Source organism: Arachis stenosperma, chromosome 2, assembly GCF_014773155.1.
Source record: "Arachis stenosperma cultivar V10309 chromosome 2, arast.V10309.gnm1.PFL2, whole genome shotgun sequence".
Lineage (NCBI taxonomy): Eukaryota > Viridiplantae > Streptophyta > Magnoliopsida > Fabales > Fabaceae > Arachis > Arachis stenosperma.
The window spans coordinates 97,386,173-97,458,261 of NC_080378.1; the positions used below are offsets into that span (position 1 = coordinate 97,386,173).

The following is a 72,089-nucleotide window of genomic DNA, read 5'->3' on the forward strand; positions in this document are numbered from 1 at the left end:
TCCTTTAATTTTCTTTTTTTTTTAAATTTAATTTTAATTCATTAATTAAGGGTGCTCACAGGTATAGGTAATCTGATTACCCGTCTAAAACCAATCCAATATGATTATATTGGTTTTGGATCCAAAGGATAATCGGGTCAGATCACCCTAAACTTTTGTCAAATTTTTTGTCAATTCAATTATATTCATATCAAATACTTAAATAATTTTGTAATTATTTTTAAATGCCAAAATATCTTTTGTCAAAGTTAGTGACTGATTTATATAGATAAATAACTAGTCAAATAACAAATGATATTATAATTAGTAATAAAATTTAATGTTTATAGTAATTTTACTGGATTAAAGTCTAAACTTAATAGCTTATTTGATTAATGTTAAACTAACAAATTTCATTTCAAATTATTTGTTAATTGAAAAAAAATCAAAATTATTAACTTCTTCTAACTATTTGATATCCCATAATATGTTAAATTAATAAAAAACACCTCAAATTAAAATTAATATGATGAATAAACGAAATAAAAAAAGTTAGCAACAATATATTGACAAAAAATATAATTATTTATGCGACCAAATTTATTTATTATAATTTATTAAGTTAATCAAAATATAATTTTAGTTATGATTGCTAAAGTTATTATAGGCATGTTGTTGGATAACTTTTTATTTTATATTTTAGATATTCATATATTAAAATTAAATTATAAAGTAAAGTTAGAAAAATTAAAATAAAGCTTAATGTATAAATTATGTGTATAATTATACAAATATAAATTTTATGTTAATGCATAAATTATTGAAAGTAAATTCACCATATATAAATTATAGAGAGCTAAATTTGTGTTACACAGAAGATAAAATACGGAAATAAATTAATTTTCTTAGCATGTATTAATGGCTTAATTTATATAATAATAGAATATGTTAAATTTTAATAGTAATCATAATTGTCATTTATTGAAAATATAAACTAAAGATTATAATTAATGTGTTTGTAGTTTCACGAAAAAAATTAATTTTTTAGTAAATATTAATTGCTTAATGACCCTACCAATACATATATGTTTAATCTAATTAATATAGGATTAAAATAAATTTTTGGGTTAACTACCAAAAATGCCCTCAAACTATTCAAACACTGATAAAAATGCATCTGAATTTTACTATTGACAAAAATATTTTTAAATAATTTAAAAATGCAACAACAATACCTAACAGTAAGTATGTATTTTCAAAAATTACCTTAGAGATTGAATTTTGATGCAAGTTTTTGTAAGCATGATTAGAAAAATGAGATATTATTATTCTTAAAATTTGGTAATTTTTTGGTGAGTATGTATTTTTTTTATTTTTTAAAAGTATTATAGGTTGTTAATAAAAAAATTACAAAAAAATTATATACTTAATAAAAAATCACCAAATTTTAAGAATAATAATATCTCATTTTTCTAATCATGCTTGCTAAATATCGCATCAAAATTCAATCTCTAATGTATTTTTTGAGAAATACGTATTTAATGTTAGATAATCTTACAAAAAAATTAACATTAAATATGTATTTCTCAAAATATACATTAGAGATTGAATTTTGATGTAATTTTTTGCACACATGATTAAACAAATGAGATATTATCTTTTTTAAAATTTGGTGTTTTTTTTAAGTATATATTTTTTGTAATTTTTTAAAAGTATTATTGGTTGTTAACAAAAAAAATTAAAAGAAAAATATATACTTAACAAAAAATTACCAAATTTTAAGGATAATAGTATCTCAATTTTATAATCATACTTGTAAAAAATTATATTAAAATTCAATTTTTAAGACATATTTTAAAAATATATATTTACTATTGAATATTTTTATTGTGTTTTAAAATTATTTGAAGGTATTTTTGTTGATAATAAAATTCGTGTACATTTTTATCAGCGTATGAATAATTTAGGTGCGTTTTTGAGAGTATTGTAAGAGCCACCCTCAAACACACGAGCTTTTGATTTCCAAAAACACGAGGTGCGCCTCTTTCAAAACTCTACCACCAAATCAAGCCTAAAACAAAACAAAGTCAAAGTCACTTGTAGGATTACAAAACAACTTTCCAAGTGCATAGTGTGAAGTGAAGTTTATCAAGGCAGGAAGAAGAAGGAGGTCTGAAAGTGGGGGATCTGCGGCTATGACAGCACTGTCCAACTCCAACGATACGGCCATAACCTTGGAAGAATGGAATGGCTCTTCCACTTCCAAGCTCTCTAAGACTTTCACCATCCAAGCTTCCTCTTCCTCTGTCTCCTTTAAAAGGTACTCTCTTTCTCGACCATCATAATTCACCTCTTTCCTCTTTTATTCTTATTCTTCGTGCTTCTCTCTCATTCACGCAGATCCGGTGCCCGTTTCACCCATCTTTGGAGACGATTATTGCAGGCATTAGTTCCTGAGGCAGGCCTTTTCTATTCCTAATATCTCAATAAAATAAAATAAAAAAAGAGGAAACCTGAAATTTTGTAATTAATTGTTTGTTCTTCATGGCATACAGGGTTTTCCTAGCAGTGTGACTGCAGATTATGTTCCCTTTCAAATATGGGATACATTGCAGGTAAACTATGCAATGCAGAAAATAATGTTATTGAGGAATGTTCTTGTTTTGGATTTAACAATTGATTGATTGTGGCAGGGTCTTTCAACTTATACAAGGACCATGCTGTCTACCCAGGTAATTCATTTTTCATTCTGTTTATGTAGTAATCATTGTTTTGTGAATATCTAGGGTTTACCCGTGTTCAATATTATCCCTTTCAGGCTCTCCTTAGTGCTATTGGGGTTGGCGAGAAATCAGCTACTGTGATTGGTGCCACTTTTCAGGTATCAACTATTTGTGTTGTGTTTGATTGGTTAATGAGTGAACCCTAATTGTAAAATGGCGTATGGGAGATAAGAAGATTTTGATTGTTGAAACTATTTACAGTGGTTTTTGAGGGATCTAACCGGCATGCTTGGAGGTATCTTATTCACATTCTACCAGGTATGCATCTCATGTAATTTATTCAAGCGTATGAATTTGAAAATGAAATTTCTGGAAATAACTCCATGTGAAGTATCTTGCACTTTGGCTAACAATATTTCTGTTTAACTCACATGATGCAGGGATCAAATCTTGATAGTAATGCCAAAATGTGGCGTTTGGCTGCAGATCTTATGAACGATCTTGGTAGATTCTTTCACCATTTATTTTTATTTTTATTTAAATTTTCATGCAACCATTTTCTCTACACATTTCTGAGATGTGCAGAAATAAGCCAATACTAATTATTTAAATTTGAGCACTGATGTGATAGTGATTCCTGGACTGAGATTGCAAATTGGTAGAGAGATGGGGAAAAGAGTAGAATTTTTCGATTATTCAGAAATACTTCGGTGCCATTTTAGATTGACATGACATAAGAATTTGCATAACTGAATTATTCTTTTCTCGTTGGAGACTCGAGCAAGAGAGGTGCTCCCGTATGTTCTGCTTATTGTTAGAATTCAATTTTACAAATTGAACACAAGTGAAAAAAGGGAGAATAGAAAGCATATACCTTTCAATAACACAATTTAAGAATATCAGAGGAGGACATATTCTACACAGAATCCTTTACTTGGCAACTACTGGCTAAGCCTTTTATTTATTTATTGGAAGTAAAAATTATAGCAGCAAAAAAGTGTAAACCTTTGCTGGTGCCAATCAGTGTTAAATAACATATTTCTTATTGCACTCTTCATATGTCAAATTAAATTTTATGCTCCTCTTTGATTGCAGGAATGCTAATGGACCTTATTTCGCCACTGTTTCCGTCAGCTTTTGTGATTATTGTTTGCCTAGGAAGCATATCAAGATCATTCAGTAAGTTCCATCACTTCTTGAAGTTGAAATATAGATTAGTAATGTGATTACGTGTTAGTTGTTAGCTGTAGGTCTCTTACCTCCTTATTCCAAATTTCCAATAAGTAAATTTCTTAATTTAGTCTCTAAATATACTTGAAATTTGAATAAGCTGGTGTTGCAAGTGGAGCCACTAGAGCCGCTTTGACGCAGCATTTTGCTCTTCAGGATAATGCCGCAGATATATCTGCTAAGGTACAAGTTACATTTAATGTTACATAAAAATTAAATTTTCAAAACGCAAAAACAAGGGAGGATGAGACCTAAGTCTTCCACTTTCTTAGAAAAAAACTATTTACTGCTATTATCTCTCTCTTGTTTACTCTTATTTACAAGCAATGGCAGCAGTATATAAGACAATCGCTAGGTGTAGTCACAATAGTAGCAGTTTTTATGTCTGTTACCTTTATCTTTTCTTTTAAAAGTATGTATGTGCATAGTTTTTTCTTTCTGTTTTAGGGTAAATCACCAAAAATGCACCCGAATTATTTTGGTGCTAACAAAAATGCTCCCGAATTTTTATTATCGACAAAAATGTCCTCAAATTATTTAAAAATGTGACAAAAATGCTCAAAATGAATATTATTTTTTATGTAAGTGGGAAATGACTTTTGTATTGGACAAACTACATATGCATTTGATCCAAAATTTTATAGTAATATTTAGATAACTATTTAGAAAATACACACAGAAAAATGGATAAAAATTTTGACTTTTAAATTTTTTTCATTTTTTAAAAGTATTATTGGTTATTGACAAAAAAGTCACCAAAAATATATATATACTTAGCGAAAAATCACAAAATTTTAAGGATAAACATTTTTCATTTTTCTAATCATGCTTGCAAAAAACCGCATCAAAATTCAATCTCTAAAGCATTTTTTGAGAATATATATTTAATATTGGACATTTTTGTCACGTTTTTAAATAATTTGAGGGCATTTTTGTCGATAACACAATTCGGGAGCATTTTTGTCAACGCGAAAATAATTCGGGTGCATTTTTGGTAGTTTACCCTCTTTTTTAATCATGTTTTGATGTATTAACATCCCATCTCTATAGGAAGGGAGTCAAGAAACAGTGGCCACAATGATTGGCATGGCATTGGGCATGCTTGTTGCTCGCATCACCATAGGACACCCACTAGCCATTTGGGTTTGTTTTTTGTCCCTAACCCTGTTCCATATGTATGGTATGTCCTACACATTTTTATCTTTAATGTATATTTGATACACTTGTCTCTTGCATAGTTCTTGTGTTGCACAATCAACGAGAGGGAAAAAAAAAATGAAAGGAACACATTGGGCTTATGGACCTTATCAAGTAGTAACTGCTGTTAGAGATTGATAGTATTAACTCGATGACAGTGCTGTAGTTGGTCAGAGTTCAAGTTTCTAATATCAACGTGTTTGGGGAAAATTAGCACTCCAATCTTTTCAGAAAAGAAAAAAAAAATTGGACAATATTTTCTTTTTTACACCAAAAATAATTTTAGTCTTACAAATATTAGTGGCGGTTTGAGATAGAATGTAAAAGGAATAGGATTTTGATCGTGTTAAAATCTTAAATTAATCCATGACATTGAGATCTTAGAATATCACTTTCTCAAACAGTTGAAAATATTCAACTTAATGGTTCCAAATAGTCTGAAGGTAGATAAATACCGTTTCCATGCATAGCTTCTTTGTAAAGAGGTATTTCCTCCCTAAATATATGTCCTAAATCATTGATGGAAACCTGATGCCCCAAATCTTGTCTCTTTTCATAGCGAACTACCAAGCTGTGCGGTGCCTAGCATTGACCTCATTAAATCCTGAAAGAACCACTATTCATTTGCAGCATTTCATGAAGACAGGCAAAGGTATTATCTTCTTTTATTTTATCTTACTTCATGGTAACTACAACTTATCTTTGATGTCAAGCTATTTATACAGAAAATTTGTTTATTTATTTATTGAATCTTAGCATTAAATTTACTACTCATACTTATTAATTATTAATCTGTATTTCATTTTTCTTATGTATATTAATCCATGTTTCTAATCCTTTTGCAGTTCTGTCACCTGAACAAGTCTCTGCAAAGGAACATGTTTTACCTCTTAAGCTCACTGTATGGAGCTCAAAGAATGCTGATTTGCTGTATACAAAAGTACATTTAGGTACAAGGGTTTCATCATTAGATAACATGGAAATGTGAGTGGCTTCCTTATCCTTTGAGAAAATTTGTTTCTTAATCCATGAATAATACTTTAACAACCTTCTGGGTTCTGCCTTAACATATGATCACTGCTTTATTATTTATTTCAAGATAATGGTTCACTTTTCTGTTCTAACCTCTAATGGCCCAAAATCATGGCATTGTAAACTCACGCCATGTTAAGCTCTAACTTTTTGAAAATGTTAAGCAGTTTCTTTTGGACTTGAAACCTTGACAATATACAAGTTCATCGAACTTTGTGAAGAAATGTAGTTTTTATTTTCAAGATATGGTGCAGCAAGAATTGAATTTAAACCTTTTCGTTATAAAAGCTCTACTATATGATCCTTCTCTCCTGTAAGTTTATGCTGTTGGGTGGCGATAATGAGTGGTACATTTAACTAAGTTGAAAGCAATTGTCAATTCTTGCTCAGCATGTGTTATCATTTATCAGTACTACGTCTAAACTTAAGTTGCATGTTTATTCTCGATTATTGTTAGAAATAGCAGTAAAACTTCATTAATAAACCTTACTTGGAATTTTCTTTTTGTTAAATGATGACAGTAAGGAGCATTTGCTTTCTGCAGCATCTTACTATGCAAAAGGTTGAGCTCTCTTCATAATGTTTATCTACTAACTTTCACCTTTCCATTTGATGTCTTAAACCTTAGTTCATTTTTTGTTATTTTCACCTATAGCCAAGTACTTACTAGTTGAAAGGAACGGAACTGTTAATGTTATTGTGCATAAAGATTCAAATGCTGCTGACGTTCTGAAATCATTTGTTCATGCTCTCATTCTTGCAACGAATGTCTCTGAGAGCAAATCTTTGCATTCAGACAGCCAAATGTGGATCGATAAGCACTACGACGTGTTTATTCACAAGGTATTCAAGCTTCTGGTCAAATTCTATTTAGCTTCTTAGTTTTGAAAGTGCGACTGGATATATTAACATTGGTGCATGCTATGGTGGCTTTGGTGGCTTCGGTGTCTTAAAAGGTGTTGCTAAAATTAAAGTAATGCTGTTTTACTATTTAACAACGCTTTTAATTAAAAAAAAGTATTATCAAAATTAAAAAAAAAAGGTGACTTCAATTTTAACATTTGTATAGTCATTGTAGCCACTATAGTCACCGTAACCATAGGTACCAAAGACTTCACCATTAACATTTACCACTAATGACACGGGAATTAAACTAAATTGATTTCGGGCAGCTCAAGTCATTAGGCTGGAAAACAGAACGGCTTCTATCACCTATAATATGGAGGGCAAACTGGATCTATAAAGCATCTGAAAAGAAAGCCGATTAGGTTTCAGTACATGAATATTGTTCTAGAGAAGGCGACTAGCAGGACTGGAGAGCTGCTTGAAGGGGAGTTGAATTATGGTTGACAACGTTAGCATGATCTTTTATAAGTTATTTATGATTTCGCTGTGATGCTATGAAGATAAAGAAAGCTTGACTAGTTGGTTGCATTGTCCTTCCACCCAACCTAATGATTCGTGTATTCATTTTGGCTCCGAGCTAATACACTCTTCCATCATTAAATATGGTGTTTGACGCATCTAACGCGGATGATACATTCCAGATGTATATGTCAGCACAGTGTATGAGCAAGAAGTTAGAACAAATAAAGCATCCTTTTAACAGATGAATATTTATGTATAGAGCTTTTGTTTTACGGAAAATACATGTTTCCTGAGGTTGCATTTGTTTGTTTTTTTTTGACAACACAGAATGATACTGAGACAATAGAATAAAAATATTAAAAGTTATTCTGTGTATTATGTTTGAATATAATGTCATCCCAAGCTCTCATACCCTCCTCTCCTTCTGTCTCTCACTCAGTTCCTGAAGTTGTAAAATATAACTCAAGTCATGTGTTGAAAAATAGAATTAATATTTATTATTAATTTGATTATATGCATTGTGTATATTAGGAATTAGACATTTATAGGAACTAATCATGACTCAACTAAACCTGTGTCTCAAGTATGACTCAACTGCTGTATGATACTTTATTGTGTCGCTCGATTATTCACAACTGTAGATTTTAGTCATTCATAGATGCTTAGCAATTAGCATTGAGTAATAAGCAAGTACACTTCTTGTTATTGTCTGTGTCACTTGTAGTTTGTCACTAATATTTTATATCAATTTCTTTGCATCAAGTAAAAATTAATTTAGTTCAAAAGTATGCACTAACATAAACAAAATTCTGCACTAACATAAATCAAATTCTGCATCAAACTTTTCTACACTAATTCGCATAAAAATTTCTGCACTAATTAAACACAAAAATAGAATTTACAATTTTTTCAACATATTAAAATCTAATACAATTTTTTCATTCATTCATTTACAGTATCATTGTAAAAATTTAAGATTCTGTCAAAAAAAAAAATGGTAGGTCTTATTCTTATATAATTTTTAGATGTCTTATTCTTATATAATTTAGAATGACAAATCATATAAAACAATAAAAACAAAAAAAAAAAGACAAAGAGAAACAAAATTCTGTTTAATAAAAAAATAAAAATAAAAGTAAAACAACAAGAGGAGAGGCAGAATAATACCTAATTATATGACCAAGAAAAAAAATAAAGAGAGACAGAGCAAGAAAAAGACATTACTTGAAAAAGAAGTGAAAAGAGAAGAGACCGAGAAAGAGAAATCAAGAAGAGAATACTTGGGGAAAAGAGAAAAAAGAAAGTAGAGATAGAAAAGAACATGGAGAAGAGAGTACTTCTCAATGAGCTCAAATTAGAGTTTTTTTGTAAGAAAATAAAAAGAAGAAATAGTGGAATAATAAAAAATATCTATAAACAAAAAAAAATTTATAAAAAAATCCGTATCTATCTTCTCAAATTCTATGTTTATCATTGTCTTTTGTTTAAAAGTGGACACAAAAAAACAATCCTAAAGATTATGTGTCCAATGTCTAATGTCCATATCTCTCATTCAAACATCTTTTAAATATTTACTGTCTACAAGAAGCTTGACATGTGTTCACTTGTGTCCCTAAATTGGCCCCAGAGTCAAAGCTTGCTTTTGCTTATTGGTTGGAAAATGATTCTGTACTTTTGCTTATTGATTGGGAAATGATTATGTACTGCCTTATTAATTTGCACCAACTTTGGTACACAAATACATTGATAGATTAATTAAAGGATATTTAATTATATTTAGTTTTAAAATTGGCCTAATTTTATTATTTATTTATTTTTTAAAAAATAATGAATCAAATTATGATGTTAAAAATATTTTTAGATTTTTTTATTTTCTTCATTTTTTGTTGTTTTAATAAATTAGGGTTAATGGTCGTTGTTATATAAATAAAAGTTCAATTATATAAAATCGACGATTCCCAAGTAATCAAATGGAAACATAAATCTTATATAACTAAAGTTTATTTACGACCCTAATCTGTTAAAGATAGAAGAAAAAAAATGAAGATTTAAGATTAATTTTGTATAATAATTTGGATCAATGTTTATAAAAAAAGGTAAATATAACTAAATAAGAATATTTGGATCTATTTTTCTTTGAGTTAATAGTCAAAATCGTCCCAAAAAGATATCTCGATCTCCATATTAGTCCCCGAAAGATAAAGCTAATCAAAATTGTCCCCGAAAGGTGACAGGCATGACCACATTCGTCATTCTGTCATCTCCATCGCTGAGCTGGCTAACGTATTCCGTTAACTACCCGCATGGCACAGTAACAAAATGACGCCGTTTTGATTCAATGGCCTCCAGGTCTTGATGCGACATCGTTTAGTGTCCAGGAGAGATTCAAAACGTTGCAAAGCATCACCCCCTCTGTTAACAAGAATCTCACTCTGTTTCGCTCCAAAATGTTTCGTCTCCCTTAAGCTATGCCCTCAGCCTTTGACCCAACATTTGAACCATGCCGTCAACCTTCGTCAGTGTTGGAAGATGAGTTAAACAGAAGAGGTATCGGTACTGGATACAGAGGTGATCATCTCCTAGAGCAACATTGATAGTGGAGGAAGCCATCAGGAGGGTTATATAGGTAAGGATGGAACCTTTTTCTTGTTTTTTGAGTTATTGTGTGGCGTGATGTCTTCCTAGTGGCGTGACTCATAGGTTCCTCTAATTCTGGGTAGGGTTTGGGGTGACTAAGGGTTTGTATGACTGTTCTTATATAATATGAGTGGGTTAGAACACTTTGCTGTTACTGGCTTTGTGATGATTTGTTAGGTAGGGGTGTTTCATTTTAGTGATGGTTCTATTTGTTTGTTGCATGTTCGTTTTGGGTTTAGGGTATGTTTTGGTATGTTTTCCTATGTTTGTTAATGGGATTTTCGTCTCTGTTGTTATAGATGGAGGGTCCTCCCATGATTTTTGTGTTTCACCATGGTGGAATATTTAAAAACTCTGTTGATGGAGACATGATATATGAACCTATAATACGGAAGTCTTGATGGGTATTGATGGAGACACACTTGATATGTTCTTTGTAAGGGGCTACTATAAGGAGTTGGGATACATTGAAGCCGGAAACTGTTGGTGGAAAGCTCCTGGAGTACCCCTCTCATCTGGGTTGAGAAGCTTAGTCACAGATGCAAATTTGGTTGCGATGTGTAAGAATTGTAGGAGAAACCAACATATGATCAATATTTACCATGGCGTCTAAACGCCAGTAAGGTGTATCTAGCTGGCGTTCAACGCCAGAACAGAGCATGGATCTGGCGCTGAACGCCAGAAACAAGCAACATCCTGGCGTTTGGACGCCAGGAATGTGGCCTGAGGAAAGCTGGCGCTGAACGCCAGAAACATGCTGCACATGGGCGTTGAACGCCCAGAACGTGCATCACTTCGGCGTTCAAATGCCAGAATGGTATGCTAAGGCATTTTACATGCCTAATTGGTGCATGGATGTAAATCCTTGACACATCAGGATCTGTAGACCCCACAGGATCATCTCAGGATCTGTGGACCCCACAGGATCCCCACCTAACATATTCTTCCCTATTCTCAACATTCATTCTCTCTTTCCAATAAACACTCTTCCCCAAAACCTTCACCAATCACCTCAATCTCTCTTCCCAATTACCCCCATCACCACTCACATCCCTCCACTCTTCCCCATAAACCCCACCTACCTTCAAAATTCAAAAATCTTTCCCACCCAAACCCACCCTAAATGGCCGAACCTACCCTCTCCCCCTTCCCTATATATACCCCTCCATTCTACTTCATTTTCACACAACACAACCCCCTCTTCTATACCTTGGCCGAAACCTACACCTCCCCTTCTCCTCCATATTTTCTTCTTCTTCTTCTTCTCTTCTTTCTTCTCTTGCTCGAGGGCGAGCAATATTTTAAGTTTGGTGTGGTAAAAGCACAAGCTTTTTGCTTTTCCATAACCATTGATGGCACCCAAGGCCGGAGAATCCTCTAGAAAAGGGAAAGGGAAGACAAAAGCTTCCACCTCCGAGTCATGAGAGATGGAAAGATTCATCTCCAAATCCCATCAAAACCACTTCTATGATGTTGTGGCCAAGAAGAAGGTGATCCCTGAGGTCCCTTTCAAGCTCAAGAAAAATGAGTATCCAGAGATCCGACATGAGATCTAAAGAAGAGGTTGAAAAGTTCTAACCAACCCCATTCAACAAGTCGGGATTTTAATGGTTCAAGAGTTCTATGCCAATGCATGGATCACTAGGAACCATGATCAAAGTATGAACCCGAATCCAAAGAACTATCTTACAATGGTTCGGGGGAAATACTTAGATTTTAGTCCGGAAAATGTGAGGTTGGCGTTCAACTTGCCCATGATGCAAGGAGATGCACGCCCTTACACTAGAAGGGTCAACTTTAATCAAAGGTTGGACCAAGTCCTTATGGACATATGTGTGGAAGGAGCTCAATGGAAAAGAGACTCCAAAGGCAAGCCGGTTCAACTAAGAAGACTGGACCTCAAGCCTGTGGCTAGAGGATGGTTGGAGTTCATTCAACGCTCCATCATCCCCACTAGCAACCGATCTGAAGTTACTGTGGATCGGGCCATCATGATTCATAGCATCATGATTGGAGAGGAAGTAGAAGTTCATGAAGTCATCTCCCATGAATTCTACAAAATAGCCGATAAGTCCTCTACTTTGGCAAGGCTAGCTTTTCCTCATCTTATTTGTCATCTATGTTACTCAGCTGGAGTTATCATAGAAAGAGACATCCTCATTGAGGAGGACAAGCCCATCACTAAGAAAAGGATGGAGCAAACAAGAGAGCCCACTCATGGAGTCCAAGGGATGCATGAGGAAGCTCATCACCAAGAAATCCCGGAGATGCCTCAAGGGATGCACTTTCCTCCCAACAACTATTGGGAACAACTTAACACTTCCTTAGAAGATTTGAGTTACAATGTGGAACAATTAAGGGTGGAACATCAAGAGCACTCCATCATTCTCCATGAAATAAGAGAAGATCAAAGAGCAATGAGGGAGGAGCAACAAAGGCAAGGAAGGGACATAGAAGAGCTTAAGGACATCATTGGTCCTTCAAGAAGAAGACGCCACTAAGGTGGACTCATTCCTTGTTCTTATTTCTCTATTTTTTTTATTTTTATGCTTCATGTCTATTTATGTTTTGTGTCTCTACTTCATGATCATTAGTATGTAGTAACTATGTCTTAAGGCTATAAATAATTCCATGAATCCTTCACCTCTCTTAAATAAAAAAATGTTTCTAATTCAAAAGAACAAGAAGTACATGAATTTTGAAATTATCCTTGAATTTAGTTTAATTATATTGATGTGGTGACAATACTTTTTGTTTTCTGAATGAATGATTGAACAGTGCATATTTTTTATCTCGTTGTTTATGAATGTCAAAATTGTTGGCTCTTGAAAGAATGATGAATAAAGAGAAATGTTATTGATAATCTGAAAAATCATGAAATTGATTCTTGAAGCAAGAAAAAGCAGTGAATAGCAAAAGCTTGTGGAAAAAAAAAATTGGCGAAAAAAAAATATAGAAAGAAAAAGAAAAAGCAAGCAGAAAAAGCCATTAACCCTTAAAACCAAAAGGCAAGGGTAAAAAGGATCCAAGGCTTTGAGCATCAATAGATAGGAGGGCCCAAAGAAATAAAATCCAGGCCTAAGCGACTAAATCAAGCTGTCCCTAACCATGTGCTTGTGGCATGCAGGTCCAAGTGAAAAGCTTGAGACTGAGTGGTTAAGGTCGTGATTCAAAGCAAAAAGAGTGTGCTTAAGAGCTCTGGACACCTCTAACTGGGGACTCTAGCAAAGCTGAGTCACAATCTGAAAAGGTTCACCTAGTCATGTGTTTGTGGCATTTACGTATCCGGTGGTAATACTGGAAAACAAAATGCTTAGGGCCACGGCCAAGACTCATAAAAGTAGCTGTGTTCAAGAATCAACAAACTTAACTAGGAGAATCAATAACACTATCTGAAATTCTAAGTTCCTATAGAAGCCAATCATTCTAAACTTCAAAGGAAAAAGTGAGATGCCAAAACTGTTCAGAAGCAAAAAGCTACAAGTCCCGCTCATCTAATTAGAATTAATATTCATTGACATTTTGGGATTTATACTATATTCTCTTCTTTTTATCCTAATTGATTTTCAGTTGCTTGGGGACAAGCAACAATTTAAGTTTGGTGTTGTGATGAGCGGATAATTTATACGCTTTTTGGCATTGTTTTTAGGTAGTTTTTAGTATGATCTAGTTACTTTTAGGGATGTTTTCATTAGTTTTTATGCTAAATTCACATTTCTGGACTTTACTATGAGTTTGTGTGTTTTTCTGTGATTTCAACTATTTTCTGGCTGAAATTGAGGGACCTGAGCAAAACTCTGAAAGAAGGCTGACAAAGGACTGCTGATGCTGTTGGAATCTGACCTCCCTGCACTCGAAATGGATTTTCTGGAGCTACAAAACTTCAAATGGTGCGCTCTCAACGACGTTGGAAAGTAGACATCCAGAGCTTTCCAGCAATATATAATAGTCTATACTTTATTCGTGATTAGACGATGTAAACTGGCGCTCAACGCCCGTTCTATGTTGCTGTCTGGAGTCGAACGCCAGAAACACGTCACGAACCGGAGTTGAACGCCCAAAACACGTTACAACTTGGCGTTCAACTCCAAGATAAGCCTCAGCTCGTGTAACATTCAAGCTCAGTCCAAACATACACCAAGTGGGCCCCGGAAGTGGATTTATGCATCAATTACTTACTTCTGTAAACCCTAGCAGCTAGTTTAGTATAAATAGAACTTTTTACTAGTGTATTAGATATCTTTGGTCTCAGTTTTATTTTATTATTCATCTTAGGAGACTATTGATCATGTTTTGGGGACTGGCCATTCGGCCATGCCTGGACCTTTCCCTTATGTATTTTCAACGGTGGAGTTTCTACACACCATAGATTAAGGGTGTGGAGCTCTGCTGTACCTCAAGTTTCAATGCAATTACTATTATTTTCTATCCAATTCGATTTATTCCGGTTCTAAGATATTCATTGCACTTCAACTTGATGAATGTGATGATCCATGACACTCATCATCATTCTCACCTATGAACGCGCGTGACTGACAACCACTTCCGTTCTACCTTAGACCGGGCGCATATCTCTTGGATTCTTTAATCAGAATCTTCGTGGTATAAGCTAGAATTGATGGCGGCATTCATGGGAATCCGGAAAGTCTAACCTTGTCTGTGGTATTCCGAGTAGGATTCCGGGATTGAATGACTGTGACGAGCTTTAAACTCCTGAAGGCTGGGCGTTAGTGACAGACGCAAAAGAATCAAGGGATTCTACTCCAACCTGATTGAGAACCGACAGATGATTAGCCGTGCTGTGACAGAGCATTTGGACCATTTTCACTAAGAGGATGGGATGTAGCCATTGACAACGGTGATGCCCTACATACAGCTTGCCATGGAAAGGAGTAAGAAGGATTGGATGAAAGTAGTAGGAAAGCAGAGATTCAACAGGGACAAGCATCTCCATACACTTATCTGAAATTCCCACCATTAATTTACATAAGTATTTCTATCCTTTATTAATAAATTAATTATCTCTTTATATTTTTGAAAACCCAATAATCAATTATTATCCGCCTGACTGAGATTTACAAGATGACCATAGCTTGCTTCATACCAACAATCTCCGTGGGATCGACCCTTACTCACGTAAGGTATTACTTGGACGACCCAGTGCTCTTGCTGGTTAGTTGTGCGGAGTTGTGACTAAGTGTAATTCACGTGTGAGAGCTACCAAACTATTGGAGCCATTGATGAGGATCACAATTTTGTCCACCATGTATCCAGTGGTAATACTGGAAAACAAAGTGCTTAGAGCCACGGCCAAGACTCAAAAAGTAGATGTGTTCAAGAATCAACGCGCTGAACTAGGAGAATTAATAACACTATCTAAAATTCTGAGTTCCTATAGATGCCAATCATTTTGAATTTCAAAGGAGAAAGTGGAGATGCCAAAACTGTTCAAGAGCAAAAAGCTACAAGCCCCGCTCATCTAATTAGGACTAAGTTTCATTGATACTGTGGGATTCATTGTATATTCTCTTCTTTTTATCCTATTTTGTTTTCAGTTGCTTGGGGACAAGCAACAATTTAAGTTTGGTGTTGTGATGAGCGAACAATTTATACGCCTTTTGGCATTATTTTTAGGTAGTTTTTAGTAGGATCTAGCTACTTTTTGGGATGTTTTTATTAGTTTTTATGCAATATTCATATTTCTGAACTTTACTATGAGTTTGTGTATTTTTTTTGTAATTTCAGATATTTTCTGGCTGAAATTGAGGGACCTGAGCAAAAATCTGATTCAGAGGCTGACAAAGGACTGCAGATGCTGTTGGATTCTGACCTTCCTGCACTCGAAGTGAATTTTCTGGAGCTACAGAAATCAAAATGGCGCGCTCTAAATTGCGTTGGAAAGTATACATCCAGGGCTTTCCAGCAATATATAATAATCCATATTTTGCTCGAGTTTTGATGACGCAAATTGGCGTTCAAACACCCCTTCTCTGCCCTATTCTGAAGTCAAAACGCCAGAACTGGCATAAAAGTTGGAGTTAAACGCCCAAACTGGCATAAAAGCTGGCGTTTAACTCCAAGAGAAGCCTCTACACGTGTAAAGCTCAATGCTCAGCCCAAGCACACACCAAGTGGGCCTGGAAGTATATTTCTGCATCATTTACTTATTTTTGTAAACCCTAGTAGCTAGTTTCATCATAAATAAAACTTTTTACTATTGTATTTTCAACTTTTGATCTCTTGATCACGTTTTGGAGGCTGGCCTCTCGGCCATGCCTGGACCATTATCACTTATGTATTTTCAACGGTGGAGTTTCTACACACCATAGATTAAAGTGTGGAGCTCTGCTGTTCCTCGAGTATTAATGCAAAGTACTATTGTTCTTCTATTCAATTCATGCTTATTCTTGTTCTAAGATATTCACTCGCACTTCAACCTGATGAATGTGATGATCCGTGACACTCATCATCATTCTCACCTATGAACGCGTGCCTGATAACCACTTCCGTTCTACATAAGATTGAGCGTGTATCTCTTGGATTTCTGGCTCCTGCGTGTTGATTGCCTTTCCTAACAATAGAGCCTTCAACTTCTTGAGATCAGAGTCTTCATGGTATAAGCTAGAATTATTGGCGGCCATTCCTGAGATCCGGAAAGTCTAAACCTTGTCTGTGGTATTCCGAGTAGGATCTGGGAAGGGATGACTGTGACGAGCTTTAAACTCGCGACTGTAGGGCATGATGACAGACGCAAAAGGATAGTAAATCCTATTCCTACATGATCGAGAACCAACAGCTGATTAGCCATGCGGAAAACCATAGAGGACCTTTTTCACTGAGAGGATGGGAGGTAGCCATTGACGCCGGTGAAACCCTACATACATCTTGCCATAGAAAGGAGTATGAAAGATTGGATAAAGGCAGTAGAAAAGCAGAGATTCAAGAGGGATGAAGCATCTCCATACGCTTATTTGAAATTTCCACCAATGAATTACATAAGTATCTCTATCTTTATTTTATGTTTATTTATCTTTTAATTATGAAAACTCTATCACCCATTTGAATCCGCCTGACTGAGATTTACAAGGTGACCATAGCTTGCTTCAAGATGACAATCTCCGTGGGATCGACCCTTACTCACGTAAGGTTTAGTACTTGGACGACCCAGTGCACTTGCTGGTTAGTTATGCGAAGTTGTGAAAAAGAGTGAGATTACAATTGTGCGTACCAAGTTGTTGGTGCCATTGTGCATCACAATTTCGTACACCAATGCCCATCTTACTATTAATTATACCAACCAAGGCACTCCTATCCTTCCTATTCTTCTTTGCAGCTTTTACATCAAGAATCGACTGAAGCTTCTGGTATGAAGCCAAATCTGGTACCTTCCTAGTCTTGACCATCTACTTGTGGTAAAAGAATGCACGCTTAAAATCTCAGACGCGAACATAGGCATATATCATAGTCGAATAGGTGACAGAATTTGGTTTTAAGTTGAGATTTTCCATCTCTTTCAACAACTAAGGCAGCTTTGAATGTCGCTGGTGGGCGAAATTGTGATCATCAACAATGGCTCCAATAGTTTGGTAGCTCTCACACGTTAATTACACTTAGTCACAACTCCGCACAACTGACTAGCAAGTGCACTGGGTCGTCCAAGTAATACCTTACGTGAGTAAGGGTCGATCCCACGGAGATTGTTGGTATGAAGCAAGCTACGGTCATCTTGTAAATCTCATTCAGGCATAAAATAATTGGTTATGGGAAATATAAAGAGATACTTGCTTAAATAATAAAGGATAGAAATACTTATGTAAATTAATGGTGGGAATTTCAGATAAGCGTATGGAGATGCTTGTCCCTGTTGAATCTCTGCTTCCCTACTGCTTTCATCCAATCCTTCTTACTCCTTTCCATGGCAAGCTGTATGTAGGGCATCACCGTTGTCAATGGCTACATCCCATCCTCTTAGTGAAAATGGTCCAAATGCTCTGTCACAGCACGGCAAATCATCTGTCGGTTCTTGATGAGCGGATAATTTGTACGCTTTTTGGCATTGTTTTTAGTATGATTTTAGTATATTTAGTTGAGTTTTTAGTATATTTTTATTAGTTTTTAGTTAAAATTCACTTTTCTGGACTTTACTATGAGTTTGTGTGTTTTTCTGTGATTTCAGGTATTTTCTGGCTGAAATTGAGGGACCAGAGCAAAAATCTGATTCAGAGACTGAAAAGGACTGCAGATGCTGTTGGATTCTGACCTCCCTGCACTCGAAGTGGATTTTCTGGAGCTACAGAAGCCCAATTGGCGCTCTCTCAACGGCGTTGGAAAGTAGACATCCTGGGCTTTCCAGAAATATATGATAGTCCATACTTTGCCCAAGATTTGATGGCCCAAACCGGCGTTCAAAGTCACCCTCAAAATTCCCAGCGTTAAACGCCGGAACTAGCACCAAAGTGGGAGTTAAACGCCCAAACTGGCACAAAAGCTGGCGTTTAACTCCAAGAAGAGTCTCTACACGAAAATGCTTCAATGCTCAGCCCAAGCACACACCAAGTGGGCCCGGAAGTGGATTTTTATGTCATTTACTCATCTTTGTAATTCTTAAGCTACTAGTTCCCTATAAATAGGACCTTTTGCTATTGTATTTGATGTCTTGGAATCTTGGTAGCTATCTTTAGTCTTATGCTATCTTAGATCATGAGGCTGGCCTCACGGCCATGCCTAGACCTTGTTCTTATGTATTTTCAACGGTGGAGTTTCTACACATCATAGATTAAGGTGTGGAGCTCTGCTGTACCTCGAGTATTAATGCAATTACTATTGTTCTTCTATTCAATTCAGCTTGTTCTTATTCCAAGATATTCATTCGCACTCAAGAACTTGATGAATGTGATGATTATGTGACGCTCATCATCATTCTCACTTATGAACGCATGATTGACAACCACTGTCGTTCTACAAGCAACAAGGCTCTAATGTTTATCTCTTGGATTCCTGATACACGATGCATGGTTGATCGCCTGACAACCGAGCGCTCGCCTGACAACCGAGCCAGCCATTCCGTGAGATCAGAGTCTTCGTGGTATAGGCTAGAACTGATGGCGGCATTCAAGAGAATCCGGAAGGTCTAAACCTTGTCTGTGGTATTCTGAGTAGGATTCAATGATTGAATGACTGTGACGTGCTTCAAACTCACGATTGTGGGGCGTTAGTGACAGACGCAAAAGAATCACTGGATTCTATTCCGACATGATCGAGAACCGACAGCTGGATAGCCGTGCCGTGACAGGGTGCGTTGAACATTTCCACTGAGAGGATGGGAGGTAGCCACTGACAACGGTGAAACCCTTGCATAATGCTTGCCATGGAAAGGAGTAAGAAGGATTGGATGAAGACAGTAGGAAAGCAGAGAGACGGAAGGGACAAAGCATCTCCATTCGCTTATCTGAAATTCTCACCAATGGAATACATAAGTATCTCTATCTTTATCTTTATGTTTTATTCATATATCATCCATAACCATTTGAGTCTGCCTGACTGAGATTTACAAGGTGACCATAGCTTGCTTCATACCAACAATCTCCGTGGGATCGACCCTTACTCGCGTAAGGTTTATTACTTGGACGATCCAGTGCACTTGCTGGTTAGTTGTGCGAAGTTGTGTTTATGCCATGGTATTGAGCACCAAGTCCTTGGGGCCATTACTAGGGATTATATGAGTTGTGAAAAGTAGTGATCACAATTTCGCATACCAAGTTTTTGGCGCCGTTGCCGGGGATTGTTTCGAGTATGGACAACTGACGGTTCATCTTGTTGCTTAGATTAGGTATTTTTCAGAGTTCTTAAGAATGAATTCTAGTGTTTCAAGGTGATTTTCTTATCATCACCAAAGCTGATTGATTCTCATCAATTTAGCTCTTGAATGCAATGTACTGCTGAAGCTTGGCTATTCATGTCTAATTCCTTTAGACTGAAGCTTTAGACTAACATTGCATGATTCCTGGAATTCTCATTAAGAATTTTGATACCTTTATTTTCTTCTTCCACTTAATTTTCGAAAAATCCAAAAAAAAATTTTACAAAATCATAAAAAAACCAAAAATATTTTATGTTTCTTGTTTGAGTCTAGTGTCTTATTTTAAGTTTGGTGTCTTGCATGCATTGTTTATTTGATCTTGGTTCTATTTTCAAGTCAATAGTACAGGGAACTGAAGATTCAGAACATGCAGCAGAGGAATTACACAGAAAAAGCTGGGCGTTCAAAACGCCCAGTGAAGAAGGACAGACTGGCGTTTAAACGCCAGCCAGGGTGCCTGGTTGGGCGTTTAACGCCCAAAAAGGTAGAGCATTGGGCGTTAAACGCCAGAATGTGCACCATTCTGGGCGTTTAACGCCAGGATGGCACAAGAGGGAAGATTCTGTTTTTAATTCAATTTTTTTTCAAGTTTTCAAAGTTTTTCAAAATCAAATCTTTTTCAAATCATATCTTTTCAATCAAATGTTTTCAAAATCAATTTCTTTCCTTTTTCAAAGATACTTGCTAACAATTAATGATTTGATTGAACATTTCAAGTATGTTGCCTTTTCTGTTGAGAAAGGTTTAATGTTTGAATCATATCTTTTCTTGTTAGGCAAGTCATTAATTTTTTTAAAAAATCAAATCTTTTTAAATTATTTTTCAAATCATATCTTCTCAATCACATCTTTTTAAAACCATAACTTTTAAATCACATCTTTTTCAAAAAAAAAAGTTTTCAATCATATCTTCTTCAAAATCTTTTTCAAAATGTTTTCAAAATCTTTTACTTAATTTTCGAAAATTTCTTCCTCTCTTCTCACATCCTTCTATTTATGGAGTACCACTCCTCCTCAATGCACAATTCGAACTCTATCTCACTAAGTTCGAATTCTTCTACCTCTTCCTTCTATTTTTTCTGTTCCTCTGACACCTCAAGGAATCTCTATACTGTGACATAGAGGATTCCACATTTTCTTGTTCTCTTCTCTTTTATATGAGCAGGAACAAAGACAAAGGCATTCTTGTTGAGGCTGACCCTGAACCTGAAAGGACCTTGAAGTGAAAGCTAAGAGAAGCTAAGGCACAACTCTCTGTAGAGGACCTAACAGAAATCTTCAAAGAAGAAGAACCCATGGCAGCCGAAAACAACAACAATGCTAACAACGCAAGGAAGGTGCTGGGTGACTTTACTACACCTACTCCCGACTTCTATGGGAGAAGCATCTCTATCCCTGCCATTGGAGCAAACAACTTTGAGCTTAAGCCTCAATTAGTTTCTCTAATGCAACAGAATTGCAAGTTCCATGGACTTCCATTGGAAGATCCTCATCAGTTTTTAGCTGAATTCTTGCAAATCTGTGACACTGTCAAGACAAATGGGGTTGACCCTGAGGTCTACAGACTTATGCTATTCCCTTTTGCTGTAAGAGACAGAGCTAGAATATGGTTGGACTTACAACCTAAAGAAAGCCTGAACTCTTGGGAAAAGCTAGTCAATGCCTTCTTGGCAAGTTCTTTCCACCTCAAAAATTGAGTAAGCTTAGAGTGGAAGTCCAAACCTTCAGACAGAAGGAAGGAGAATCCCTCTATGAAGCTTGGGAAAGATACAAACAATTGATCAGAAAATGTCCCTCTGACATGCTTTCTGAATGGAGCATCATAGGTATTTTCTATGATGGACTCTCTGAACTATCCAAGATGTCTTTAGACAGCTCTGCTGGAGGATCTCTTCATCTGAAGAAGACGCCTACAGAAGCTCAAGAACTAATTGAAATGGTTGCAAATAACCAATTCATGTACACTTCTGAAAGGAATCCTGTGAACAATGGGACAAATCAGAAGAAAGGAGTTCTTGAGATTGATACTCTGAATGCCATACTGGCTCAGAACAAGATATTGACTCAGCAAGTCAATTTGATTTCTCAAAGTCTGTCTGGAATGCAAAAAGCACCAGACAGTACTAAGGACGCTTCATCTGAAGAAGAAGCTTATGATCCTGAGAACCCTTTAATGGAAGAGGTGAATTACATGGGAGAACCCTATGGAAACACCTATAATTCTTCATGGAGAAATCATCCAAATTTCTCATGGAAGGATCAAGAGAGACCTCAACAAGGTTTCAATAACAATAATGGTGGAAGAAACAGGTTTAGCAATGGCAAGCCTTTTCCATCATCTTCTCAGCAACAGACAGAGAATTCTAAACAGAGCCACTCTGACTTAGCAACCATGGTCTCTGATCTAAGCAAAACCACTCAGAGTTTCATGACTGAAACAAGGTCCTCCATTAGGAATTTGGAGGCACAAGTGGGACAGCTGAGTAAGAAAGTTACTGAACTCCCTCCTAGTACTCTTCTAAGCAATACAGAAGAAAATCCAAAAGGAGAGTGCAAGGCCATCAACATGGCCGAATTTGGAGAGGGGGAAGAGGCAATAAACGCCACTGAAGAAGACCTCAATGGACGTCCACTGGCCTCCAATGAGTTCCCTAATGAGGAACCATGGGAACCTGAGGCTCACATTGAGGCCATAGAGATTCCATTGGACTTACTTCTGCCATTCATGAGCTCTGATGAGTATTCTTCCTCTGAAGAGGACGAGTATGTCACTGAAAAGCAAGTTGCTAAATACCTTGGAGCAATCATGAAGCTAAATGACAAGTTATTTGGTAATGAGACTTGGGAGAACGAACCTCCTTTGCTCACCAAAGAACTGGATGACTTGTCTAGGCAGAGATTACCTCCAAAGAGACAAGATCCTGGGAAGTTTTCAATACCTTGTACCATAGGCAACATGACCTTCAAGAAGGCTCTGTGTGACCTAGGGTCAAGTGTAAACCTCATGCCTCTCTCTGTAATGGAGAAGCTAGGGATCTTTGAGGTACAGCTGCAAGAATCTCACTAGAGATGGCAGACAATTCAAGAAAACAAGCTTATGGACTTGTAGAGGATGTTTTGGTGAAGATTGAAGACCATTACATCCCTGCTGATTTCATAGTCCTAGAGACTGGGAAGTGCATGGATGAATCCATCATCCTTGGCAGACCCTTCCTAGCCACAGCAAAGGCTGTGATTGATGTTGATAGAGGTGAACTGATCATTCAAGTGAATGAGGAATCCTTTGTGTTTAAGGCTCAAGGATATCCCTCTGTCACCATGGAGAGGAAGCATGAAGAGATTCTCTCAAAACAGAGTCAAACAGAGCCCCCTCAGTCAAACTCTAAGTTTGGTGTTGGGAGGCCACAACCAAACTCTAAGTTTGGTGTTGAACCCCCACATTCAAACTCTAAGTTTGGTGTTGGGAGGTTCCAACATTGCTCTGAGAATCTGTGAGGCTCCATGAGAGCCCTCTGTCAAGCTACTGACATTAAAGAAGCGCTTGTTGGGAGGCAACCCAATGTTATATTTTATCCATTTTCCTTTGTTATTTTATGTTTTCTGTAGGGTGGTGATCATGAGAAGTCACAACATCAATTGAAAAAGCAAAAACAGAAAGAAAAACAGAAAGAAAAACAGCACACCCTGGAGGAGAACTTGCTGGCGTTTAAACGCCAGTGAGGCTAGCAGATGGGCGTTTAACGCCCAGTCTGGCACCATTCTGGGCGTTTAACGCCAGAAAGGGGCACCAGACTGCCGTTAAACGCCAGAAAAGGGCAAGAACTTGGCGTTAAACGCCAGAAATGGGCACCAGCCCAGCGTTTAACGCCAGAATTGGCACATAGTGCATTTTCGCACAATACTTGGTGCAGGGTTGAATTTTCCTTGACACCTCAGGATCTGTGGACCCCACAGGATCCCCACCTACCCCACTACCCTCTCTCTTCTTCTTCACCCATTCACCAATCACCTCTACCACTCTTCCCCAAAAAAAAACCCTCACCTATCAAATCCCACTATCCTCTTCACCACTCACATCCATCCTTCATAAAACCTCACCTACCTCACCATTCAAATTCAAACCACTTTCCCTCCCAAACCCACCCATAATGGCCGAACCCTACCCTTCTCTTCACCCCTATATAAACCCATCTTCACTCCTTCATTTTCACACACCCTAAACACTACTTCTTCCCCTTTTGGCCGAACCACAAAGCCATCTCCCTCTCCTCCATTTCTTCTTCTTCTACTCTCTTCTTTCTTCTTTTGCTCGAGGACGAGCAAACCTTTTAAGTTTGGTGTGGTAAAAGCATTGCTTTTTGTTTTTCCATAACCATTTATGGCATCCAAGGCCGGAGAAACCTCTAGAAAGAGGAAAGGGAAGGCAAAAGCTTCCACCTCCGAGTCATGAGAGATGGAGAGATTCATCTCAAGGGTGCATCAAGACCACTTCTATGAAGTTGTGGCCTTGAAGAAGGTGATCCCCGAGGTCCCTTTCAAACTCAAAAAGAGTGAATATCTGAAGATCCGACATGAGATTCGAAGAAGAGGTTGGGAAGTTCTTACCAACCCCATTCAACAAGTCAGAATCTTAATGGTTCAAGAGTTCTATGCCAATGCATGGATCACCAAGAACCATGATCAAAGTGTGAACCCGGACCCAAAGAATTGGCTTACAATGGTTCGGGGGAAATACTTAGATTTTAGTCCGGAAAATGTAAGGTTGGCATTCAACTTGCCCATGATGCAAGGAGATGAACATCCTTACACTAGAAGGGTCAACTTTGATCAAAGGTTGGACCAAGTCCTCATAGACATTTGTGAAGAGGGCGCCCAATGGAAGAGAGATTCAAGAGGGAAGCCGGTTCAATTGAGAAGGCATGACCTCAAGCCCGTAGCTAGAGGATGGTTGGAGTTTATCCAACGCTCAATCATTCCCACTAGCAACCGGTCCGAAGTTACTCTAGACCAGGCCATCATGATTCATAGCATCATGATTGGAGAGGAAGTGGAAGTTCATGAGGTTATAGGCCAGGAACTCTATAAGGTGGCGGACAAGTCCTCTACCTTGGCAAGGTTAGCCTTTCCTCATCTCATTTGTCACCTCTGTTATTCAGTTGGAGTTGACATAGAAGGAGACATCCTCATTGATGAGGACAAGCCCATCACTAAGAAAAGGATGGAGCAAACAAGAGATCCCACTCATCATGAAATTCCTGAGATACCTCAAGGGATGCACTTTCCTCCACAAGACTATTGGGAGCAAATCAACACCTCCCTAGGAGAATTGAGTTCTAACATGGGACAACTAAGGGTGGAGCACCAAGAACATTCCATCCTCCTCCATGAAATTAGAGAAGATCAAAGAATCATGAGAGAGGAGCAACAAAGACAAGGAAGAGACATTGAGGAGCTCAAGCACTCCATAAGACCTTCAAGAGGAAGAACAAGCCGCCATCACTGAGGTGGACCCGTTCTTTAATTTCCTTGTTCTTTATTTTCTTGTTTTTTGAATTTTCATGCTTATGTTTATCCATGTTTGTGTCTTATGATCATCAGTGTCTTAGTGTCTATGCCTTAAAGTTATGAATGTCCTATGAATCCATCACCTTTCTTAAATTAAAAATGTTCTTAATTGAAAAAGAGAAGAATTGCATGAATTTTGAACTTTATAACAGATTAATTATTTTGATGTGGTGGCAACACTTTTGTTTTCTGAATGTATGCTTGAACAGTGCATATGTCTTTTGAATTTGTGGTTCATGAATGTTAAAATTGTTGGCTCTTGAAAGAATGATGAAAAAGGAGACATGTTACTGAGGATCTGAAAAATCATAAAAATGATTCTTGAAGAAAGAAAAAGCAGTGAATACAAAAAAAAAAAGAGGAAGAAGCGAAAAAAAAAAGAAAAAAAAACGAAAAAAGGAGAAAGAGAAAAAGAAAGAAAAAGAAAGAAACAAAGTTGTGATCCAAGGCAAAAAAAAAAGAGTGTGCTTAAGAACCCTGGACACCTCTAATTGGGGACTCTAGCAAAGCTAAGTCACAATCTGAAAAGGTTCACCCAATTATGTGTCTGTGGCATGTATGTATCCGGTGGTAATACTGGAAGACAGAGTGCTTTGGGCCACGGCCAAGACTCATAAAGTAGCTGTGTTCAAGAATCATCATACTTAACTAGGAGAATCAATAACACTATCTGGATTCTGAGTTCCTAAAGAAGCCAATCATTCTGAATTTCAAAGGATAAAGTGAGATGCCAAAACTGTTCAGAGGCAAAAAGCTAAAAGCCCCGCTCATCTAATTAATATTGATCTTCATAGATGTTTTTGGAGTTCATTGCATATTCTCTTCTTTTTATCTTATTTGATTTTCAGTTGCTTGGGGACAAGCAACAATTTAAGTTTGGTGTTGTGATGAGCGGATAATTTGTACGCTTTTTGGCATTGTTTTTAGTATGATTTTAGTATATTTAGTTGAGTTTTTAGTATATTTTTATTAGTTTTAGTTAAAATTCACTTTTCTGGACTTTACTATGATTTGTGTGTTTTTCTGTGATTTCAGGTATTTTCTGGCTGAAATTGAGGGACCTGAGCAAAAATCTGATTCAGAGACTGAAAAGGACTGCAGATGCTGTTGGATTCTGACCTCCCTGCACTCGAAGTGGATTTTCTGGAGCTACAGAAGCCCAATTGGCGCTCTCTCAACGGCGTTGGAAAGTAGACATCCTGGGCTTTCCAGAAATATATGATAGTCCATACTTTGCCCAAGATTTGATGGCCCAAACCGGCGTTCAAAGTCACCCTCAAAATTCCCAGCGTTAAACGCCGGAACTAGCACCAAAGTGGGAGTTAAACGCCCAAACTGGCACAAAAGCTGGCGTTTAACTCCAAGAAGAGTCTCTACACGAAAATGCTTCAATGCTCAGCCCAAGCACACACCAAGTGGGCCCGGAAGTAGATTTTTATGTCATTTACTCATCTTTGTAATTCTTAAGCTACTAGTTCCCTATAAATAGGACCTTTTGCTATTGTATTTGATGTCTTGGAATCTTGGTAGCTATCTTTAGTCTTATGCTTTCTTAGATCATGAGGCTGGCCTCACGGCCATGCCTAGACCTTGTTCTTATGTATTTTCAACGGTGGAGTTTCTACACACCATAGATTAAGGTGTGGAGCTCTACTGTACCTCGAGTATTAATGCAATTACTATTGTTCTTCTATTCAATTCAGCTTGTTCTTATTCCAAGATATTCATTCGCACTCAAGAACTTGATGAATGTGATGATTATGTGACGCTCATCATCATTCTCACTTATGAACGCGTGATTGACAACCACTGTCGTTCTACAAGCAACAAGGCTCTAATGTTTATCTCTTGGATTCCTGATACACGATGCATGGTTGATCGCCTGACAACCGAGCGCTCGCCTGACAACCGAGCCAGCCATTCCGTGAGATCAGAGTCTTCGTGGTATAGGCTAGAACTGATGGCGGCATTCAAGAGAATCCGGAAGGTCTAAACCTTATCTGTGGTATTCTGAGTAAGATTCAATGATTGAATGACTGTGACGTGCTTCAAACTCGCGATTGTGGGGCGTTAGTGACAGACGCAAAAGAATCACTGGATTCTATTCCGACATGATCGAGAACCGACAGCTGGATAGCCGTGCCGTGACAGGGTGCGTTGAATATTTCCACTGAGAGGATGGGAGGTAGCCACTGACAACGGTGAAACCCTTGCATAATGCTTGCCATGGAAAGGAGTAAGAAGGATTGGATGAAGACAGTAGGAAAGCAGAGAGACGGAAGGGACAAAGCATCTCCATTCGCTTATCTGAAATTCTCACCAATGGAATACATAAGTATCTCTATCTTTATCTTTATGTTTTATTCATATATCATCCATAACCATTTGAGTCTGCCTGACTGAGATTTACAAGGTGACCATAGCTTGCTTCATACCAACAATCTCCGTGGGATCGACCCTTACTCGCGTAAGGTTTATTACTTGGACGATCCAGTGCACTTGCTGGTTAGTTGTGCGAAGTTGTGTTTATGCCATGGTATTGAGCACCAAGTCCTTGGGGCCATTACTAGGGATTATTTGAGTTGTGAAAAGTAGTGATTACAATTTCGCATACCAGTTCTCAATCAGGTTGGAATAGAATCTCGTGATTCTTTTGCGTCTGTCACTAACGCCTAGCCTTCAGGAGTTTGAAACTCGTCACAGTCATTCAATCCCGGAATCCTACTCGGAATACCACAGACAAGGTTAGACTTTCCGGATTCCCATGAATGCCGCCATCAATTCTAGCTTATACCACGAAGAATCTGATTAAGGAATCCAAGAGATATGCGCGCGGTCTAAGGTAGAACGGAAGTGGTTGTCAATCACGCGCGTTCATAGGTGAGAATGATGATGAGTGTCACGGATCATCACATTCATCAAGTTGAAGTGCAACGAATATCTTAGAACAGGAATAAATCGAATTGAATAGAAAATAATAGTAATTGCATTGAAACTTGAGGTACAGCAGAGCTCCACACCCTTAATCTATGGTGTGTAGAAACTCCACCGTTGAAAAGACATAAGTGAAAGGTCCAGGCATGGCTGAATGGCCAGCCCCCAAAACATGATCACAGGATCAAAAATACAATCCAGGATGTCTAATACAATAGTAAACTATCCTATTTATACTAGACTAGCTACTAGGGTTTACAAAAGTAAGTAATTGATGCATAAATCCACTTCCAGGGCCCATTTGGTGTATGTTTGGGCTGAGCTTGATCAATCCACGAGCTGAGGCTTCTTTTGGAGTTGAACGCCAAGTTGTAACGTGTTTTGGGCGTTCAAATCCGGTTCGTGATGTGTTTCTGGCGTTTGACTCCAGACAGCAACATAGAACTGGCGTTGAGCGCCAGTTTATGTCATCTAATCACAAATAAAGTATGAACTATTATATATTTCTGGAAAGCTCTGGATGTCTACTTTCCAACGCCGTTAAGATCACGCCATTTGGAGTTCTGTAGCTCCAGAAAATCTATTTCGAGTGTAGGGAGGTCAGATTCCAACAGCATCAGCAGTCCTTTGTCAGCCTTCTTTCAGAGTTTTGCTCAGGTCCCTCAATTTCAGCCAGAAAATACCTGAAATCACAGAAAAACACACAAACTCATAGTAAAGTCCAGAAATGTGAATTTATCATAAAAACTAATGAAAACATCCCTAAAAGTAACTAGATCATACTAAAAACTACCTAAAAACAATGCCAAAAAGCGTATAAATTATCCGCTCATCACAACACCAAACTTAAATTGTTGCTTGTCCCCAAGCAACTAAAAATAAATTAGGATAAAAAGAAGAGAATATACTATAAATTCCAAAATATCAATGAATATTAATTCTAATTAGATGAGCGGGACTTGTAGCTTTTTGCTTCTGAACAGTTTTGGCATCTCACTTTTTCCTTTGAAGTTCAGAATGATTGGCTTCTCTAGGAACTTTAGAATTTCGGATAGTGTTATTGATTCTCCTAGTTAAGTATGTTGATTCTTGAACACAGCTACTTTTATGAGTCTTGGCCGTGGCCCTAAGCATTTTGTCTTCCAGTATTACCACTGGATACATAAATGCCACAGACACATAACTGGGTGAACCTTTTCGGATTGTGACTCAGCTTTGCTAGAGTCACAGGTGTCCAGAGCTCTTAAGCACACTCTTTTTGCTTTGGATCACGACTTTAACCACTCAGTCTCAAGCTTTTCACTTGGACCTTCATGACACAAGCACATGGTTAGGGACAGCTTGATTTAGCCGCTTAGGCCTGGATTTATTTCCTTGGGACCTCCTATCCATTGATGCTCAAAGCCTTGGATCCTTTTTACCCTTGCCTTTTGGTTTTAAGGGCTATTGGCTTTTTCTGCTTGCTTTTTCTTTTTCTTTCTATATTTTTTTCGCAAGCTTTTGTTTTTCACTGCTTTTTCTTGCTTCAAGAATCAATTTCATGATTTTTCATATCATCAATAACATTTCTCTTTGTTCATCATTCTTTCAAGAGCCAATAATTTTAACATTCATAAACAACAAGATAAAAAATATGCACTGTTCAAGCATTTATTCAGAAAAATAAAAATTATTGTCACCACATCAATATAATTAAATTAAATTCAAGGATAAATTCGAAATTCATGTACTTCTTGTTCTTTTGAATTAGAAACATTTTTCTTTTTAAGAGAGGTGAAGGATTCATGGAATTTATTTATAGCTTTAAGACATAGTTACTCAACACTAATGATCATGAAGTAGAGACACAAAACATAAATAGACATGAAGCATAAAAATCGAAAAACAGAGAAATAAGAACAAGGAATGAGTCCACCTTAGTGGCATCTTCTTCTTGAAGGACCAATGATGTCCTTAAGCTCTTCTATGTCCCTTCCTTGCCTTTGTTGCTCCTCCCTCATTGCTCTTTGATCTTCTCTTATTTCATGGAGAATGATGGAGTGCTCTTGATGTTCCACCCTTAATTATTCCACATTATAACTTAAATCTTCTAAGGAAGTGTTGAGTTGTTCCCAATAGTTGTTGGGAGGAAAGTGCATCCCTTGAGGCATCTCCGAGATTTCTTGGTGATGAGCTTCCTCATGCGTCCCTTGGGCTCCATGAGTGGGTTCTCTTGTTTGCTCCATCCTTTTCTTAGTGATGGGCTTGTCCTCCTCAATGAGGATGTCTCCTTCTATGATAACTCCAGCTGAGTAACATAGATGGCAAATAAGATGAGGAAAAGCTAGCCTTGCCAAAGTAGAGGACTTATCGGCTATTTTGTAGAATTCATGGGAGATGACTTCATGAACTTCTACTTCCTCTCCAATCATGATGCTATGAATCATGATGGCCCGATCCACAATAACTTCAGATCGGTTGCTAATGGGGATGATGGAGCGTTGAATGAACTCCAACCATCCACTAGCCACAGGCTTGAGGTCCAGTCTTCTTAGTTGAACTGGCTTACCTTTGGAGTCTCTTTTCCATTGAGCTCCTTCCACACATATGTCCATAAGGACTTGGTCCAACCTTTGATTAAAGTTGACCCTTCTAATGTAGGGGCATGCATCTTCTTGCATCATGGGTAAGTTGAACGATAACCTCACATTTTCCGGACTAAAATCTAAGTATTTCCCCCGAACCATTGTAAGATAATTCTTTGAACTCGGGTTCATACTTTGATCATGGTTCCCAGTGATCCATGCATTGGCATAGAACTCTTGAACCATTAAAATTCTGACTTGTTGAATGGGGTTGGTTAGAACTTCCCAACCTCTTCTTTGGATCTCATGTCGGATCTCCGGATACTCATTTTTCTTGAGCTTGAAAGGGACCTCAGGGATCACCTTCTTCTTGGCCACAACATCATAGAAGTGATCTTAATGGGCTTTGGATATGAATCTTTCCATCTCCCATGACTCGGAGGTGGAAGCTTTTGTCTTCCCTTTCCCTTTTTTAGAGGTTTCTTCGGCCTTAGGTGCCATTAATGGTTATGGAAAAACAAAAAGCTTATGCTTTTACCACACCAAACTTAAAGTATTACTCACCCTCGAGCAAGAGAAGAAAGAAGAGAAGAAGAGGAAGAAGAAAATATGGAGGAGAAGGGGAGGTGTAGGTTTCGGCCAAGGTATAGAAGAGGGGGTTGTGTTGTGTGAAAATGAAGTAGAATGGAGGGGTATATATAGGGAGGGGGGAGATGGTAGGTTCGGCCATTTAGGGTGGGTTTGGGAGGGAAAGATTTTTGAATTTTGAAGGTAGGTGGGGTTTATGGGGAAGAGTGGATGGATGTGAGTGGTGAAGGGGGTAATTGGAAAGAGAGATTGAGGTGATTGGTGAAGGGTTTTTGGGAAAGTGTGTTATAGGATTAGGAGGTAAGGTGGGAATATGTTAGGTGGGGATCCTGTGGGGTCCACAGATCCTGAGATGATCCTGTGGGGTCCACAGATCCTGAGGTGTCAAGGATTTACATCCCTGAACCAATTAGGATGTAAAATGCCTTAGCATACCATTCTGGCGTTTAAACGCCGAAGTGATGCACGTTCTGGGCGTTCAACGCCCATGTGCAGCATGTTTCTGGCGTTGAATGCCAGTTCCATGCTTGTTACTGGCGTTCAGCGCCAGTTTTTCTCAAGGCACATTCCTGGCGTTCAAATGCCAGGATGTTGCTTGTTTCTGGCGTTCAGCGCCAGATCCATGCTCTGTTCTGGCGTTGAACGCCAGCCAGATGCACCTTACTGGCGTTTAAACGCCAATAAGTCCTTCCTCCAGGGTGTGATTTTTCTTCTGTTATTTTTTTATTCTGTTTTTAATTTTTGTATTTTTTCGTGACTCCACATGATCATGTACCTAATAAAACACAAAATAACAATAAAATAAAAAATAAAATTAGATAAATAAAAATTGGGTTGCCTGCCAACAAACGCTCTTTTAATGTCACTAGCTTGACAGTGGGCTCTCATGGAGCTTTAGAGAAGTTCAGAGCATGATGAAGGTTTCCCAACACCAAACTTAGAGTTTGAATATGGGGTCTTCTCAACACCAAACTTAGAGTTTGGTTGTGGCCTCCCAACACCAAACTTAAAGTTTGATTGTGGGGGCTCTTTTTGACTCTGTACTGAGAGAAGCTCTGCATGCTTACTCTCTTTTGTTACAGAGGGATGGCCGTGTGCCTTAAACACAAGGTAGTCCCCATTCAATTGAAGGACTAATTCTCCTCTGTTAACATCTATTACAGCACCTGCTGTGGCTAGGAAAGGTCTTCCAAGGATGATGCATTCATCCTCTTCCTTCCTAGTGTCTAGGATTATGAAATCAGCAGGGATGTAAAGGCCTTCAACCTTTACTAATATGTCCTCTATTAATCCATAAGCTTGTCTTACTGACTTGTCTGCCAATTGTAATGAGAATAAGGCAGGCTGTACCTCAATGATCCCTAGTTTCTCCATTACAGAGAGTGGCATAAGATTTATGCCTGACCCCAGGTCACACAGAGCTTTTTTAAAGGTCATGGTGCCTATGGTTGATAAACCCCAATTTGACGGTTTATCTTATATTGAATTTAGAGTATTTTGTAGACCTTTTCTCACATTTACCCAATGAATTAGCATGGTTTTGTATATTCTCCTTTAATTGTGCTTAAGAGTGAAAACATGCTTTTTAGGTCTTAAAATAAATAAATTTAATTCACCTTGATTCCATTAGATGCCTTAATATGTTTGTTAAGTGATTTAAGGTTTAGGAGGCAAAGATTGGATCAAGGGAATGAAGAAAGAAAGCATGAAAAGTTGGAGAACTCATGAAGAAATGAAAGAACCGGAAAGCTGTCAAGCCGACCTCTTTGCACTTAAATGACCATAACTTGAGCTACAGAGGTCCAAATGATGCAGTTGCAGTTGAGTTGGAAAGCTAACATCCGGGGCTTCGAAATGATATAAGATTTGTCATATTTGCATCGCGCATAGGGGCGCGCACGCGCACGGTACCCGGACGCGCCGATGGTGGCACATGACCCACTTAATGCAACACGTGGCCAGCGATTTTAGAAGCCTTGTGGGCCCAATCCAACTCATTTCTGATGCTATTTAAGCCAAGGATTGAAGGGGGAATTAACATACTTTACATACTTTTGATCATTAGTCATAGTTTTAGTTTAGAATAGTTTTAGAGAGAGAAGCTCTCACTTCTCTCTAGAATTAGGATTAGGTTTAGGTTAATCTCTCTTCTTAGATCTAGGTTTAATTCATGATTTAATTCACTTCTCCTTTATCAAGTTTTAATCTTCTCCTCTTCCTCTCTCTAGTTATGTACTTTAATAATTGTAATTCTTCATTTTGTTTTGGATATATTGTTGTTCTTTTGTTTTCTTTCAATAATGCAATTTGAGGTAATTCATGATAATTGTGATTTCCTTGATTGTTGTTGTTAATTCATTTCAATAATTGTTGTTAGATTTCATTCTTGTTGTTGATTTACTATGCTTTACTTTCGTGCCTTCCAAGTGTTTGATGAAATGCTTGGTTGGATTTTAGTGTAGGTTTTGTTCCTCTTGGCCTAGGTAGAGTAATTAGTGACTCTTGAGTTATCTAATTCCCTTGTTGATTGATAATTAGAAGTTGCTAATTAATTTGAATGCCTCTAAAGCTAGTCTTTCCTTTAGGAGTTGATTAGGACTTGAGGAATCAAATTGATTTATCCACTTGACTTTCCTCCATGGTTAGAGGTTGACTAGGTGGGAGCAATGGACAATTTGTGATCACAATCGAGGAGGATAACTAGGATAGGACTTCTAGTTCTCATATCTTGCCAAGAGCTTCGTTAGTTGTTAGTTTACTTTCTTGCCATTTATCTTTCATGCTTCTTATCAAAACCCCAAAAATAACTCACAACCAATAACAAGACACTTTATTACAATTCCTAGGGAGAACGACCCGAGGTCCAATACTTCGGTTTATAAATTTAGGGGTTTGTTTTAGTGACAAACAACTTTTTGTATGAAAGGATTATTGATTGGTTTAGAAACTATACTTGCAACGAGAATTCATTTGTGAAATTCTAAACCGTCAAAAATCCAATCATCAATGGTACAGGGTATTAAGAATTTCCCAGGATCTTGTTTCTTTTGAGGTAGAGTTTGCTGAACCCATGTATCTAGTTCACTAATGAGCAAGGGAGGTTCACCTTCCCAAGTCTCATTACCAAACAAGTTGGCATTCAGCTTCATGATAGCTCCTAGATATTGAGCAACTTGCTCTCCGGTCATATCTTCATCCTCTTCTGAGGAAGAATAGTCTTCAGAGCTCATGAATGGCAGAAGGAGATTTAGTGGAATCTCTATGGTCTCTATATGAGCCTCAGATTCCTTTAGGTCCTCAATAGGGAACTCCTTCTTGCTTGAGAGATGTCCCAGGAGGTCTTCCTCACTAGGATTTTCGTCCTTCTCCTCCCTTGTGCATTCGGCTATATTGATTACATCAATGGCCTTGCACTCTCCCTTTGGATTCTCTTCTGTATTGCTTGGGAGAATACTGGGAAGAGTTTCAGTGATTTTCTTACTCAGCTGGCCCAGTTGTGCCTCCAAATTTCTAATGGAGGATCTTGTTTCACTCATGAAACTTGAAGTGGCCTTAGACAGATCAGAGACTATGTTTGATAAGTTAGAGGGGCTCTGTTCAGAATTCTCTGTCTGTTGCTGAGAAGATGATGGAAAAGGCTTGTTATTGCTTAGCCTGTTTCTTCCACCATTATTAAAGCCTTGTTGAGGCTTTTGTTGATCCTTCCATGAGAAATTTGGATGATTTCTCCATGATGAATTATAGGTGTTTCCATAAGGTTCACCCATGTAATTAACCTCTGCCATTGCAGGGTTCTCAGGATCATAAGCTTCTTCAGAAGCTGCCTCTTTAGTACTGTTAGATGCATTTTGTCATCCATTCAGACTTTGAGAAATCATGTTGACTTGCTGGGTCAACACTTTGTTCTGAGCCAATATGGCATTCAGAGCATCAATTTCAAGAGCTCCCTTTCTCTGAGGCGTCCCATTATTCACGGAATTTCTCTCAGAAGTGTACATGAATTGGTTATTTGCAACCATGTCAATAAGTTCTTGAGCTTCTGCAGGCGTTTTCTTTAGGTGAATGGATCCACCTGCAGAATGGTCCAATGACATCTTAAAAAACTCAGATAGACCATAATAGAATATATCTAGTATGGTCCATTCTGAAAACATGTTAGAAGGATACTTTTTGGTCATCTGCTTGTATCTTTCCCAAGCTTCATAGAGGAATTCACCATCTTTTTGCTTGAAGGTCTAAACATCCACTCTAAGCTTGTTCAGCTTTTGAGGAGGAAAGAATTTATCCAAGAAGGCAGTGACTAGCTTATCCCAAGAGTCCAGGCTATCTTTAGGTTGTGAGTCCAACCATGTTCTAGCTCTGTCTCTTACAGCAAAGGGAAAAAGCATGAGCCTGTAGACTTCAGGATCTACTCCATTCGTCTTTACAATCTCACAAATCTGCAAGAACTCAGTTAAAAACTGGTAAGGATCTTCAGATGGAAGTCCATAAAACTTGCAGTTCTGTTGCATTAGAGCAACTAATTGAGGTTTCAGCTCAAAATTGTTTGCTCCAATGGCCAGAATGGAGATGCTTCTTTCATCAAATTTGGAAGTTGGTTTAGTGAAATCACCAAGCATCCTCGTTGCATTATTGTTGTTGGGTTCGGCTGTCATCTCCTTTTCTTGTTCGAAAATTTCAGAAAAGTTGTCTCTGGATTGTTGTAATTTAGCTTCTCTTAATTTCCTCTTCAAAGTCCTTTCAGGTTCAGGATCAGCTTCAACAAGAATGCCTTTTTCCTTGTTCCTGCTCATATAGGGAAGAAGAGAACAAGAAAAGAAAGAGGAATCCTCTATGCCACAGTATAGAGATTCCTTTATGTTAGTAGAAGAAGAAAGGGAATAGGAGTGAAGAAGAATGAATAGATAAGGGCAGTGATTTGAGATGAAGAGAGGTGAAGAGAAGTGTTAGTAAATAAATAAATAAATAGAAGAATGGGAAAGGGAAGAAATTTCGAAAATAAATTTGAAAAGAAGTTAAATGATTTTTGAAAATAAAAGATAAGATATAATTAAAATTAAAATAATTAATTAATTAAAAAGAATTTTTGAAAAAGGGATGAGATATTTTCAAAAATTAAAGAAGGAAAAGTAGTTAGGTGGTTTTGAAAAAGATAAGAAACAAACAAAAAGTCAAATAGTTAGTTGAAAAAGATATTAAAATCAAATTTGAAAAGATAAGAAGATAAGAAGTTAGATAAGATATTTTGAAATTTAATTTTTTTGAAAAAGATAAAATTTTGAAAAAGATATGATAAAAAGATAAGATAAGAAGATATGATAAAAAGATAGTATTGAAAAAGATTTAATAATTTTTTTTAAATTAAAATTAATTACTTAGCTAACAAAAAACTAAAAGATATGATTCTAGAATTTAAAGATTGAACCTTTCTTAACAAGAAAGTAACAAACTTCAAATTTTTGAATCAATCACATTAATTGTTAGTGTAATTTTCGAAAATTTGAAATAAAATTAAGAAAAGGATTTTTGGAAAATAATTTTCAAAATTTTTGAAAAAAATAAAATAAAATAATGAAAAAGATATGATTTTTGAAAAAGATTTTGAAAAGATAAGATTTTTAAAATTGAAAATTTGACTTGACTTACAAGAAATAACTAATTTTAAAAAAATTTTGACTAAGTCAACTCAAATTTTCGAAATTTTGAAGAGAAATAAGGAAAATATATTTTTTTATTTTTTTGAATTTTTGATGATGAGAGAGAAAAACATAAAAATGACTCACAACATGAAAATTATGAATCAAAACTCATGATGCATGCAAGAACACTATGAATGTCAAGATGAGCACCAAGAACACTTTGAAGATCATGATGAACATCAAGAACATAATTTTGAAAAATTTTTGATGCAAAGAAAACATGCAAGACACCAAACTTAGAAATCTTTAATGCATGGACTCTAACAAACGAAAAATGCATATGAAAAACAACAAACAACACAAAACAAGAAAACATCAAGATCAAATAAGAAGACTTGTCAAGAATAACTTGAAGATCATGAAGAACACCATGAATGCATGAATTTTCGAAAAATGCAAGAAAAATTTTTAAAGCATGCAATTGACACCAAACTTAAAAGTTGACTCAAGACTCAAACAAGAAACACCAAATATTTTTTATTTTTATGATTTTATGATTTTTTTTCGAAAAACATTATTAGAAAAACGAAAAGGAAAAGAAAAATTTTGAAAAAAAATTTTTGAAAAGAAAATAAAAAGAAAATTACCTAATCTGAGAAACAAGATGAACCGTCAGTTGTCCATACTCGAACAATCCCCTGCAACGGCGCCAAAAACTTGGTGGGCGAAATTGTGATCATCAACAATGGCTCCAATAGTTTGGTAGCTCTCACACGTGAATTACACTAAGTCACAACTCCGCACAACTGACCAGCAAGTGCACTGGGTCGTCCAAGTAATACCTTACGTGAGTAAGGGTCGATCCCACGGAGATTGTTGGTATGAAGCAAGCTACGATCATCTTGTAAATCTCATTCAGGCGGATAATAATTGGTTATGGGAAATATAAAGAGATACTTGCTTAAATAATAAAGGATAGAAATACTTATGTAAATTAATGGTGGGAATTTCAGATAAGCGTATGGAGATGCTTGTCCCTGTTGAATCTCTGCTTCCCTACTGCTTTATTCCAATCCTTCTTACTCCTTTCCATGGCAAGCTATATGTAGGGCATCACCATTGTCAATGGCTACATCCCATCCTCTTAGTGAAAATGGTCTAAATGCTCTGTCACAGCACGGCTAATCATCTGTCGGTTCTCAATCAGGTTGGAATAGAATCCCGTGATTCTTTTGCGTCTGTCACTAACGCCTAGCCTTCAGGAGTTTGAAGCTCGTCACAGTCATTCAATCCCGGAATCCTACTCGGAATACCACAGACAAGGTTAGACTTTCCGGATTCCCATGAATGCCGGCATCAATTCTAGCTTATACCACGAAGATTCTGATTAAGGAATCCAAGAGATATGCGTTCGGTCTAAGGTAGAACGGAAGTGGTTGTCAGTCACGCGCGTTCATAGTTGAGAATGATGATGAGTGTCACGGATCATCACATTCATCAAGTTGAAGTGCAACAAATATCTTAGAACAGGAATAAATCGAATTGAATAGAAAATAATAGTAATTGTATTGAAACTTGAGGTACAGCAGAGCTCCACACCCTTAATCTATGGTGTGTAGAAACTCCACCGTTGAAAATACATAAGTGAAAGGTCCAGGCATGGCCGAATGGCCAGCCCCCAAAACGTGATCACATGATCAAAAATACAATCCAGGATGTCTAATACAATAGTAAACTATCCTATTTATACTAGACTAGCTACTAGGGTTTACAGAAGTAAGTAATTGATGCATAAATCCACTTCCAGGGCCCACTTGGTGTATGTTTGGGCTGAGCTTGATCTATCCATGAGCTGAGGCTTCTTTTGGAGTTGAACGCCAAGTTGTAACGTGTTTTGGGCGTTCAACTCCGGTTGGTGACGTGTTTCTGGCGTTTGAATCCAGACAACAACATGGAACTGGCGTTGAGCGCCAGTTTACATCGTCTAATCACGAATAAAGTATGGACTATTATATATTACTGGAAAGCTCTGGATGTCTACTTTTTAACGCTGTTGAGAGCGCGCCATTTGGAGTTCTGTAGCTCCCGAAAATCTATCTTGAGTGTAGGGAGGTCAGATTCCAACAGCATCAGCAGTCCTTTGTCAGCTTTCTTTCAGAGTTTTGCTGAGGTCCCTCAATTTCAGCCAGAAAATACCTGAAATCACAGAAAAACACACAAACTCATAGTAAAGTCCAAAAATGTAAATTTAGCATAAAAACTAATAAAAACATCCCCAAAAGTAACTAGATCATACTAAAAACTACCTAAAAACAATGCCAAAAAGCGTATAAATTATCCGCTCATCAGTCGCCCTCCTCGTGCACATGCATTCATCAATATATTGTATGTCATCACTGTTGGGTGTAATCCCATTTTCCCGAATTCGGAAATGACATCTCTTGCTTCCATGTATCGACCTTGTTTAGCAAAACCATCAACAAGAATGTTGAACGTAACACGTGTTCCTTCAATTTTGTCGAGCATCATCAACTTCCATATTTTCATCAAAGTTTGGGTGTCGCCGGCATGCCTAAATGAATCTAGTAAAGCAGTGTAGGTTTCTATGGAAGGTTTGATTTCTTCCATTTGCATGCTTTCATATGCAGCATAAGCTTTCTCATGCCAGCCACTAATTGAATATGCATGTATCAGAGCTGTATAAGAATGTGAAGTGGGTTGTATGCCAACTTTCTTCATCTTCAAGAATGCATTGGAGGCCATGTCACACATCTTTTTCTGCTTCTCGTATGCGCTAATTACACAAGTATATGATTTCACATTTGGCTTCAAGCCAACATCCTGCATTTCTTCCAGAAGCTTTTCCACAAACTTCGGCTACATTCTTCTGCTGTATGCATGCATTAGAATGTCGAAAGTAGCCTCAGTCGGCCTTAATCCCTTTAGATTTCATTTCAACAAAAAGACTTTCAGCTTCTTCTACATGATTGGATTTACAATATGCATCCATCAGAGTGTCATACACAATTGCATTTGGAGAGATCCCCTTCTTCTCCATTTCGATTTGGATGATGAGAGCTTCATTCACTAGACCCTCAACACAAAATGTCTTTATTAATGCACCTAAAACTTCTTCAGACCATTAGACCCCTTTTCTGTTCATTTTCTCAAAAAACTGCCATGCATCTTTCGCACTATGGCCAAGTGTTCTCATAAGGACAATCATAATAGAGCACGCAACATGATCTGGTCGAATATTTTCAGTTTCCATTACACCGTACACCTTCCAAGCATCTTCATACCTAAAAAGAGTCAGATTATCTTAGTTCTTGTGCAATAAGGTCATAAAGTTTCGATAAAGTTTATCGTTGTTTATAGGCTACTTCATAACAAACTAACGAAATGAACCTAAGAGGCTAAAACAGAATAGTCCTGCAGGTTAAAGGACTTCAACGTGCCATAAATGGAAAATGGAATTAGAATGAAGATACTTAGCCCTCACTGGAATAACCAACATCTTGCTTAATCATCAACAAGGTAATGATCAAACAAAGAAAAAAAGATTCATAAATTTTATTTCGAGCAATTTCAAGAACCCATATTAAAATACAGAAACATTTAAAAAAATAAAAAATAAAAACTATAAGAAAACAATATATTTTGCCAGAATTACAGCTCAAAGATGCTGCATTAAGTCATTTCTAATGTAATACATACTAACAATATTGATCATTATGCTTCAAAAGGTGAAATATCAGCAACAAAACCTTATCCCACTGAGTGGAGGCGGCTACAAGGATTAAATGTCACCACATTGCTGTCATGTCATATATGTGTCTACCCCATCCATACTCAAAACAAGAAGCATCTAATTTTCAATATAAGCAAGAATAACAAGTATTTTATTTGCATCTTTTTTACATACACTAATCTTCTTGAACGACAAACAAATTACATTAAAAAAAGGTCAAGAATTATGCACCTGCCACCATCCAGAAGGCCTGAAATTGCAGCATTATAAACATGAACATCTTTGAACTCCGTTGTGGATGGCAAGTTCCTGAACAAAGCCATCAACTTATCACCCATCCTCGCCCGCCCAAATGCCGGGAACAACACAGTACACGAGCACGGTGTAACAAGCGAAGGCTCCTGAGACCTCATCCACTGAAAGAAGTACAAGCAACATAATATAAGCTTCTCCTCCTAGTGCACGAAATTGTGATCTCTACTTTTCACAACTCAAACAATCCCCGGTAATGGCTCCAAAAACTTGGTGCTCAATACCATGGTCTAAACATAATTTCACAACTTTGCACAACTAACCAGCAAGTACACTGGGTTGTCCAAGTAATAAACCTTACGCGAGTAAGGGTCGATCCCACGGAGATTGTTGGTATGAAGCAAGCTATGGTCACCTTGTAAATCTCAGTCAAGCAGATTCGAATGGTCATGAATGATATATGAATAAAGCATAAAGATAGAGATACTTATGTAATTCAATGGTGAGAATTTCAGATAAGCGTATGGAGATGCTTTGTCCCTTCCGTCTCTCTGCTTTCCTACTGTCTTCATCCAATCCTTCTTACTCCTTTCTATGGCAAGCTGTATGTTGGGCATCACCGTTGTCAGTGGCTACAGTCCCGTCCTCTCAGTGAAAATGTTCAACGTGCTCTGTCACAGTACGGCTAATCATCTGTCGGTTCTCAATTAGGTTGGAATAGAATCCAGTGATTCTTTTGCGTCTGTCACTAACGCCCAGCCTTCAGGAGTTTGAAGCTCGTCACAGTCATTCAATCATTGAATCCTACTCAAAATACCACAGACAAGGTTTAGACCTTCCGGATTCTCTTGAATGTCGCCATCAATTCTAGCTTATACCACGAAGATTCCGATTAAAGGGATCCAAGAGATATCCACTCAATCTAAGGTAGAACAGAGGTGGTTGTCAGGCACACGTTCATAGGTGAGAATGATGATGAGTGTCACGGATCATCACATTCATCAAGTTGAAGAACAAGTGATATCTTAGATCAAGAATAAGCTGAATTGAATAGAAGAACAATATTAATTGCATTAATACTCGAGGTACAGCAGAGCTCCACACCTTAATCTATGGTGTGTAGAAACTCCACCATTGAAAATACATAAGAACAAGGTCTAGGCATGGTCGTGAGGCCAGCCCCCATGATCTAAGAACTAGACGTCCAAAGATGATCCTAAGATCTAAAATGATCAAAAGATATATGAATACAGTAGTAAAAGGTCCTATATGTAGAGAACTAGTAGCCTCGGATTTACAGAAATGAGTAAATGACATAAAAATCCACTTCCGGGCCCACTTGGTATGTGCTTGGGCTGAGCATTAAAGCATTTTCGTGTAGAGACTTCTCTTGGAGTTAAACGCCAGCTTTTGTGCCAGTTTAGGCGTTTAACTCCCATTCTTGTGCCAGTTCCGGCGTTTAACGCCAGGCAGTTTTGAGCTGATTTGGAACGCCAGTTTGGGCCATCAAATCTCGGGCAAAGTATGGACTATTATATATTTCTGGAAAGCCCAGAATGTCTACTTTTTAACGCAATTGAGAGCGCACCGATTGGGCTTCTATAACTCCAGAAAATTTACTTCGAGTGCAGGGAGGTCAGAATCCAACAGCATCTGCAGTCCTTTTCAGCCTCTGAATCAGATTTTTGCTCAAGTCCCTCAATTTCAGCCAGAAAATACCTGAAATTACAGAAAAATACACAAACTCATAGTAAAGTCCAGAAAAGTGAATTTTAACTAAAAACTAAAAAAAATATAATAAAAACTAACTAAAACAAACTAAAAACATACTAAAAACAATGCCAAAAAGCGTATAAATTATCCACTCATCACCTCCTCAAGAACTTCAAGAACCTCCCAGCAATCTTCCTCACTGACCCTCCCTTCAAAGCCTTTGTCCAAAGACTCTTCAAGTGTCAAATTCTCAGGGAGGTTCCTTGCCAGATGAATAATTTCTCCAACAATGCCCTGTGGGAGTTCCTTCTTCCACTCGATTTTTTTGTCTTCACCTTCTTCTTCCTTAATACTAAATGGAACTAGGTCCAAACCCATCTCAATTTCTTCCTCTTCTTGTTCATCAGAGTCAAGGGCGGTATCCACAGCAAGGTGCCAAGAAATTCGACGGTTCTTCTGGAGGGTCAATTTTCCTTGAGTTAGAGGGTCTTGTGAAGGAACCAAAGTCCTTTCTTTGAAGAATTTATAGATTGGGTCACATGGTTGCTCTTCTTCTTATGCTTCTTTTTGTTCTTCATGTATTATTTCTATAGCCTCAACATCTTCCTCTTGCTATTGGAGATAAGGGAGGAAAATGGGGGTTGGTATAGAGATTGGTGAATCGTATGAAGAAAAAGAAGCGGAGAGGGAGAGTGAGGTTGTTGGGATATTGGAGGGTTGAATGAGAAAGGAGGGTTTGGAAAGAGAAGGAGGGTGAAGAAGGCAGGTGGTGAAGGAGCTACAAGGTGTCACTCTCAGGTTCAGAGTCAGACTTCCCATCATTCTCTTTCTCTGCGCAAACGGATTTTATTTCACTATCGAACTTTTGATGCATTTCTGAATTGTGAAAGAAATTCACGCTACCATTGATCCTTCCTATGTCATCATTCCTGCAATTTTTTGGTTGAAAAATGAACCAAGAGGGAAAGAGACAGATGGCAGAGCTGAGTTGAGAGAGGAAGCAAAGTACCGCCAGAGAAAGAAGCACTGATCACGATGGCGCTTGGAACAAACAATGTGGAGAAGAGAGACATCGCGGTGCTTGGGATGACAGCGCTGGCTGCAACCAAGAGAGAGGCCACGGCGGCGGTAAAGCACAGCGACGAGTAAAGGCCTCTGCCAAACAGAAGCAAGTTAGAACCGGACCGGTAGTTGACCCGGTCATACAACTGTGTCACTGGTTCAACCAGTGGGTCACTGATTCACCCGGTTGAACCAATCATAATTAAATAAATATGTAAAATTATAAAAATAAAATTAAAAGTTAAAATATATCTCTTCACAAACATATTAGTAAAAATCAAGTATTAGACATAACTGCTTATACAAAAAAAAAATAAATTCGTCACTAATACAAAATAATTTCTCAATTTAAATGAACAAAAGAAAACACAAGATAACACAACCGGTTTCTAATGGTGTTTGTGATGAAGACATTTTCAAATTAAAATTCTATCCCCAAAATAAAATAGAAAAATTCATCTTAGAACAATTCTCAACAACAAATTCAACTTAATGATGATTTTCAAAGAAAAAACTTTAGCAAAGTGATTATTTCAGCAAGTCAGTTCAAGGTTCATGATAATCATTAACATTTAACTCTGATGATTTTTAACAACAAATTCAAGGTTCAATCCCTAACAAATTCAAGCTTCAATCACTAACAAAAATTTAACTAAGTGATTATTCAGCAAGACGGCAACAAATTCAAGGTTTAATCATTAACAAATTCAACTTAGTGATGATTTTCAGCAACAATAAAAACCTGCTCAGTAATATTTTTAACATATTATTCAAGGTAACAAATTATTGTCAGTGATGAATTTTTAAGGAAAAAACTAGTTTAGTGATATTTTCAGCAATAAATACACCTTTCAGCAATAAAATCAAAGTGCAGTGATGAATTACAGCAACAAACTGAAACAGAGAACGGGAGAATTTGTTGGAACTCACCAAATCGGTTCAGGTTGCACGGAAGAAGTTGACGGTGAGACCCCAAGCAAGAAGACGACAATGACGACCAGCCACAGGACCTTCTGCTTCTGCCTCTGACACCGAGAGCGGAAGGAAGGCGCGCGACTGAGTTTTATGACGACGAGCGCAGGGAAGGGACGCGAGCGCGACCCAGTGCGAGAGGGTGACGATTGACAACACAGAGACCGACGATGAGCTTGATGGGAGACCAAAGACGAGAGAGGGAGAAAGCTTGAGTGCGAGAGCCAGTAAGAAAGGTGAGTGAGCTCAAGCTTCAGGCTTAAGCAGAGAGTGACCACACAAAGAAGGTAGGCCTAGGGCAAAAGCGTTTGAACAATTCTATGTCTGTCTTGATGCTTGTAAGAGGGGGTTTAAGACATGTTGTAGACCTTTGATGGGACTAGATGGAGCATTTCTAAAGACATTGCATGGGAGTCAAATCCTCATAGCATGTGGACAAGATGCTAACAATCACTTCTTTGTGATTGTTTATGCTATTATCAGTGTGAAAAATAAGGATAATTGGCAATGGTTCCTAGAGCTACTTCACAAGGATCTGGGAGACTACAGGGAGAATAAATGGTGCTTCATTTCAGATATGCAGAAGGTAAGGATGATAATGATATACGATAATATGTTTTAGGGACTGTTTTGATTTAATGAAAAGGTTTAAGGGACTGTTTTGATTTAATGAAATTTATTAAGGGACTAACTTGATTAAGTATCTTTTCGTGTGTTGTCTTCTCTTTAGGGTTTAATCCCTGCTGTTCAGGAGGTGTATCCAAGAGTCCATCATCGATTCTATGTGTTGCATTTGTGGTGAAATTTCTCAAAGAAGTGGTCAAGCTGTGAGTTAAAAGATTTGGTGTGGGAATGTGCAAGGTCGAGGACAACAAATGAGTTTAATAGAAACATGAACAGAGTTAAGTTGATAAATGAGAAAGTTTAGGAGTATCTTGACAAGTGGCCAAAAGATGCATGGACTAAGCATTTCAGTGAGGTTCCAAAGGTGGATAACATATGCAATAACGCATGTGAGTCGTTCAATGCCAAAATCAAGCACGAAAGGAGCAAGCCCATCATGACCTTAGCTGAGGAAGTTAGAAGGATCATCATGAAGAGCATGATTGACAATAGGAAGAAGTTTAGAACTATCAAGGAATTCTTCCCCCTGTTCAGCAAAGTAGACTTGAAGCAATAACAACCTTGTCTAGCCATTGGGCTCCTCAGTGGTGTGGTGATGAAAAAGAAGAATTGTACGAAGTGCATAGCTGGCCAACAAATATGGTTGTTGACCTGAGAAAGCGCACATGCACTTGTAGGTTTTGGCGACTCACAAGTAACAATTTCAAGACTTAGATAAGTTATCTTCAGTCATGTTACACATTTTAATTAATAATTTAATTTGTTTGAAAGGTATGCCATGTATGCATGCAATATCAGCCATACAAGATAAGAATGACAAAAGGGCTAAAGAGTACTGTCATGACTGGTTGAAGATGGAAGCGTATAGGAAGACTTATTGTTTCAATGTCAATCTAGTTAAAGGACAGGATCTATGGGAAAAAACACCACATCCTACTCTAGTCCCACCTCCATTTAAACCCAAACCTGGAAGACCGGTGAAAAAAAAGAAGAAGAGAGAATGATGAACAGCCAACTGGGTCAAAGACAAAGATGAAAAGAAAGTACAAGCCAATCAAATGCATGTACTATGGCGAGATTGGGCACAGCAAAAGAGGCTGTGCAAAGAAGAAAGCCTTGGATGCTGAGAAAAATGCCAGGCAGATGCAACTGCAACTGGCAGTTGTTGCTCCTGCCGCAGATGGTGCTGACCCTGAAGTGAATGTTGTCCCTGTAGAACATGATAATGCTCCAGAAGTAATAGCACCATTGCCTTCACTTCCATCACCCATCCAGCCCCTTACAAAGATTAACATCAGCCAATCTGAAAGCATTCCACCAACCCAAGTTACACAACAGGTTGTATAATCACTGCTCAATTATAAGAAAAATATCACCTTTTATTTTATAAGCTAACAAGTGCTTTTGGTATTGGCTTATGTAGGATGAAGTTGTAGCTAGGTCACCTAAATTACAGGTGATTAAAGCGAAAGCAAGAGCTAGATCCTCCCCTAAACCTACTGCAGCTGCACCAGTGGCTATCTCGGCTGAGACCATCAAAGGGACAAGTTCTGCAACTGCTAAGAAGCTGGCCAACTTTATGACTTTTGTGCCTACTCCAGGCTTCAAGCACCCAAGGAAGAATGATAAACCACTTTGATTAGAAAACAATGTATGGGGCTGCTTTAGTTTTTTTGTATAAGGCAAATGAAAAACCATTCTAAACATTGTGGTTATGTGTAATCTGAAAGTTGTATCTGCCATTCTCTTTTGGTGTAGCCCTCATTTTTAGGATTGGATACCTTATGAATTTGTTGTGGTACTTATCTTTAAGACAATGTGACAATTAGCATTGAATGGCAGCACAATATTATGACTACTTACTTTGATTACTTACTCTATTTAGCAACAGTGATATTGATTAATTTGCAATATTCCATACATCCAGTAATTGAGAGTTTGGAGTTAATCTTAAACAACACTAATCAAACATCTATTCTCATTCAATCCATCCAACTCAATACACCATTACATTTCAACAAAATTATGTTTACTTGGAAGTACATATCAAACAACAAAGGATCACATTAATTACAACTATCACAAACATGAAAATTATTAGTAGTTTCAAAGATCTAGCTTCAGCTTCCAAGTTACCCAATCTCCATGCCACCTTCACCCTCCATTCATCATAGTCACTTTCAACCTGCAATTTAGTTCTAGAATCTTCCTTTGCACCACCTTCAACCTCTGCTTGATAGTCATCATCATCAACCCACTTAAAGTAATTACAGTGACTGCCTTTTTACAAATTGATAAATCAGAGAAGAAAACAATGAAAAACACCCAATAACACAGAACAAGATGGAAAACCTTCTACTTTTTCAACACCACTCACCCGGTACCTTGGACATGCATGGTATAATCTATTTGGGTTATCTACTGTCCCAGATTTTTTTATCACAGCCTTCAACCCGCAGAAACATGATTCCTCATGAGTCTTTCTCCTCATTCGCATTGAAGTACTAGAATCGTTATTGTTGTGCGACCGAAAAGACACACCACCACTACGACCTCCATTTCCTATCTCCATCCTCCCGGCGACCCAACAATTCCAAGTTCTACCCAACTATATGGCCATATGATTCTTGACCGCGACTTATTTATCATTGAATTTAGGATTAGGGTTCATCATCCAAGAGACTGATTTGAATTGTTTTAACGTACTTACCTTGTCAGCGACCCCAGCGTACACGTAGGTGTCGTCCACGCAGACAGTTAACGGACCACGTCACCCAACGTTAGCCAGCTCAGCGACGGAGATAACAGAAAGATGAACGTGGTCATGCCCATCATCTTTCGGAGACGATTTTGATTAACTTTATCTTTCGGGGACTAATATGGAGACCGAGGTAACTTTCAGGAATGATTTTGCCTATAAACTCATTTTTCTTTCATCCAATCACCAATTTGTTTGTGCATCAACATTAATATAAAACAATCAAGCACCAAAGAACTATTCACCTTAGATTGTTTAGTTTATCATACAGGTTCATTTGATACTTTGATGATTTGATCAACTAACCGACGTCGATTCTGAGCAGCAACATCCCCAACCCCAAGTCCTAACTGAAACTGTACTATTTGCTGATTAGTCCTAACTAAAAACCCGTACTATTTGCTGATTAAAAAGTATGATGGAGAGTGTTATGGCATCTTTGTTCCAAATATTCCTCTTCGAAAGCATTATTCTAACAACTCTCTCTCCCTGCCACCTCAGCTCAAATTGGCAGGCACAATGATTGCTAGTTTGCTACCGCTAATTTTTTTAGTTATAGAAATTTAAAATGTGTTATACTTAATTATGAAAAAATTGTGTATTTTTTATGGATATGGAGATAAATTTTGTTTTAATCGGAATTCATAAATCAGAGGCTAAATTTTGTTTCTAAACAAAACTTAAGTCCGATTTGGGATAATAGAGAAATCAGATTTTTGTGAGATGAAAAATTTTTTAAAAGATAAGCAAATTGGTGGGTCAATTTTATGAAAAAAAAATTATAACTTACAAATCTAACTCTCATATTTGTATTTTATAAAAAAAAAATAAAAAATTAAAACCATAAGTCTGACCTCAAATTTGTGATATCCACACCTAAAAAAATACATCAAGTATCTACATTGCGAAAACACCACTTGAATTACAATGCCAAAAATAAAAAGTCGTTTGGTACCCCTAAATCAAGTATTTCAGTTCAAGTCTTGTACAAAGAGGATCCAAACTTAATATCTCTCGTGAGATTTTTATAAGTTAAATTCTAATAGAGCTTAACGAAATAGTGGCCTACATTCAAAAAATAAAATTGAAAAAAAAAACATCCTCAACTGTCAACCCCTTTCATTAAAAAATGTATGAAATCAAGATGAATATGTGATTGCTTAACAAGATCTCTTCGACATACAACTTCCTGAAACGATAAAGGTGCCCCAGAATAAATAAGAACATAGTTAATTGAAGAGGTTATGTATGATAATAACATGGGAAGCGGTTCTGGTGTTCTTCTGTACAGAAGTGGAACTTTGTTATTCCATTCAAGATAACCACTAAAATATACTATAAATTATTTATACGGTGGAGATACGTGAAAGTTTTTATTAAGTGGAAACAATGAAAAGAAAGTTCACAAAGGTCACACAACCGGTTAAAAAGTTATTAAGTATATACAGGTAAGAGATGTCTTGTGCCCTTTTTACTTGTCTCATTGTTAATAACTTACATTTCTCGTCATTTTCACCAACAACTTTAATATCATTAATTATAATATTTATTTATTTATATCATAATATGCAATTTGCAAACTAAAATTATAGTATTATATTTAATTAGAATTACTTATATAAATTAACTAATTGTTTATATTAGTAAGTTAAAAGTAATAATTTATGCTTTTACTTTTATTAAATTAACTAAAAAATTATGAAACTAATACTATATTGATTATATAAAATTATAGAGGCGGTTCTCTATGAAAATATAGATGTAATTTTGAAATAGTTGATTTTTTTATATTATTGCAGAATAAATTTATAAATGAGCACATCATGTATTATTGAATGTGATTGGATCAATGGTTATTATTGTAATATAATACATATATGAATTATTATTTGTAACTAATATTTCAATATGTTAATAAATAATCATCAATAATATATGTTGATGTATTCTCTATGTATATAAAATATTAGAATAACCAATAATATCCAATAAAAATATCTTTTATATAAAAAATGAGAAGATATAAATTTAACAATTAAATCTAAATAAATAATTAGGATTAAATTTTGAAATCAAACTCACTCATCTACATCTTCTTCATGTGTTTTTTTTTTCAAATTAAAACTATTATTAAATTGTTGATATTAAATTAAAAATTTATTTTTTGTGATAAAAATTTCTTATGTTAGTATCCAAAATAGATAATAAAAATATTGATCAAAGTGTACCTAATCTATTATATTTATTTCTATTTTTCTTATTTATTATATAATACTAAATTTTTAAATAATGCTCACATAAAATGAGTAGTTTTTTTTTTAAGTATCCAAATTTTAGAAAAAGTATTTAAATAAAAATGAATCTATATGTGTACGGAAAAAATTTTTTCCCAAAAAAAACCTATATAATATAATACTATCTTTTAGTATGTAAAATAATTGGTTATACAATCTTTGTGTGATTGAATTAGAAGCAAACTAAAAAAAAGAGACACAGATTATGAACACTATAAAATTGGTGGTGTTAGCGGCTTGAGTAGGAAAAGGTGGTAATGTTAACAATAAACATTATGTAAACATAAACTAAAAGGACATTTTTGTATTTTAAAATCAAGTTCAAATTTTCACCTTCTCATACAATTAAACAATATAAATTAATTTCAAATGATTTTTTTAAGTCTCTTTCAAATTAACCTTCAAAAGGTTATTATGTTCTTCTAAATTAATAATTTCTAATATAGATAAACAATTTTTTTTATAAAAGAGTTTTTTAGCCTTTTTAATATTAATATTTAATGTTATCTTATTTTTCAAAAAATTAAGTATAAGAGTACTTGAATCTTTTTAATATTAAATTAAAGTTTTTAATTTTTAATACAATCAAACAATCTTAACTAATCCTTTATGGATAATTTAGTCTTTAAAGTATCGTTTTTGTCCCTAACGTTTGGGGTAAGTCCCAAAGTTGTCCCTAACGTTTCAATCGTCCTATTTAAGTCCCTAACATTTCAAAATTGACTCAATGTTGTCCTGCCGTTAGGGATCCGTTAATAGAATTAACGGCGGGACAAAATTGAGACAATTTTAAAACGTTGGGGACAAAAACGATACATAAAAATAAATTTTAATTTTATCCTTCAATAATATTAATTTTTACTGTACATAATATTCAATCGTTTTTTAAATTACAGTTAATCACATTACTTTTATTTTAAATAAATTAATTTTGTTATAATTTTATTCTTAAAGTAATGTAATTTTTTTATAAATAAATAAATTTTACACTTTCATTCTAAATAATGTAATTTTACTTTCATTATTTAATCACATTATTTATAATTTTTTTAATAATTTTACATTTAAAGTAATGTAATTTTTTTTATAAATAAATAACTTTTACACTTTCATTCTAAATAATATAATTTTACTTTCATTACTTAATCACATTACTTATATTTTTTTAATTTTACACTTTCATTCTAAATAAATAAATTTTTTATAATTTTATGCTTAAGTATTGTAATTCTTTTATAAATAAATAAATTTTATACTTTCATTCTAAATAATGTAATTTTACTTTCATTACTTAATCACATTACTTATGATTTTTTTTTATAATTTTACACTTTCATTCAAAATAAATTAATTTTTTTATACTTTTACTCTTTCATTCTAAATAATGTAATTTTACTTTCATTACTCAATCACATTACTTATATTTTTTTTTTATAATTTTACACTTTCATTCTATTCATATTACATTATTTATTTAGAATAAAAGTGTAAAATTTATTTATTTATAAAAAAATTACACTACTTTAAGTATAAAATAAAAAAATTATTTAGAATAAAAGTGATGTGATTAAGTGTAAATGTGATTAAAAATAATTGAATACTATGTATAGTAAAAAATTATTATTATTGAAGAATAAAATTAAAATTTATTTCTATGTATCATTTTTGTCCCCAACGTTTTCGTCCTATTTAAGTCTCTAACGTTTCAAAATCGTTTCAATTTTGTCCCGCCGTCAATTTTATTAACGGATCCCTAACGGTAGGACAACATTGAGTCAATTTTGAAACGTTGGGGACTTAAATAGGACGATTGAAACGTTAGGGACAACTTTGAGACTTACCCAAAACGTTGGGGACAAAAACGATACTTTATTCTTTTGAAAAATTAATGGTCAAAGAATATTTTAGTACTTCAAATATGAACTATAAGAGTTGCCTTTTTAAAATTAATGTTAAAAAAATCTTTTAGTCTCTTGAAATGAACTATGGAAAAATTTTAGTCTTTTTATAATTAAATTTTAATTTTAATTTCTAATACAATTAAACATCTTTAAACCTAAAAAAAATTCTAGTCTTTTTAAAATTAATTCTTTTTTTTAGTTTTAAAGAGGGTACTTTAGTCATTTAAAATGAACAAAAAGAATATTTTATCCTTTAGTGTATTTTAGTTGTTTTAAAAGATCAAATTTATAATTTATAATACAATGAATCAACCTTTTATTTTAATTATTTTAAGATTAATCCTAAAAGTTTATTTTGGTATTTTAAAAATTAACTATAGATAATTTAGTATTTTGATATTGAATTAAATTTCTTTATTGCTAATAAATAAAAAAATAATTAGTCCGACAAAGATATTTTAGTAATTTTAAAATTATTATTTAAAGGATACTTTAATCTTTCTAAAATTAATAATAAAAAATTATTTAATTTGTTAAAATAAATTCTATAATATTTTAATATTTTTACATAAAAATTAAATTTAATTTGTAATATAATTGAACATCTTTAAATATAAAAGAGTATTGACAACCAAAAAAAATATATAAAAGAATATTTAAAAAAAAAAACTTGATTGTTAGACTAGTTCTCAGATTACTTGAGGCCAAATATTTAGTCAAGTAACTTTTTTTCACCTTTTTAAAGCCAACAACTAGCAATTCCTTGTTAATATCCTGCTACGCTTCCCCCTTGTCGGACTAGGAGCTCTACTAGGCTTGACCGTGGGAAATTGCTTTAGTAGATCGAAAGGGCAAAGAGAGCCACCCGGTCATCATGGATAAAACTACCACTCTTTCAATTGGCGTCTAACCATCTTCTTCTCACTAGGGCCGGGGTTGGTCTTTCTAATCAATCAGAAAATTCACCGGTGGATTGATTGATCTAAACCAAAGACTTGATTATAGGAGAAAGGCGTTCTCATACCCTGATACCCCTTTGTGGAAACCTAGAACAGAAGAAAGTCTCTTTAGGATTAGGATGGCTCTGTCCTAGCTAGACCGAGTCACAACTACTTATTATATTCTAGAAGCCCAGGATAATATCGTCAATTCATACCTCACTACATGACAAAATAACACTAGGCAAACTGATTGTACAATGAAACATCAAAGTTCCAGTTTCGTACATGGAACACGGAATAATTCACTGGGTACTAGCATCAGCACTACGTTTCGTTACATGTTTCTTCCTGTGCTTCCAAAACTCATCTTTCTGTCTTTTTACTTTTGTGATGCCCATCTTACTATTAATTATACCAACCAAGGCACTCCTATCCTTCCTATTCTTCTTTGCAGCTTTTACATCAAGAATCGACCGAAGCTTCTGGTATGAAGCCAAATCTGGTACCTGCCTAGTCTTGACCATCTGCTTGTGGTAAAAGAATGCACGCTTAAAATCTCGGACGCGAACATAGGCATATATCATAGTCGAATAGGTGACAGAATCTGGTTTTAAGTTGAGATTTTCCATCTCTTTCAACAACTGAGGCAGCTTTGAATGTCGCCCTCCTCGTGCATATGCATTCACCAGCATATTGTATGTCATCACTGTTGGGTGTAATCCCATTTTCCCGAATTCGGAAATGACATCTCTTGCTTCCATGTATCGACCTTGTTTAGCAAAACCATCAACAAGAATGTTGAACGTAACACGTGTTCCTTCAATTTTGTCAAGCATCATCAACTTCCATATTTTCATCAAAGTTTGGGTGTCGCCGGCACGCCTAAATGCATCTAGTAAAGCAGTGTAGGTTTCTACGGAAGGTTTGATTCCTTCCCTTTGCATGCTTTCATATGCAGCATAAGCTTTCTCATGCCAGCCACTAATTGAATACGCATGTATCAGAGCTGTATAAGAATGTGAAGTGGGTTGTATGCCAACTTTCTTCATCTTCAAGAATGCATCGGAGGCCATGTCACACATCTTTTTCTGCTTCCCGTATGCGCTAATTACACAAGTATATGATTTCACATTTGGCTTCAAGCCAACATCCTGCATTTCTTCCAGAAGCTTTTCCACAATCTTCGGCTGCATTCTTCTGCTGTATGCATGCATTAGAATGTTGAAGGTAGCCTCAGTCGGCTTAATCCCTTTAGATTTCATCTCAACAAAAAGACCTTCAGCTTCTTCTACATGATTGAATTTACAATATGCATCCATCAGAGTGTTATACACAATTGCATTTGGAGAGATCCCCTTCTTCTCCATTTCGATTTGGATGATGAGAGCTTCATTCACTAGACCCTCAACACAAAATGACTTTATTAATGCACCTAAAACTTCTTCAGACCATTGGACCCCTTTTCTGTTCATTTTCTCAAAAAACTGCCATGCATCTTTCGCACTATGGCCAAGTGTTCTCATAAGGACAATCATAATAGAGCACGTAACATGATCTGGTCGAATATTTTCAGTTTCCATGACCTCGTACACCTTCCAAGCATCTTCATACCTAAAAAGAGTCAGATTATCTTAGTTCTTGTGCAATAAGGACATAAAGTTTCGATAAAGTTTATCGTTGTTTATAGGCTGCTTCATAACAAACTAACGAAATGAACCTAAGAGGCTAAAACAGAACAGTCCTACAGGTTAAAAGGACTTCAACGTGCCATAAATGGAAAACGGAATTGGAATGAAGACACTTAGCCCTCACTGGAATAACCAACATCTTGCTGAATCATCAAGGTAATGATCAAACAAAGAAAAAAAGTTTCATAAATTTTATTTCGAGCAATTTCAAGAACCCATATTAAAATACAGAAACATTTTAAAAAAAATAAAAAATAAAAACTATAAGAAAACAATATATTTTGCCAGAATTGCAGCTCAAAGATGCTGCATTAAGTCATTTCTAATGTAATACATACTAACAATATTGATCATTATACTTCAAAAGGTGAAATATCAGCAACAAAACCTTATCCCACTGAGTGGAGGCGGCTACAAGGATTAAATGTCACCACATTGCTGCCATGTCATATATGTGTCTACCCCATCCATACTCAAAACAACAAGCGTCTAATTTTCAATATAAGCAAGAATGACAAGTATTTGATTTGCATCTTTTTTACATACACTAATCTTCCTGAGCGACAAACAAATTACATTAAAAAAAGGTCAAGAATTATGCACCTGCCACCATCCAGAAGGCCTGAAATTGCAGCATTATAAACATGAACATCTTTGAACTCCGTTGTGGATGGCAAGTTCCTGAACAAAACCATCAACTTATCACCCATCCTCGCCCGCCCCAATGCCGGGAACAACACAGTACACGAGCGCGGTGTAACAAGCGAAGGCTCCTGAGACCTCATCCACTGAAAGAAGTACAAGCAACATAATATAAGCTTCTCCTCCTCAAGAACTTCAAGAACCTCCCAGCAATCTTCCTCACTGACCCTCCCTTCAAAGCCTTTGTCCAAAGCCTCTTCAAGTGTCAAATTCTCAGGGAGGTTCCTTGCCAGATGAACAATTTCTCCAACAATGCCCTGTGGGAGTTCCTTCTTCCACTCGATTTTGTTGTCTTCACCTTCTTCTTCCTCAATACTAAATGGAACTTGGTCCAAACCCATCTCAATTTCTTCCTCTTGTTGTTCATCAGAGTCAAGGGCGGTATCCACAGCAAGGTGCCAAGAAATTCGACGGTTCTTCTGGAGGGTCAATTTGCCTTGAGTTAGAGGGTCTTGTGAAGGAACCAAAGTCCTTTCTTTGAAGAATTTATAGATTGGATCACAGGGTTGCTCTTCTTCTTGTGCTTCTTTTTGTTCTTCATGTATTATTTCTATAGCCTCAACATCTTCCTCTTGCTGTTGGAGATAAGGGAGGAAAATGGGGGTTGGTGTAGAGATTGGTGCATCGTAGGAAGAAGAAGAAGCGGAGAGGGAGAGTGAGGTTGTTGGGATATTGGAGGGTTGAATGAGAAAGTAGGGTTTGGAAAGAGAAGGAGGGTGAAGAAGGCAGGTGGTGAAGGAGCTACAAGGTGTCACTCTCAGGTTCAGAGTCAGACTTCCCATCATTCTCTTTCTCTGCGCAAACGGATTTTTATTTCCCTATCGAACTTTTGATGTATTTCTGAATTGTGAAAGAAATTCACGCTACCATTGATCCTTCCTATGTCATCATTCCTGCAATTTTATGGTTGAGAAATGAACCAAGAGGGAAAGAGACAGATGGCAGAGCCGAGTTGAGAGGAAGCAAAGTACCGCCAGAGAAAGAAGCGCTGATCACGATGGCGCTTGGAACAAACAATGTGGAGAGAAGAGACATCGCGGTGCTTGGGATGGCAGCGCTGGCTGCAACCAAGAGAGAGGCCACGGCGGCGGTAAAGCACAGCAACGAGTAAAGGCCACTGCCAAACAAAAGCAGGTCAGAACCGGACCAGTAGTTGACCCGGTCATACAACTGGGTCACTGTCACTGATTCACCCGGTTGAACCGGTCATAATTAAATAAATATGTAAAATTATAAAAATAAAATTAAAAGTTAAAATACATCTCTTCACAAACATATTAGTAAAAATCAAGTATTAGACATAACTGCTTATGCAAAAAAATAATAATAAATTTGTCACTAATACAAAATAATTTCTCAATTTAAATGAACAAGAGAGAACACAAGATAACACAACCGGTTTCTAATGGTGTTTGTGATGAAGACATTTTCAAATTAAAATTCTATCCCCAAATAAAATAGAAAAATTCATCTCAGAACAATTTTCAACAACAAATTCAACTTAATGATGATTTTCAAAGAAAAAACTTTAGCAAAGTGATTATTTCAGCAAGTCAGTTCAAGGTTCATGATAATCAGTAACATTTAACTCTAATGATTTTTAACAACAAATTCAAGGTTCAATCCCTAACAAATTCAGGCTTCAATCACTAACAAAAATTTAACTAAGTGATTATTCAGCAAGACGGCAACAAATTCAAGGTTTAATCACTAACAAATTCAACTTAGTGATGATTTTCAGCAACAACAAAAACTAGCTCAGTAATATTTTCAACATATTATTCAAGGTAACAAATTATCAAGGTTGCGAGAACCAGACCGGTCAAAGATCCGGTAGAGTGACTGGTTCATTGGTTTAATGGTTCGACCGGGATTTAACCGGGGTTCAACCGGTTTAATTAAATATTAAATAAAATTATTAAAAATTAAATATATCATTTCAAATTTAAAAAAAAAAAAATCATCAATCATCAATAAAATTATTTCAGAAAATTTAACAAAACACCATCAACTATCATCCATCAAAATTTAAAGAAATAAAACAGCAGGACAAAATTATCCCAGATTCACTGAAATCAACCATCAACAATTATTCCATGGAGGTCTTGAGTTACTGGGATGTCAATATATGACAAAGTTGTAAAATGGAAGATCTCTGGAGAAAATGTTTCCATCAATCCAAAGTGCCACATGCTCAATTCTTGGAGGTGAGGCAGTAACAACAAAGCATTGAACCATTTATGTCGAAAGATAGTGAAAGATCAAGAGTAACCAAGCATGTAAGTTGAAAAATTTCTATTGGAATTGTCCCACAAAGCCAGCATGTGACAAGTTCAGATAAGTCAAGTTCTCCAATTAACACAGAGGCAACAACAACATTATTCTTCCCTGAATTCTCACAAGTAATCAGCCATCTTCATCAATCAGCAACAAAATATAAAACAAGAAAATTTTCAAAAATAATTTCTTATAATTCAAAAATAGAAAAATCAGAGAATCCAAAAACAAAAAAAATTAAACAATTAATCCAAACTCAGCAATCATACCACCACCAACTCTAACTCAAAACACAACAAACAGAGAAAAATAGCAACTCACCCCAACTCAGAACACAACAAACAGAAGAAACATCAGCTCAAAAATCAGATTTCAGTAACTCAGAAAAATTAACAAAATAAAAGCAACCATAAATTGAAGCAAACATAGATTTGAATCCAAAATTATATCAAAACTCTATTCAGCATTACAAAATTAACAAAATAAAAAACTGAAGAACTAAAGAACTCTGCCAAAATTCATATAATTTATAAAATAAAAAATTAACTGAAATAAAAAACTGAAGAACTCACTGCAGCAATTCATATAGTTAACAAAATTAAAAAAAATAAATAAATTGAAAAATTGAAGAACTCACAGCGTCAGAGAGAAGAAAGAAGGTCCAGAGTCCACGGCGGCAGAACAAATGCTCGGTAGGACAGAGGTGGCCGACGACAGAAGCTTCGAAGTTCGAACCGACCAGCCGATGACGACGACAGAATCTTCAAACCGTGCTTCCGACAACAGAAGCTTCAGAGTTCAGATGAACAGACGACGATTACGCCAATTGAATCTTCGAATTGCGACGGTGGCAACCGCTGGTGGTCATTGGCGGCGTCGATTGGGCTAGGGATGGTGGAGTTCCTTCTGGCTTCTACAGTTCTGCTCGTTGAAGGATAGGGAAATATTACTGGTGACTGATGAATGACTGCGTTAGGTTAGGTAGGTGTGTTTTTTTTTTGGTTTTTCAGCGAAAAAAACGACGCCGTTTTGGGGAGTTTTAAAAAACCGGTACTATTAAAAACCGTCTGGTTTGTGCGGTTCGTCGGTTAACCACCGGTTCGACCAATTTTTTACCGGTTTTCTGCAGGACGGTTTTGATGTTCAACAGGACCAGATAGATGACCTGTTTTTGGTTAACCCGGTTGAACTAGCCGGTCCGGTCCGATTTTCAGAACTTTGCAAATTATTGTCACTGATGATTTTTTTAAGGAAAAAACTAGTTCAGTGATATTTTCAGCAATAAATACACCTTTCAGCAACAAAATCAAAGTGCAGGGATGAATTACAACAACAAACTAAAACAGAGAACGGGAAATTTGTTGGAACTCACCAGATCGGTTCGGGTTGCACGAAAGAAGCTGACGGCGAGACCCGAAGCAAGAAGACGACAACGACGACCAGCCCCAGGACCTTCTGCTTCTACCTCTGACGCCGAGAGCAGAAGGAAGGCGCGTGACTGAGTGCGAGACGGTGAGCGACGAAGACGACCAGCTAGGACCTGCTGCTTCTGCTGCTGGCGACGACGAGCGTAGGGAAGGGACGCGAGCGCGACCCAGTGCGAGAGGGTGATGATTGACAACACAGAGACCGACGACAAGCTTGATGGGAGACCGGAGACGAGAGAAGGAGAGAGCTTGAGTGCGAGAGCCAGTGAGAGAGGTGAGTGAGCTCAAGATTCAGGCTTAAGCAGAGAGTGACCACACAAAGAAGGTAGGGCCTAGGACAAAAGCGTTTGAACTTTTGCTGAAGTGAAACGGCGTCATTTCCGAAATATTAAAAAAAAGGATAAATTGGTTCTTGACTTTTTAATCTGCATATATTTAAGTTCTTGAGAATTTAAAAATACATTTAAGTCTCCTGACATTTTCAAAATCTGGACATATCCATCTTTGAGTCTAATTTGACCAATTTTAAAAACTCTTTCATGTGTGCATCCATATTAACTAGGTCAGTATAACAGGAGTCACGTTTAATTTTTTCGTTGAGTCTAATAGACCCAAGTAAACATGAGAGATCGATATGTCCTAGTTTTGAAAATGATAGGGATTTAAATATATTTTCAAATACTCGAAAACTTAAATGTCTGTGAATCAAAAGGTCAATAACCTATTTGTCCTTTTCTCAAAAAAAAATGCATGATGTGGTCCAAATTACGTTAACTGGCCGGGTCATCGGTTTGATTAAGAAAACCTCACGGGTCAATCGATTTTTATCTGGTCTGATGTTTGGACAGTTTGAAGAGTGACTTATTCTGGCCAAATAATTAGATAACTGAATTTTTGGTTGAACTGGCCAAATCGAGTTAGATTTGATAACTATGAAAGTAGTAGAGAGTCTAACGAGGGAGCAACCATGGATAAAGTTTGTATTTTTTGGTGAGCAAAGGTTAATAAGAAACGAAAAGAAAGCAAAACAAAAATAACGGTAAACAAAACAAAGATGAGCCGCCTATGTCATCCATGCGAAATCAAATATACTACCACGTACCTCAACTTTTGCCAATCAGTCGTCGACATTATTTACATTTCGTTGTATCAACATAAATAGCAGTTTTTATAATTTTTGGGTTCGAAAATTTTCTATAGCAAAGCCTTTTATTTATATTCCTTAGAAAGCACCAATGACTAACAAAAAAAAACAAACTTATTCATTGTGTCCACCTCACATATCACATATCGCATAGTTGACACTAATCTTTGAAGTCATCAACAAATTTTTTATTATTTCACACCAGTAGAAGTAAGAAAAAAATTATGCATTTTTTATTTGTTTTTATAAGAGTGGAGAAACTTCCTAAGACACAGAAATATCTGCGAGTATTGCTCTAATTAGAAACCGAAGATGGAAAAAAATTTCCCCAAGACAAAGGTAGGGATCGAGCGGAGATCCCTATTCTATTCGTCATGGTCTTTGAATAATACAAATTTACTTAATTATTCTTAATATTTTAGATATTACTATATGTATTTTAGTAGTCTCATTTGTTATATATTTTTTTTCTTAAGACTTATTTTACTTTTTATATTATGTTTTTTTTATAACTTAGATGTTAAATTTTAATTAATTTATTATTTTAGAATTTAAACAAGATATATTTCTATGTTGTTTCAAAATATATATATGAGAATATAGAGATAGAGAATGTGAATTCTTGTGGGGATTACCGAAAAATAGAGAATAAGAAATGTGCCTTAGTTATCCTCTAAGGCAGGGATCAAGGCAGAAACAACGAGAATTTTAAGATTAAAGGACGGTGATCGGAGAGGCCTCCCCTATCCCTGTCCCGTCTCGTCGTGCTTCATTTACATCCCTAGTTTATACAATCATTTTATGTTAATCTTCACAATTTTATAAGTTTAAATTTATAAATTTGTATTTTTAATGAAATTTATATATATATATATATATATATATAATTTTAAAGACAAATTTTTACAATAAATATTTAAAGAAAAATACAAAAAATTTTGAAAAAACCACATAATTTTGTGAATGAAAATATATTATATTAGCAGGGTTAAAACGGAAATTATAGGATGCAAAGGGAGCCTGGGCTGAGGAGCTCCCACAAGTCTTATGGGCATATCAAACGACTCCACATTCCACAACAAATGAGTCACCCTTCCGATTAGCTTACGAAATAGAGGCAATGATCCCAGTAGAGGTCGAAGAAGGATCACCCAGAGTAATCCATTTTAGCGAAAAAGCCAATTCCTAACTTCAAAGGGAAGAGCTCGACTTACTTCCAGAAATCCGAGAAAGAGCTCGAATAAGGGAAGAGGCGTTGAAACGACGAATGGCCTCCAGATACAACCGAAAAGTAATACAGCGGGCCTTTGCTGAAAACGACCTCATCCTAATTCGAAACGACATAGGAACAACTCGACCTGGAGAAGGAAAGCTGGCAGCAAACTAGAAAGGACCCTTCTGAGTCATAGAAGTATTGGGAAAGGGCTACTACAAGCTTTTCGAACTCGACGGGCGAGAGCTTCCTAGATCATGGCACGCCTGCAACCTAAGAAGGTACTATAGCTAGGGTTGATAAAAGATCTTGGACAAAGCGTACTCTTTTTCCTAAAAAGGTTTTTTAATGAGGCGCCCCGCCAAGACCTGCAAATCACCCGACTTAGGAAATTAACTCCTCATGTATATTTGCATTCTCTTTTGAATAAAATTTGTTCAGATTCTCTACAAATGCTCAAGTCATATTATTCAGAAAATATTCATCGCCCGATTATAAAGCTACAGATCGACAGAAAGTGAAAACCGAATTCACTGCGCGATCACGATAAAAACGAGGGCTAAAACCCAAATTCTACAAAATCAGCAAAGATGAAAACAGAATAATGCAAGAAGTTATAGAAAGTGATCCATAGAAAGGACCTAACGAGGTCCTAATAAAATGGATTGCTATAAAATAACTTAAAGACTAGCCGGCACAAAAAGTCGAACCAGCCACAACAACTCAAGTTATAAGTAAAGCCCTGGAAAGAGGTCTGGCCAACCCTATAAAAGAGGATTACTATAACTTTGAAGAGCCCGACATGAGGAAGTCGAACTCCTACAAATAAGTTACAAAGATAATCCCTGAAAGAGACCTGAACAAGGTCCAAGAAAGAGGATTATCAAGTAACTCGACAGAGCCCGACATGACGTAGTCGGCCCAGAAAGATAAAGTTACAAAAGATAAATCCCTGAAAGAGACCTGAACAAGGTCCAAGAAAGAGGATTATCAAGTAACTCGACAGGGCCTGACATGACGAAGTCGACCCAGAAAGATAAAGTTACAAAAGATAAATCCCTGAAAGAGACCTGAACAAAGGTCCAAGAAAGAGGATTATCAAGTAACTCGATAGGGCTCAACATAACGAAGTCGGTCCAGAAAGATGTAAAGCTACAAAAGGTAATCCCCAAAAAAGACCTAAATAAGGTCCAAAAAGGAGGATTATCAATAAAATCCCAGCCTACGAAGGTACCAAGACGAGTACAAGCAGACATGATATAAAGACTACTAAGTTATGATAGTAGCAAGCTTCAGAGGTCACCAAAGTCAGCCCCGAAAGCTCGGAAACTACTTTGTTTTTTCAAAATAAAAGTTGCTACACAAGCAACCCAAAAAGTATCAATAGTCAGCAAAACACCATTTACAAAAAATAAAGAGTTCAAAAACCCACAAGCCAGGCTATCCACATTAAACAGGAAGAAAACTCAGACAACATTAGAAAACTTCTCAGTAGCATCAACTCGGGGTGAAGGAGGGCGAGTTTGGAGAGGCATTGCGTCCACTGTTCTGTCATCCCGATTCAATATCTGGCAATCAGGATCGGCCATAGAACAAGCAGGAGTTGAAGGAGCTGACACGACAGAAGCTTTAGCAATAGGCTCAAAGGGAGGTTCAACATCATCATCATCAAGGTCCTCAGGAACGATCTTGCCATCCTTTACAACATTATCCAAACTAAATAAAGCAAGATCAGCCCCCGGAGTGATAACCTGAACCTGATCCTTCAGGTTCTCATAAGCAGCAGTTACGCTGCCCACAAGATGACCCTGGAGCTCGGAATATTCAACCCGGACTAACTCTAGCTCCTCCCGAAGACGCATCACTTCTCGGTAGGACGTGACATAGCTTTCTTTATGCTTCAAAGCCACATCCTCAGCCAATCGCACAGAGGCTGCCAGGGCAAGGGAGCTGGCCTTCTCCCCCTCCAGCTCCTTCTTCAGTTTAGCCACCTCCGCTTCAAACTCCTTCTTTAGACCCTTCATCCAATCAAACTCTTGTTTAGCTTCCTCCATAAAGGCTTTGGTAGCATGCAGAGGCAGATTTTGGGCAGTTCGATACAAAGCAGCTCTCATATGAGCCATCTTAACACTACTCCGAGTTATAAAATCTAAGTGATGAAGGAGAGATACATCATCCATGGAAAGAGCACCATAAGGTGCGATATGCTGGTCCACAAAACCAATAGGGTCGAAATCCGGGGCATCTAGATTGAAAGGTTCAACAGTTCGAGGTCTTTTTGGAGGAGGGGCGGCCGAAGAAGAAACCACAGCAGCAGTAGAAGATTGGGGGGATCCACTAAACGGACCCGAGGTGTAGGGATCATTCTCCTTGGGCCAGGAGAGCTCGGCACGGATGGCTTCGAAGGAGCTTGGGAAGTGCCTTCCCCATCAACCCGGGCCGATATGTTTTGAGCTGCAGTAGCTTTCCTCGCCTTCTTGAAAGCCTTCATTGCATCATTATTCTTGGTCATCTCTGAAAAATGAAAAACAACAATTTATCAAACCGGGAGAAAAGTAGGAAGAAAACAACAAAAAAAATATATCAAGGCAGTACCCAAAGCAGTTCGAATAAGGAATAGGTCTCCCAAAGATTTTTTAGTATCCAAATGAGGAGGTTCCCCCCAAATATCCTCTAAAACATTCACAAAGGCCTGCTCGACCTCGCTCAACATCTCCCAAGTATATCAGGATACCACTACGTTCCTCTGCCACTCTAAGAAAAAGCAGGGCTCGTTATTTTCATCCAGAAAGAAAGGTCGGGCTCCTTCAACGGCCCGGACCTTAAAGAAGTAATTCTTAAAATCCCGGAAAGATTCATTATACTTGGAAAAAACCTTGTGCCCCTGGGCAGACCTAAAAGAAATCCAAGAAGCTTTCTTCTTGGTAGTCCCAGCCTTGGTCAACACAAAAAGATACAGAAAAAGAGTTTGAGAAGGTGTAACACCAAATTCTTGACAAACAAGCTGAAAAATCCTGATGAAAACCCATGAATTTGGATGGAGCTGTGAAGGGGCTACGTTACAAGACCATAGTAAGTCAGTTTCAAAAGAGGTAAAAGGAAAGATGATGTTCATTTGGCCAAAAAAGAAATCATAAGCATAGAAGAAGGGACGCTCCCCCTGGGTCAGGACCAGGAAGCAAACTCTATCACCAGAATCGGGTGCTACTAACTCGTAATTGCTCTCCTGATCCTCACTGCTACAAACACGATGATGCCTTCTAAGCGTCACACAAAATTCAGAATCGGCTAAAGAAACACACAGCAAGACAAGAGAGTCCAGCCAATCGGACATCCCTTCAGGAACCACAGGAGAAGCCTCGACAATATTTTTTCGGGAAGACATGGCCAACTAGTCCTACAAATAAGAAAAAGATTGGATTACTGAAAAAGGTAAAAACATCCCAGAGCAAATCAAAACCACTCGGACAGCACAATCCAGCGCCAGTATAACAGATAAAAAGGAAAACCCCTGGACACGACCCAAAGTCCAAGGGTATCCTTTAGAGGCAATAACAGAGTAAGGTTTTAGAAAAATACTACAAAGACAAAACTCTCTCCCAAGCAAACAAACATCCCGAGGAGAAAAAGGCGAAAGTCAGGAAAAAGTCATCAACAAAAATAGAATCATCAATAGAGCAAACAAAGTTATCAAATGAGCAACCTTTTTTAAAACAGCAGTACAGAAACCAACGACAGACACACGAAACCCTAAAAAGAAGCCAAAACCAGGAAAATCACTTGAAGCATGCAAGAAGACCAGGAAACAGGCGTCACAGCAATAAATCAAGCACAAAATCAAGAAGAATGTTCAAGCTTTCCAACATACAAAATCAGAGCGTCATCAAAAAATAAAAAACAAAGCACCAGAAATAAACAGTAAAGAGAAAGCAAAAACAACCTGGAAGAAAGAAGAAAAGCTTTGAAAGAAAAGGAGCAGCGAAGAATCGACCACGAAGCGGAAGCACCAAGTAAATGCCAAAACGTCACAGAGAGAAAACGAGAAATGCAGAACAGGAAACGGCAAAAAAGAAGGGAAGTTACAGGAAAAAAACCGTCTCTTGGATACAAAATTTGAATAAAAAGGAAACCAAGAGAAAATGGGGCATTAAAAACCAATTAATGAAGGCATTAAAACCCTCGCACATTCCCAAGGCCAGGATGCTAACACAAAGCGCGCACTCTCAGAGGAAGCGAAACGTTCCGCATTCAAAAAGGAACTCTACAAAGATAAAGTCGACAAAATGCTCGAGTTCGGCTCCACCCGAGAAGGTTCGAAGTCCTAAAAATTAAAGACTCTACCTCCAAAGGAAGACCGAGCTCGAGCAGGGACACTATTCATACCCCGGGTCAAGCTGTTCGACTTGTGATGTTCTACAGACAAAGCGACCGACCTCTTCAAGTCAGGACAAACCGACCTCTTCTCAAAGAGCTCGGCCAAATCACAAGAAAGCCCAATAAAGGGCCCAAACAGAGGAACACGACCCGAATCCAAGGGCAGCCTAAGCCTACAGAGATAAAGGCGGTTCCCTTAAAGATAAGATGGCCTCACTCGAAGATAAAGGTAAGATAAGATAACTAACTTATCTCATCTAAGGAAGGTCTCTTTACACCATTATAAATACACTGGAGCACCCAGGTATAACTCATACTTTGATTCTACTCAATACTTGCTTAATACCCTTTGTAACTTAAGTGTCGGAGTCCATTGCAGGTACCCCCCACCCTCTGGAGACGAAGGAATCAGCACCACCATCAAGTTCAACAAATCGGATACAACCGTTCCGACCAACACAGAAGATCTCATCCGAGATCGACCTATAGTTTCATGTAACCCTCGGAACAAATACCATTGTTAAAATGTGTGCCAACTTCTAACACAAAGAAAGTTCTAGAAGAAGTACACAGCGGCATTTGTGGCAATCATCTCGGGGCGCAAGCACTTACCAAAAAAGTACTTCGGACAGAATTTTATTGGCCAACTCTACAAAAGGAAGCCACAGAGTTCGTAAAAAGACGACCACCATGTCAGAAACATGCCAATTTTCACATCGCCCCGCCAGAAGAACTCATCAGCGTGACCTCACCGTGGCCATTCGCAAAATGGGGACTCGACCTTCTCGGACCCTTCCCTCAGGGGTCGGGACAAGTTAAATTCCTTATAGTAGGGGTAGACTATTTCACAAAGTGGATCGAGGCAGAACCCCTAGCTAATGCCACTGCTCAAAGAAGTCAAAAATTTCTATATAGGAACATTGTCACAAGGTTCAGGGTTCCATACTCTATTACCACAGACAATGGTACCCAATTCACAGATGTAGGTTTCAGAAAGTTGGTGGCCAATTTGAACATAAAACAGCAATTTACTTCCGTAGAACATCCCCAAGCCAATGGACAAGTCGAAGCCGCCAACAAAGTCATATTGGCTGGGCTGAAACGAAGATTACAGGATGCAAAGGGAGCCTGGGCCAAGGAGCTCCCGCAAGTCCTATGGGCATACTGAACAACGCCACATTCCATCACAAAGGAATCACCCTTCCGATTAGCGTACGGAATGGAGGCACTGATCCCAATAGAGATTGAAGAAGGGTCGCCTAGAGTGATCCACTATAGTGAAAAAGCCTACTCCCAACTTCAAAGGGAAGAACTCGACCTACTTTCGGAAGTCCAAGAAAGAGCACGGATTAGGGAAGAACCATTAAAATGTTGAATGGCTTCGAGATATAATCAAAAGGTAGTACAGCAAGTTTTTGCTGAGAACGACCTCATCCTAATTCGAAATGATATCGGAACAACCCGACCTGGAGAAGGAAAGCTGGCAGCAAACTGGAAAGGACCCTACCGAGTCATACAAGTACTGGGAAAGGACTACTACAGACTGTCCGAACTCGATGGACGAGAGCTTCCTAGGTCATGGCACGCCTGCAACTTAAGAAGCTACTACAGTTAGGGATGATAAAGGATCTTAGGATAAGGTGCACTCTTTTTTCTGAAAAAGTTTTTTAATGAGGTACCAAGCCAAGACCTACAAATCACCCGACTTAGAGGATAAACCTCCCGTATGTATATATTTACATTTTCTTTTGAATAAAATCTATTTAGATCTTCTACAAATTCTCAAGACGCATTAATCTGAAACATTCATCGTCCGATTATAAAGCTACAGATCGGCAAAAAGTGAAAATCAAATTCACTACGCGGTCACGATAAAGACCAACAAAGATGAAAACCAAATTCATTAAAAGGTCGACCAAACAAGGGTTAAACCCGATTTCTACAAAATCGGCAAAGATGAAAACAGAATAATGCAAGAAGTTATCGAAAGTGATCCATAGAAAGGACTTGACGAGGTCTTAATAAAATGGATTGCTAAAAAAATAACTTAAAGACTGGCCGACGTGAAGAAGTCGGACCAAGTTGCAAAAACCAAAGTTATAAGTCAATCCCTGAAAAGAGGTATGGCAGCCCTATAAAAGAGGATTACTATAACTTAGAAGGGCCCGACGTGATGAAGTCGGCCCAAAACAAAATAAAAGTTATAAAAGTAATCCCTGAAAGAGACCTGAGCAAGGTCCAAGAAAGAGGATTACAAAAATAACTTAGAAGGGTCCAACGTGATGAAGTCGGCCCAAAACAAAAAAGTTATAAAAGTAATCCCTGAAAGAGACCTGAGCAAGGTCCAAGAAAGAAGATTACAAAAATAACTTAGAAGGGCCCGATGTGATGATGTCGGCCCAAAACATAAAAGTTATAAAAGTAATCCCTAAAAGAGACCCAAACAAAGTCCAAGAAAGAGGATTACAAAAATAACTTAGAAGGACCCAACATGATGAAGTCGACCTCCCACAAACAAGTTATAAAAAGTAAATTCCTGAAAGAGACCTGACAAATGTCCAAAAAAGAGGATTACTAAAAATAAACTTGTGACCAAACTGAGGAAATCAACATACAAACGTTCGCAACCTCAAAAAATCAAGCCACAAGTATGCAAACACAAAGGTAATCCAAAGAGGTCGGACAATAAAGTACCAGACAAATGGAGATCAACATGTCGTAAAAAGCACAAGTCATAATAATAAACTCAAAGGGCTATCAAAACTAGCCCCAAGAGCTTGGAAGTTACTTTATTTTTTAAGATAAAAGTTGCTAAACAAGCAACTAGGAATGTAAAATCTAAGTGATGAAGGAGAGAAACATCATCCATAAAGAGGGCACCATAAGGATCGGTCTACTGGTCGACAAATCCAATAGGATCAAAATCAGGCGCATCCAGATTGAAGGGTTCAACGGTCCGAGGTCTTTTGGAAGGAGGGACGGGTGTAGAAGAAGCCACAGCAGCAGTAGAAGATTGTGGAGGATCCACTAAACGAACTCGAGGAGTAGGGATCATTCTCCTTGGGCCAGGAGAACTCGGCATAGATGGCTTCAACGAGACCTGAGAGGACCCTTCCCCATCCACCCGGGTCGAGATGTTCTGAGCTGCAGTGGCCTTCCACGCCTTTTTGAAAGCCTTCATTGCATCATTATTCTTGGCCATCTCTGAAAAATGAAAACCAACAGTTTTACAAACCAGGAAAGAAGGAGAAAGTAAAGGAAAAACAAGAAACAAAATATATCAAAGTAATACCCAAAGCAGTTCGAACAAGGGATGGGTCCTCCAAAGATTTTTTAGTATCCAGATGAGGAGGTTCCCCTCAAATATCCTCCAAGACATTTACAAAGGCCTGCTCGACCTCGTCTAACATCTCCCAAGTATACCGGGATACCACTACGTTCCTCTGCCACTCTAAAGGAAAGCGGGGTTCGTTATTTTAGTCCAGAAAGAAAGGCCGGGCTCCTTCAACAGCCTGGACCTCAAAGAAGTAATTCTTAAAATCCCGGAAAGACTCGTCATACATGGAAAAAACCTTATGCCCCTGGGCAGACCTAAAAGAAATCCAAGAAGCCTTCTTCTTGGAAGTCCCAGGCTTGGTCAACATGAAAAGATACAAAAAGAGAGTTTGAAAAGGTGTAACAGCAAATTCTTGACAAACAAGCTGAAAAATCTTGATGAAGCCCCAAAAATTCGGATGAAGCTGCGAAGGGGCTACGTTACAGGACCATAACAGGTCAGTTTCAAAAGAAGTAAAAGGAAACGTGATGTTCATTTGGCTGAAAAAGAAGTCATAGGCATAGAAAAAGAGACGCCCCCCTGAGTCAGGACTAGGAAGCAAACTCTATCATTAGAATCAGGTGCTATTAACTCATAACTGCTCTCTTGATCCTCACTGCTACAAATACGATGATGTCTTCTAAGCGCCACATAAAACTCAGAATTGGCTAAAGAAACACACAGCAACACATGGGAGTCCAACCAATCGGATATCCCCTCAGGAACCTTAGAAGACGCCTCGACAATTTTTTTACGAGAAGACATGGCCAACTAGTCCTACAAACAAGAAAAGAAGATTGGATTACTAAAAAGGTAAGAACATCCCGGATGAAATCAAAACAACTCGGACAACATAATCCAGCGCAGTACAGACAACAAAAGAAAACCCCAGGACCCACACCAAAGAGATCCATGGGCATCCTTTGGAGGCAGTTAACAGAACAAGGACTCAGGAAAACCTACAAGACTAACATCTCAACAAAACCCCCAGCAAAGACAAAGAAAAGCCCTCTCAAAAAATGACATTCCAAGAAGAAAAGAAAGTTATTACCCCAAAAAGCTACAAATCAAATAAATTCATCAAAATAACTACCGTTCAAATTCACAGTTTCAGTTTATCAGCAAACAGAACTACAAAGCAGCAAAACGTATCAAGAAGAAGTCATCAAAAGACGCCACCTTTTTTAGAGAAACAAACCCCACCCAAACGGGCAAATGACACAAAAAATCGTTACTCTCTACAAAGGTTCATCAGCAAAGTTAATATTCATACCCAAAGTCATCACAGTTACCAACATGGAGAAAAGGCATCAGAAGAACTAACCTGGGAAAAGCAGAAAGCTTCGACAAAGTTGAAGGTGGAAGATGGAATCAGGAGTCGCCCTTTCACAATAAGGGAAAGCACTAAATAAAATGCCAAACAACGTCGCAGGAAGAAAAGCAATAAACTGCAAAAATAGAAAGAGAGAAAGAAAAAGGAAGTTACGGAGAAGAGAAACCGCTTTTCTGAAAAATGAAAATTCAAAATAGAGAGGCTAAGAGAAACGGTGTAATTAAAAGCCAATTAATGAGGGTACTAAACCCTCGCCTATTCCCAAGGCTAAAAGCGCTAATGCAAAAGCACGCGCTTTTAAAGAAAAAGTAAAAGAAAACGTTCCACATTCAAATAGGAGAACACTACAAAGATAAAGTTGACAAAATGCTCGAGTTTGACTTCACCAGAGAATGATCGAAGTCCTAAAACTAAGACTCGACCTCAAAAAGAAAGACCGAGTTCGAGCAGGGGCACTGTCTAACCCGGAATTAATAACAACGAGACGACCGACCTCCTCAGGTCAAGCTACCCGACCTCTTCTCAAAGAGCTCGGCCAAATTGCCAGGAAAGCCCAATAAAGGGTCCAAATAGAGGAACACAATCCAAATCCAAAGGCAGCACAAGCCTATAAAGATAAGGGCGGTAACGAATCAGATTTCCTATCGGTAAAGAATTATAAAAATATATAATCGCGTTATAAGTACAGCTTCTAAACCAACAAAAAATCCTTTCATACAAACGTTTTGGTTTTCACAAGTAACAGACCCTTGATAAAATTGGTAACCGAAGTATTTAAACCTCGGGTCGTCTTCTCAAGGAATTGCAGGGAGGTGTTCTTATTATTGGTTATGCAAAGGTATATTTTGGGGTTTTCAAAAGGGTTGAACAAGTAATTTAATTGACAAGAAAAGTAAATAAATAATTAAGAAAACTCTTGGTAAGGTATGAAAATTAGAAGTCCTATCCTAGTTATCCTTATCAATGGTGATGAGAATTATATTTTTGCTTCCACTCAGTCAACCTCTAACTATGAAGGTAAGTCAAATAGACC

The 72,089-nt window shown here is 37.1% G+C and overlaps 2 protein-coding genes, 1 non-coding gene and 1 pseudogene across 5 annotated transcripts; 2 read left to right on the forward strand and 2 right to left on the reverse strand.

Annotated features, from left to right (window-relative positions):
- Positions 1 to 2,004: 2,004 nt before the first annotated feature.
- LOC130961970 (protein root UVB sensitive 3) lies at positions 2,005 to 7,893 on the forward strand. The gene is made up of 15 exons (XM_057888025.1): positions 2,005 to 2,299; positions 2,380 to 2,437; positions 2,535 to 2,594; positions 2,673 to 2,711; positions 2,798 to 2,860; positions 2,964 to 3,020; positions 3,143 to 3,206; positions 3,798 to 3,881; positions 4,033 to 4,115; positions 4,983 to 5,112; positions 5,689 to 5,781; positions 5,975 to 6,113; positions 6,683 to 6,723; positions 6,817 to 7,004; positions 7,334 to 7,893. Exons 1-15 carry the CDS (start codon positions 2,175 to 2,177, stop codon positions 7,427 to 7,429), a joined length of 1,320 nt encoding a protein of 439 aa, XP_057744008.1. The 5' UTR covers positions 2,005 to 2,174; the 3' UTR covers positions 7,430 to 7,893.
- Positions 7,894 to 7,935: 42 nt separating this feature from the next.
- LOC130963232 (pentatricopeptide repeat-containing protein At5g50280, chloroplastic-like) lies at positions 7,936 to 43,904 on the reverse strand (annotated as a pseudogene).
- Positions 35,828 to 35,931, forward strand: LOC130964127 (small nucleolar RNA R71). The gene has a single exon (XR_009080235.1). It is a non-coding gene; the product is annotated as a small nucleolar RNA R71 (small nucleolar RNA).
- Positions 43,905 to 53,281: 9,377 nt separating the features above from the next.
- LOC130961076 (pentatricopeptide repeat-containing protein At5g50280, chloroplastic-like) lies at positions 53,282 to 59,208 on the reverse strand. Of its 3 annotated transcripts, XR_009079354.1 has the most exons (5): positions 58,887 to 59,208; positions 56,944 to 57,089; positions 55,874 to 56,865; positions 53,798 to 55,193; positions 53,282 to 53,687 (listed from the first exon to the last, which is right to left on the reverse strand). XR_009079354.1 is itself a non-coding variant. In XM_057886740.1 (4 exons), the coding sequence occupies exons 3-4, from the start codon at positions 56,755 to 56,757 to the stop codon at positions 53,885 to 53,887; spliced, it is 2,193 nt and encodes a 730-aa protein (XP_057742723.1). In that variant the 5' UTR covers positions 56,758 to 56,865; positions 56,944 to 57,089; positions 58,887 to 59,208; the 3' UTR covers positions 53,282 to 53,884. The 3 variants fall into 3 exon arrangements, 2 of the variants coding, with proteins under 2 accessions (XP_057742723.1, XP_057742724.1); XM_057886740.1 differs by having other exon boundaries at positions 53,282 to 55,193; XM_057886741.1 differs by having other exon boundaries at positions 53,282 to 55,193; positions 56,944 to 57,156.
- Positions 59,209 to 72,089: the final 12,881 nt, after the last annotated feature.

Bases quoted from the DNA above. Each gene is read 5' to 3' on its own strand.
- LOC130961970 (XM_057888025.1), top strand. From the start codon at position 2,175: ATGACAGCACTGTCCAACTCCAACGATACGGCCATAACCTTGGAAGAA. The intron at 2,300-2,379 runs GTACTCTCTTTC...TCATTCACGCAG, and splicing joins TCCTCTGTCTCCTTTAAAAG to ATCCGGTGCCCGTTTCACCC. The intron at 6,114-6,682 runs GTGAGTGGCTTC...AAATGATGACAG, and splicing joins TCATTAGATAACATGGAAAT to TAAGGAGCATTTGCTTTCTG.
- LOC130961076 (XM_057886740.1), bottom strand. From the start codon at position 56,757: ATGATGGGAAGTCTGACTCTGAACCTGAGAGTGACACCTTGTAGCTCC. The intron at 55,194-55,873 runs GTGCATAATTCT...GACTCTTTTTAG, and splicing joins GGCCTTCTGGATGGTGGCAG to GTATGAAGATGCTTGGAAGG.